The following is a 65,099-nucleotide window of genomic DNA, read 5'->3' on the forward strand; positions in this document are numbered from 1 at the left end:
TTTTAGTGTGTGCCTTACCTGATCCTATCAAATTCCAGGGCTGTAAAATCCTAACTCCAGGATGGAGTTCCTGTATACCAGTTCCTCACTGGTGAAGAATGAGGAGCAAGAACCTACAAGGACCCAACACAAAACACTGGTTTGGTGAAATGAAACAAACTGGAGACAGGAGGACCACAGTGGTCAGTGTGCAGGACTGAACAGAGCCTAGAGCAGGCATGCTCACATGCTTTTTCTTACAAACTGCCCAGATTCCTAATAACACTTTTCCTATCAAAATGACGGAGGAGTGAGTTCCTTCCACACTTCTGCTGATAGGACAGACAGAGAATCAGTGATCCTGATGGTCTTGAGCCTGGATGCCTTTCTTCTAGCTTCCACAGGACTGTTCAGCAGAATGACTCAGCTCACTGAGAAGTTGTTCCCGAGCAACCTGACTACAGGGGGCCTCTGCCACTGCCCATCACTCTCTTCATGGTCTCCTCCTCAATTTCCTCCGTAGCACTAACCACTTACTGAAACTGTTCTGACTATTTATTTGTATACTTACATATTTTCTGTCCCCTCAATTAGAAAGTAAGCTTCATGAGTATAGGATAGTTGTTGTCTTGTTCTTCACTGAATCCCTCTTATCTAGAACAGCATGCGATACATAGCAGATGCTCAATAAATACTGCTGAATGAAGGACAAACCACTTCCAAAAGTGGCAGAGAGAGTGGGACACTCAAGAAAAAGAGTCTTTTATTAAGATGCAGCATTAACTCCTTCAACCCCAGACTGTTTTACTCATCCAGGAGTCATTTCTTACTAATGCTGCCCCCAAGCTTTAAATCAAAAAGTGACTCCTTCTCAACAAATAATAAGGTGTCACATGATCATCCACAGATGTAAAGCTCAGCTAGAGACTTCTACACCATACTGGCCTGCAGTATATTCACAAACTTTTAAGTGCCTGTCCTTTTCTGATCCCACGTCTTTACTCATCCTTCAGATCCAAGCATGAATGTAATTTCTTCAGACAGGCTTTTCTGAACCACCCCAATCTAAACTGAGCCCCTAGCTGGCACTGAACATCACACCCTGTTCTTTTTGATTATGCATTAATCACGTTTTGTAATTGCACATTTACTTATATGTTCATTTCTTTAAAGGCTAGGCCTCTCATTACAGACTGAAAGTTCCATGAAGGCAGAGATGGTATTTTAAGAAAAAAAGTTTTTGAGCCAATAAAGCTTTACTCTTTTCTTTCTCCATAGTTCTTGAGTAAAGTCTCGCCCACTAGGCTGAACACCTGAAGGTGGTTTATACAGTAAAAACAAATATATCTGCTGAGAACAGAGCATGTTGATTTGGTCACTGTATATACTAAAATATTGGATGAGTCATTTAACTTATTTGAGTTTGCTTCCTCATCCATAAAATCAAGAGGTTGAACTAGATAACCCTAGAGGCTCCTCTCAGAATTCTAATTGACTCACTGATAATTAAAAACAGCAGGATAGCAAAGAAGATGGTATTTCCTGGATTAGACTGGCTGAGAAGATCTGGCTCTAAATCCCTTATGCTTCCCATGAAGCATGAGCTCTGGCTACCTGACAGAGGGCATAAATCATGAGTCTCAGTTCCAGTCTATCTGGAAGGCTTCTTCAGCATTCTACTGCCCCAGCCAGGAAGACAGCACCAAAGTAGTTTCCACTTAGCTAAAACTGGGACTCCAAGTAAAAGACAATAGAACATTCTTCTAAAGCTATGAAAGAGCCCAACCATGATCTATAATATATTAAGTCAAACTGTTTACCTTGATTCGAGGCATAGTAACTGTTGGTGGCTTTGCTTCAGCCACAAAACTGAGAGATGATCCCCTTTCCACAAGATAAGTTGTGTAGGGCATAAATTTCACACCCTTTGACCCAAACACAAAATCATCTCTCAAGGCGTCTATCAGCATAATAACAACTTTACTGAAGAGAGGTGGTGGAAGCTCGGTCCAGTTGGAACTGGCTCCTAAAGTGTTTGAAAAAGAAAAAGGAAATTGAATTTTAAACTCTTTTTTAGTATCCAGGAACTTTATAATCTGGTTTCTCCCTACATCTCCAGCACATACTCTGTCACATCTACACATCCTGACCCAAAGGAAAGGGCCTGTTCTTGGGAAACAACGCTGGGGTCAGACGGTGGGTAACAAGTAAGCCCAGGGGCCCCCGTATTAAGGAGAGAACTATCCTTAGCATTGTGGGGTGTACTGACACTGGGGAGTTCCTTCTTGCGAGTCCTACAATGGGATATCAGGGAGCTTGATACAAAACAGCGCTGCAGGAAACGGATGAGTGAGCATTTACAAACTGTCTTTCCATAGTTACCAGCTAGTATTGTGTGGATTTGGTCCAAAACGCGAGTTCTTTTACCTAATATTTATTGCTGGGTATATTATATATTATTGAGGGTTCTACGCAGGGAGGTCTTCACTGGAAAAAACGGGCCCCTGGACGAATGCCACAGAAGAAAACACGAGAGGTCGCAGGAATCTTACCTGCTGTGTCTTACTGAGCAAAAAGGATGCCTGGAACAGGGAGTGGCCCAAACATCTGCTCAGGGAAGGGGGCTGGGGCTCACTGGATGAGTACAGCTGGGGAGAATCTTACTTTCTACGGGTACAGAGAGCTTCCTTGGCGGTGATCAGGGGCGGAGATCTTAGTGGGGCTGGTAGTGGTGCTGGCCACAAAGTTGCTGGATACAGAAAAGGAGGCTGCAGCGGCAGGAAGGGGCTCCTAGGAGGTTGGGATCAGAATGGAAGAGACCCCCCGGGAGTGCCGGGAGCAGAACCGCTGCGGGGAGGGTGGCGCAGTCGTACCAGCAGAGGGTTCGGGCGCCGGGGACTCTGCTTGCCGCTCCGCTCCGGAAAAGACGGGAGTCGGGAAGAAGCCCCGGAGGAAGAGCGCGACGCCGAGCACCTCGATCACGACGCAGCCGGCAGCGAAGGTCCCGGAGCCCAGCCGCATCGTGCCCACCCTCCGCGCCGAGATCCGGATTCCCGGACACCGGGTCACTTCTCGCCTAGGAGGAGAGGCTCTCGCCTCCACCGCCGCCGAGTAGGCGGGAGCCGTAGCACCCGACAGACTAGCTGCGTCCTTTCCGCGTCCGCCGTCGCGCCGGAAATACGCATCAAGAGTCAGCCGCTTCCGGAGAGGCGACCCCGGGCTCCAACTGTACTTCCGGTGCACCTGCCTATAAGGCCCCGCCCCTCGGCCGTTTTATACGCTTTGAGCCGCTCCAGGTTGATGCTGTGAAAGAGCTGCACTCAGCGTGTCAGCAAATGGGGAGAACTCAGCAGTGCCCACAGCGTTGGAAAAGGTCAGTTTTCATTCAAGAAGGGCTATGCCAAGGAATGTTCAAACTGCCGCACAGTTGCCCTCATTTCACATGCTAGCAAGGTAATGCTCAAAAATCCTTCAAGCTAGGCTTCAACAGTATGTGAACCGAGAATTTCCAGATGTACAAGCTGGATTTGGAGAAGGCAGAGGAACCATAGATAACATTGCTAACACCCGTTGGATCATAGAAAAAGCAAGGGAAAACATCTGCTTCACTGACTATGCTAAAGCCTTTGACTGTGTGGAGGAAACAAACTGTGGAAAATTCTTAAAGAGATGGGATTATCAGACCACCTTACCTGCTTCCTGAGAAATCTGTATGCAAGTAAAGAAGCAACAGTTAGAACCGGACATGAAACAATGAACTGGTTCCAAATTGGGAAAGTGCAGTTCAGTTCAGTCGCTCAGTCATGTCTGAGTCTTTGTGACCCCATGGACTGCAGCATGCCAGGCTTTCCTGTCCATCACCAACTCCCAGAGCTTGCTTAAACTCATGTCCATTGAGTCGGTGATGCCATCCAACCATCTCATCCTCTGTCATCCTCTTCTCCTCCTGCCTTCAGTCTTTCCCAGCATCAGGGACTTTTCCAGTGAGTCATTTCTTAGCATCTGGTGGCCAAAGTATTGGAGCTTCAGCTTCAGGATCAGTCCTTCCAAAGAATATTCAGAGTTGATTTCCTTTAGGATTGACTGATTTGATCTCCTTATAGTCCAAGGGACTCTCAAGAGTCTTCAACACCACAGTTCAAAAGCATCAATTCTTTGGTGCTCAGCTTTCTTTATAGTCCAACTCTCACATTCATACATGATTACTGGAAATACCATAGCTTTGACTAGATGGACCTTTGTTGGCAAAGTAATGTCTCTACTTTCAATGAGACATCAATGACGTCTAGATTTGTCATAGCTTTTCTTCCAAGGAGAAAGTGTCTTTTGCCCCTCCTATTGTTTTGTTGGGGTTTCTCCATTGCCCTTGGATGTGGGGTATCTTTTTTTTTGGTGGGATCCAACATTCTCCTGTCAATGGTGGTTCAGCCGTGAGTTGCAATTTTGGAGTTCTCCCAGGAGATGGGCTCACGTCTTTCTACTCTGTCATCTTTATATCATGCCATATCGGGAAAGGAGGACGTCAAGGCTGTATATTGTTGCCTGTTTATTTAACTTATATGTGGAGTACATCATGCGAAGTGCCGGGCTGGATGAAGCACAAGCTGGAATCAAGGTTTCTGGGAGAAATATCAATAATCTAAGATATGCAGATGACACCACCCTTATGGCAGGAAGTGCAGAAGAACTAAAGAGCCTCTTGATGAAGGTCAAAGAGGAGTGTGAAAAAGCTGACTTAAAACTCAATATTCAGAAAACTAAGATCCTGGCATCCCGTCCCATCACTTCATGGCAAACAGATGGGGGAAACAATGGAAACAGTGAGAAACTTAATTTTCTTAGGCTCCAAGATCACTGCAGATGGTGACTGCAGCCATGAAGTTAAAAGATGCTTGTTCTTTGGAAGAGAAGCTGTGAGAAATGTAGATAGCATATTAAAAAACAGAGACATTATTTTGCTAACAAAGATACATATGGTCAATGCTATGGTTTTCCCACTGGTCGTGTATGGATGTGAAAACTGGACAATAAAAAAGACTGAGTGCTGAAGAATGATGCCTTCAAACTGTGGTGTTGGAGAAGGCTCTTGAGAATCCCATAGACAGCAAGGAGATCAAGCCAGTCCCTTGGACAGCAAGGAGATCAAATCCTAAAAGAAACCAACCCTGAACATTCACTGGAAGGATTGATGCTGAAGCTGAAGTTACACTACTCTGGCCACCAATGCCAAGAACTGACTCATTGTAAAAGACCTTGATGCTGGGAAAGATTGAAGGTAGGAGGAGAAGGGGACGACAGAGGATGAGATGGTTGGATGGCATCACTGCCTCAATGGGGATGAATTTGAGCAAGTTCCAGGAGATAGTGAAGGATAGGAAAGCCTGGCGTGCTGCAGTCCATGGGGTCACAAAGAGCTACAGAGATGGCCAAGGGACATGCTGGCTTCTCTTAGCCAAGGGCCGTGTCTGTGGCAGGAGGTCCTGGGCAGTCACCCTCCATCTCAGATCAGGCAAGACTGGTAGGAGGCATGTCCAGCTCCACAGGCCCTCAATTTCCCGGCAGGCTGAGGAGTCTATCCCCAGACAAAACCAAGGCCCTTCTCCCTGAAGGCAACCCAGGGACCATTGTTTAAAGGAGCCTGTGTCTGATCACCTTCCTAGGAGCATACAGAGGCCACCACACATCCACCCCTGAGTGACCCACACATTACAGATGAGGCTGCCTGCCTCTGATGTTCCCATCCTGCAGGCTCCTGCCTGGCCCTCTTGAGATCCATCATTCCCAGAGTGCTGTGGCTACTGCCCCTTGGTCTCTTCCACCTCTGCCTGTCCATCTGTCTTCCCTGAATCAGGACACTGCTCCTCCCCACAATGCTCCTGGATTCCCGCCTTGGAGCTTGCCCCTGTGAACTGTGTTGACCATCAGCATTTGTCACCCCAAAGAGGCCCCTAGGAAGATGAATGAACCTCGTGTACAGGTGGGTCACTGCCGAGCTGTCTGGTTTGAGATGAGGTCACTTGATGAGCCATGTTCAGTGTCTGTGTGTGTGTGTGTGTGTGTGTGTGTGTGTGTGTGTGTGTGTGTGTGTGTGAGGGGTCTTCACAAGGTGAAGTTTGGACACAGACACATGGCGGACAAAGTGATGTGACAGCAGCAGTGGAGATGGGGTGATGGAACCCCAGGAGCTGGGAGGGTCATGGAACTGACCATCCTTAGAACCTGCAGGAAGAGTGGGCCCCTTACACTTTTGACTTCAGGCTCCAGGACTAAGAGTAAGTGTGTCTGTCATGTTCCAGCCCCTCATCTAGTATGATGTGGGGTCCTGGGGTGGGAGAGTGGGTCCTGTGCTTCTTGAAATCCGGGATCATCTCTGGCTGCCTCCTCTCTGAGCACAAGCCCCACTCTTCCTTGGGGAGAGAAACCTGGGACCCAGAATTCCTGCACCTTGCACATCCCTGTCATTGCCATCTGCCCCTGTCAGCCCCATCCCCAGGGCATTCCAGGCCCCATCCAGGAGCCACACTGGGAGAGGCTGTAGGCCAACCCCTATCCCACCCCCTGGACTTGAGTGCAGTCACCTGAGAATTGATTTACCAGTCCCCACATGCACCCCCATATCACAGGAAAGGTCATAGTTCCTAGTTCGGGGATGTTGAGTGTGGTCCTTGAATCTGGATAAAGAAAACCCTTCCCAAGAGACAAGGGCACAGCTGGACCAGGACGTCAATACTGCTCCCTCCCATCCTCCATGGAGTGAGGTCAGAGCCCCAGTGACACCCAGGAAAGGATGTGACAGCCAGAGGAGTAGAACATCCTTGGATTGGGGCCCAGTCACCAACTCACTCCCCCAGAGAGATCAGTGTTTTCACCAGAGCCTCAAGATGCGACTGTTCCCCCAGCAACATCTAGGCTCAGGGAACCAGCCAGAAGGAAACCCTATTCCAGTGTATCTGATGTTTATAGGCCCAGCCTTGGGGTGGGGGGATAGTGCAGCTTGAAGGAAGATGGATGTGCTCCAGTTCTGGACACTTGCTGTCCAAGCCCATGCATTGCTGTCCCTGCCCCACGCCCAGCCCCCATCCATCTGTGACACTGTCCACCCCTGACCCTGGCTATCATTGTCCTCATCCATCCCTGACCCTGTCCATCAATGTCCCCGTCCATCCCTGACCTTGTCCATCCTTGTCCACATCCATCCCTGCCCCCATCCATCCCTGACCCCGTCCATCCTTGTCCACATCCATCCCTGCCCTCCTCCATCCTTGTCTGTTCCATCTCTCTATGGCCTTGTTCCCCTCAGGAAACCCTCTAGGCTCCAAATGTCCACTTTTCCACCTCAACTGCATCCCTCTGTCCAATTAAATTTGTAGGATTCTTGCCCCAGTGAAGACAGGGCAAATGCCCCACATGGGCGTTTTAGCGTTTATAGACTTGGCTTCCCTTCTCTTCTGGGCTGGGGTCTGGCTGGATCTGATTTGGTTTCCAGCTGCCCTGGGGGTGAAACCAGGCGCCTCCTCACCACAGTCATCCCTAGCTCCACACCTCTTCACACTCTCTGGCTCTTGGACAGTCTTGCACACTGACTGCAAGCTGCCTGAGCAGTCAGGGGCAGGCTAACTCCTCTCCTTGGCCGATCAGGAGTCCTACCTACATCACCAGGCAAAACTGGCTGAACCAACAAAGAACAGATCGGAAGCCTTCCAGGCTTTAAATAATCAGAGGAACTGCTCTTTTCCCTGCCAGAGCTGAGACTGAACTCATTTTTCTAGAGACACCGTGTAGTAGGGGACATTAGCTGGGGGAATCCCACCACAATTTCCTAATCCAGGAGGTTCTCTTCTCCCCTGCAGGGTATATGACTCTTCTCCACAGCCAAGAAATACCATTCTGCTGTCACCACTGGCAGACAGCAGCATGCCAGTCTAGGAGATGCTCTTTGTCCCATGCACTGGAGAATCCCTTCCCTAGAGGTGCAAAGGTACTAAGCCTGGGGAAGCTCCTCCAGCTCCCTCAAATTGCATTGGCTGAGACCAGTGGCAGCCTCGTGTCACAAGCTAAGAGAAGCAGAAGACAGCTTTGAAAATTAGTTATTGGAACCACAGACCATAGAATTTAGGCCAAGATAAATAGAGGACTGCAAGCTAAGACAAAATTTTAAAAGGATGCATGGCATCCTTAAAATATAGTCCATATGCCTGGGATACAATTTAAAAGATCACCCATTATACAGAGGATTGAAAGTTAACTTGAATGAGAATCAAAAATTAACTGATATGTAACAGTTTTTTTTAACTTTCTAGACTTGCTAGACAGCCTCCCTGGAGTAGGAAATGGCAACCCCCTCCAGTATTCTTGCTTGGAGAATCCTGATAGCTTACAGTGAATGGTGAATGGTTCCTCCAGATTCATGGTCTCTGAAGGAGATTTAACTCCAGGACCAAAGACAAGATCTCTGTCACTCAGAGCTTTGTGTGCAAAATTTTACTTAAAGTGACAGGACAGAGAAAGCTTCTGACATAGACAACAGAAGGGGATAGAAAGGGTAACTGCCTCCCTAGTTTAAGCGGGGGCCTTATCTACTTCTCAATTAGCTGCTGAGAATAGATAAAAAGAATACCTCAAGGTTGTAAGAGTTCCACCAGACCCTTTCCCGAGGCATACATCCTGAGATAACTTTGGCATAAGAGTAGTCAGGGAGAGTGTGTTCTGGGCAACCTCTCTGGGCAAGATCCACTGTTGCTGTGTAGTCAGGGGTACAAGTCTTGAGAAACAGGTTCCCAGGCAAGATCTGTTACAATTATAATCATTAACATAGAGCCTAAGAACAGCGATTCCATGAGTAAGACATTGTGCTGTGTGACCATTACTTTCAGACCTAAAGAAAGGCCAGTTCTAGGGCAAGATACATTGTTGCACAGGGCTTAAGGAAAGCTGAGGGGGAATGTTCACCCCCTCCTTAAAGGGCCTTGGACAGCCTGCCTAAGCTTTAACTCTTTCAGTCCCACGGACAGAGGCGCCTTGGAGGGCTACAGTCCATGGGGTCCCAAAGAGTCAGACATGCTGGGAGCAGCTTAGCCCAGCGCAGCACAGACAGGCCCGAGAACAGAGTGGAGGCGACAGAGGGCGCAGTCAGTGAGCTCTGCCTACCTGCTCCAGCCTGAGCAGAAAAGGAAACTAGACTGAAAAACACATAAATAAACAAGCTGCAAAGGCAATGATAACAGAGAATCTGACCTTCCTGTCGTCAAAGTAGACGGAGAGGGGCTGCAAGAGTTTTCAAAAAACAATGGCTGAAAGCTTCCCAAATTTGATGAAGGATATAAATTCACAAGTGCAAAAAACATAAAGGTATAACATGGAGAATCACAAGAAATCTACATATTAAATAAATAAAACTATAATTAAAGAGTGAGTTCAGCAAGGTCACATGATACAGATCAAGACATAAAAATCAATAGCAGTGAGCATGTAGAAAATCAAAATTAGAAATGTAATATCATTTATTATTAACATCAGAAAATAAATGAAAGACTTAGGTAGTCTTTAACAGGCTTTAGTTTTAAGTAGAATGATTTCTCCTACTTTATTCATAACCTTAGCAAACATGTACAGGATCTATATACTGAGTTACAAAATTCTGATGAAAGAAATCAAAGATGTAAATAAATGGAAAGATTCACTGTTTTTATCATGTACTGGAAGATTAAACATAATAAAGATAGTTGTATCCAAATTGGTTTATAGGTTTAATGTAATTTCTATTGAGTTAAAGTAAAAGAAAAACTTGTATAAATATAGATAAGTTTATTCTAAAGTTCATATTGCAAAAAAATTAATTAACAGAAACTTTCAACTAAATAGGATTAGGAGATCAGAAGGGGAGGCTCTCATTCCCTGTGACAACAGCAGAGTCTTACTGGAGGGAAATTCTCCTCCTTCCTGGAATGACTCATCCAATGAAAAGCCATGGACTTTTTGTATACTGAGGCTTCCCAGGTGGCACAGTGGTAAAGAATCCGCCTGCCAATGTAGGAGACACAGGAGACGCTGGTTCAATCCCTGGGTAGGAAAAGTCCCCTGGAGAAGGAAATAGCAACCCTTTCTAGTATTCTTGCCTGGAAAATCCCATGGACAGAGGAGCCTGGCAAGCTACAGTCCACAGGGCTGCAAAGAGTCAGAAATGACTGAATGAGTGTTTACTACAGCCCTCCCCACTTCCTTTTTCCCTCTGAAAAGCATTCTCCTTCCCTTGCCAGGCAGACACTGGCCATAGACGCAGACCCAAACTACAATACTCTGCTGATCCCAAATAAACTCATCTTTGCCGGAGGAATATCTGTTGAACTGTTTACTTCCGGTCTACAAAATATAAATAGACAACTAGCCCTAGAACAGCTAAAATAATCATGAAAAAGAACAAAGAGGTAGGAATCCTCCTACTGAACATTAAGCCCTAATAGCGAGTTACAGTAATGAGGACTGCATGCTATTGGTGGAGGTCTAGTCACATAGATCAGTGGAATAGAATAGAGAGTCCAAAAGTAGATTCACACAAATTTGTTGAACTGATATTTTACAAATGTGAAAAAATAATTCATTGGAGAAAGGAGAACATTTCAATGAATGGTGCTGGGGCGGTTGGAGATCCACAGGCAGAAACATAAACCTCAACCTGAGTCTCATACTTCACATAAAAATTCACTCAAAATACATCAGATATGGAAATATAAAATGTAAAACTATTAAAATTTTATTAAAAAATAGGAGAAAAATCTTCAGATCTAGGACTAAGCAAATGATTCTTTTTTTTTTGTTTGTTTGTTTTTTGGTTTTTTTTAAATTTTTATTTATTTATTTATTTTTTTTGTCATACATTGATATGAATCAGCCATAGATTTACACGTATTCCCCATCCCAATCCCCCCTCACACCTCCCTCTCCACCCGATTCCTCTGGGTCTTCCCAGTGCACAAGGCCCAAGCACTTGTCTCATGCATCCCACCTGGGCTGGTGATCTGTTTCACCATAGAGAGAATACATGCTGTTCTTTTGAAATATCCCACCCTCACATTCTCCCACAGAGTTCGAAAGTCTGTTCTGTATTTCTGTGTCTCTTTTTCTGTTTTGCATATAGGGTTATCATTACCATCTTTCTAAATTCCATATATATGTGTTAGTATGCTGTAATGTTCTTTATCTTTCTGGCTTACTTCACTCTGTATAAGGGGCTCCAGTTTCATCCATCTCATTAGGACTGATTCAAATGAATTCTTTTTAATGGCTGAGTAATATTCCATGGTGTATATGTACCACAGCTTCCTTATCCATTCATCTGCTGATGGGCATCTAGGTTGCTTCCATGTCCTGGCTATTATAAACAGTGCTGCGATGAACATTGGGGTGCACGTGTCTCTTTCAGATCTGGTTTCCTCAGTGTGTATGCCCAGAAGTGGGATTGCTGGTCATATGGCAGTTCTATTTCCAGTTTTTTAAGAAATCTCCACACTGTTCTCCATAGTGGCTGTACTAGTTTGCATTCCCACCAACAGTGTAAGAGGGTTCCCTTTTCTCCACACCCTCTCCAGCATTTATTGCTTGTAGACTTTTTGGATAGCAGCCATCCTGACTGGCGTGTAATGGTACCTCATTGTGGTTTTGATTTGCATTTCTCTAATAATGAGTGACGTTGAGCATCTTTTCATGTGTTTGTTAGCCATCTGTATGTCTTCTTTGGAGAAATGTCTGTTTAGTTCTTTGGCCCATTTTTTGATTGGGTCATTTTATTTTTCTGGAATTGAGCTTTCAGGAGTTGCTGTATTATTTTTGAGATTATCCTTGTCTGTTTTTCATTGCTATTATTTTCTCCCAATCTTGAGGCTGTCTTTTCACCTACTTATGTTTTCCTTGTAGAGTGCCAAGCTTTTAAGTTTCCATTGGTCCCATTGTTTAGTTTTGCTTTTATTTCCAATATTCTGGGAGGTGGGTCATAGAGGATCTTGCTGTGGTTTATGTCGGAGAGTGTTTTGCCTATGTTCTCCTCTAGGAGTTTATAGTTTCTGGTCTTACATTTAGATCTTTAATCCATTTTGAGTTTATTTTTGTGTATGGTGTTAGAAAGTGTTCTAGTTTCATTCTTTTACAAGTGGTTGACCAGTTTTCCCAGCACCACTTGTTAAAGAGGTTGTCTTTTTTCCCATTGTATATCCTTGCCTCCTTTGTCAAAGATAAGGTGTCCATAGGTTCGTGGATTTATCTCTGGGCTTTCTATTCTGTTCCATTGATCTATATTTCTGTCTTTGTGCCAGTACCACACTGTCTTGATGACTGTGGCTTTGTAGTAGAGTCTGAAGTCAGGCAGGTTGATTTCTCCAGTTCCATTCTTCTTTCTCAAGATTACTTTGGCTATTTGAGGTTTTTTGTATTTCCATACAAATTGTGAAATTCTTTGGTCTAGTTCTGTGAAAAATACCGTTGGTAACTTGATAGGGATTGCATTGAATCTATAGATTGCTTTAGGTAGAATAGCCATTTTGACAATATTGATTCTTCCAATCCATGAACACGGTATGTTTTTCCATCTGTTTGTGTCCTCTTTGATTTCTTTCATCAGTGTTTTATAGTTTTCTATGTATAGGTCTTTTGTTTCTTTAGGTAGATATACTCCTAAGTATTTTATTCTTTTTGTTGCAATGGTGAATGGTATTGTTTCCTTAATTTCTCTTTCTGTTTTTTCATTGTTGGTATATAGGAATGCAGAGATTTTCTGTTGTAATTTTATATTCCTGCAACTTTACTATATTTCACTTGATTAGCTCTCGTATTTTCTGTAGGAGTCTTTAGGGTTTTCTATGTAGAGGATCATGTCATCTGCAAACGTGAGAGTTTTCACTTCTTCTTTTCTATTGGATTCCTTTTATTTATTTTTCTGCTCTAATTGCTGTGGCCAACACTTCCAAAACTATGTTGAATAGCAGTGCTGAGAGTGGGCACCCTTGTCTTGTTCCTGATTTAAGGGAAATGCTTTCAATTTTTCACCATTGAGGATAATGTTTGCTGTGGGTTTGTCATATATAGCTTTTATTATGTTGAGGTATGTTCCTTCTATGCCTGCTTTTTGGAGAGTTTTAATCATAAATGAGTGTTGAATTTTGTCAAAGGCTTTCTCTGCATCTATTGAGATAATCATATGATTTTTATCTTTTAATTTGTTAATGTGGTGTATTACATTGATTGATTTGCAGATATTAAAAATCCTTGCATTTCTGGGATAAAGCCCCTTGGTCATGGTGTTATGATTTTTTAATTGTTGTGGATTCTGTTTGCTAGAATTTTGTTAAGGATTTTTGCATCATGTCTTCATCAGTGATCATTGGCCTGTACGTTTTTTTTTTGTGGCATCTTTGCTGGTTTTGGAATTAGGATATTGGGGCTCATAGAATGAGTTTGGAAGCTTACCATCCATCTTGAATTTTTTCTGCGAAGAGTTTGAGTTTAAGATAGGTGTTAGCTCTTCTCTAAATTTTTGGTATGAATTCAGCTGTTGCAGCCATCTGGTCCTGGGCTTTTGTTTGCTGGAAGTTTTTGATTACAGTTTCGATTTCCTTGCTTGTGATGGGTCTGTTAAGATCTTCTATTTCTTCCTGGTTCAGTTTTGGAAGGTTATACTTTTCTAAGAATTTGTCCATTTCATCCAAGTTGTCCATTTTATTGGCATAGAGCTGCTGGTAGTAGTCTCTTATGATCCTTTGTATTTCAGTGTTGCCTGTTGTGATCTCTCCATTTTCATTTCTAATTTTGTTAATTTGGTTCTTCTCTCTTTGTTTCTTAATGAGTCTTGCTAATGGCTTGTCAATTTTGTTTATTTTTTCAAAAAACCAGCTTTTAGCTTTGTTGATTTTTGCTATGTTCTCTTTAGTTTCTTTTGCATTTATTTCTGCCCTGATTTTTAAGATTTCTTTCCTTCTGCTAACCCTGGGGTTCTTCATTTCTTCCTTCTCTAATTGCTTTAGGTGTAGAGTTAGGTTATTTATTTGTTTTTTTTTCTTGTTTCTTGATGTAAGCCTGTAATGCTATGAACCTTCCCCTTAGCACTGCTTTTACAGTGTCCCATAGGTTTTGGGTTGTTGTGTTTTCATTTTCATTCATTTCTATACATATTTTGATTTCTTTTTTGATTTCTTCTATGATTTGTTGGTTATTCAGAAGCGTGTTATTTAGCCTCCATATGTTTGAATTTTTAACAATTTTTTTCCTGTAATTGAGATCTAATCTTACTGCACTGTGGTCAGAAAAGATGACTGGAATGATTTCAGTTTTTTTGAATTTTCCAAGACCAGATTTATGGCCCAGGATGTGATCTATTCTGGAGAAGGTTCCGTGTGCACTTGAGAAAAAGGTGAAGTTGATTGTTTTGGGGTGAAATGTCCTATAGATATCAATTAGGTCTAGCTGGTCCATTGTGTCATTTAAGGTTTGTGTTTCCTTGTTAATTTTCTGTTTAGTTGATCTATCCATAGTTGTGAGTGGGGTATTAAAGTCTCCCACTATTATTGTGTTACTATTAATTTCCTCTTTCATACTCGTTAGTGTTTGCCGTACATATTGCGGTGCTCCTATGTTGGGTGCATATATATTTATAATTGTTATATCTTCTTCTTGGATTGATCCTTTGATCATTATGTAGTGTCCTTCTTTGTCTCTTTTCACATCCTTTATTTGAAAGTCTATTTTATCTGATATGAGTATTGTGACTCCTGCTTTCTTTTGGTCTCCGTTTGCGTGAAATATTTTTTTCCAGCCCTTCACTTTTAGTCTGTATGTGTCTCTTGCTTTGAGGTGGGTCTCTTGTAGACAGCATATATAGGGGTCTTGTTTTTGTATCCATTCAGCCAATCTTTGTCTTTTGGTTGGGGCATTCAACCCATTTACATTTAGGGTAATTATTGATAGGTGTGGTCCCGTTGCCATTTACTTTGTTGTTTTGGGTTCACGTTTATACAACCTTTCTGCATTTCCTGTCTAGAGAAGATCCTTTAGCATTTGTTGAAGAGCTGGTTTGGTGGTGCTGAATTCTCTCAGCTTTTGCTTATCTGTAAAGCTTTTGAATTCTCCTTCATATCTGAATGAGATCCTTGCTGGATACAGTAATCTAGGTTGTAGGTTATTCTCTTTCATTACTTTCAGTATGTCCTGCCATTCCCTTCTGGCCTGGAGGGTTTCTATTGATAGATCAGCTGTTATCCTTATGGGGATCCCTTTGTGTGTTATTTGTTGTTTCTCCCTTGTTGCTTTTAATATTTGTTCTTTGTGTTTGATCTTTGTTAATTTGATTAATATGTGTCTTGGGGTGTTTCGCCTTGGGTTTATCCTGTTTGGGACTCTCTGGGCTTCTTGGACTTGGGTGGCTATTTCCTTCCCCATTTTAGGGAAGTTTTCAGCTATTATCTCCTCGAGTATTTTCTCATGGCCTTTCTTTTTGTCTTCTTCTTCTGGAACTCCTATGATTCGAATGTTGGGGCGTTTCACATTGTCCCAGAGGTCCCTGAGGTTGTCCTCATTTCTTTTGATCCTTTTTTCTTTTTTCCTCTCTGCTTCATTTATTTCCACCATTTTATCTTCTATCTCACTTATCCTATCTTCTGCTTCCGTTAGTCTACTCTTGGTTCCCTCCAAAGTGTTTTTGATCTCATTCATTGCATTATTCATTTTTAATTGACTCTTTTTTATTTCTTCTAGGTCTTTATTAAACATTTCTTGTATCTTTTCAATCTTTGTCTCCAGGCTATTTATCTGTAACTCCATTTTGTTTTCAAGATTTTGGATCATTTTTATTATCATTATTCTAAATTCTTTTTCAGGTAGATTCCCTATCTCCTCCTCTTTTGTTTGACTTGGTGGGCATTTTTCATGTTCCTTTACCTGTTGGGTATTTCTTTGCCTTTTCATCTTGTTTAGATTGCTGTGTCTGGAGTGGGCTTTCTGTATTCTGGAGGTCTGTGGTTCCTTTTTATTGTGGAGGATTTACCCCGTGGGTGGGGTTAGACGATTGGCTTGTCAAGGTTTCCTGGTTAGGGAAGCTTGCGTCAGTGTTCTGGTGCGTGGAACTTGATTTCTTCTCTTTGGAGAGCAATGGAGTGCCCAGTAATGAGTTTTGAGATGGGTCTATGTGTTAGGTGTGACCTTTGGCAGCCTGTATGTTGACGTTCAGGGCTATGTTCCTGCGTTGCTGGAGAATTTGCGTGGTATGTCTTGCTCTAAAACTTATTGGCTCTTGGGTGGTGGTTGGTTTCAGTGTAGGTATGGAGGCTTTTGGACAGTCACTTATTACTTAAAGTTCCATGTAGTCAGGAGTTTTCTGGTGTTCTCAGGTTTTGGGCTTAAGTCTCCTGCCTCTGGATTTCAGTTTTATTCTTTCTGTAGTCTCAGGACTTCTCCAACTATACAGCACTGATAAGAAAACTTCTAGGTTAATGGCGAAAAGATTCTCCCCCGTTAGGGACACCCAGAGAGGTTCACAGAGTTACATGAAGAAGAGGAGCATGAGGAGGGAGATAGAGATGAGCAGGAGGAGAAAAACGGGGACTCAAGAGGAGAGAGACAGATCTACGCAGCTGTCTGTTCCCAGAGTGTTCTCCGTAGCCCAGTCACCTACAAAGATTCACAGAATTGGATTGGGAAGAGAAGGGGAAAGGAGGAAATAGAGGTGTTCTGAGGTAGAAAACAGAGAGTCAAGATTGGGAGAGAATAATCTTCGGTTTAAAAATAGGGCTTCTCTTCTTTTTTTTTTTTGGTAAGGTTATAGTGCATTGAAAATGAAAATTAAGGAGTAGTAGAGGAGTACTAGAGGACTTTAAAAGAAATAAGAGAAAAAGAAAAATAGAAAATAGAAGAGAAAAAGGAAAGAAAAAAAAGAAGAAGAAAAAAGGGGAAAAAAAGGAAAAAGAAAAAAAGAAAGAAAAAAAAAATTTTTTTTTCCCCGAATTAAAAAAATCGTAAAAATCTATGGAAATGAAAGTTAAGGAGTAATGGGGGAGTAATAGGGGATTTTAATGGAAAATAAAAGAGAAAAAATAAAAAAGAAAAAAATAAAAAAAGGGAGAAAAAATAATAAAAAAGAAAAAAAAAAGAGAAAAAAGTAAAATTATATCTAGGAGTTTCTCTGGAGATGTTGCGGTCAGTGTGGGTTCGGCTCAGTTTCAGATGGCTCCTCGTTCCAGCTTACACTTCTCGATATCTACAGGCCCCTTCCGGTGTAGTCGGTGTTTTCTAGAGGGATTTTAATCTGTTGCACCGGTCCCTTCTGAGGCGGTTCCCTTTGTTTATTTGGCTTCTGTTTGCCGGTCTCTTCAGAGCCTCATTTCCGCCCTGACACAGGCGGGCGGAGGTGGACTCTTATTCAGGTAGCTAGTTCCGTCGCTCTGCGGGGCAGGGAGGGGCTTGCGCTGCCGGGAGTGGCTGGCGCTGTGGGCACAGGCTTGTGCCGCAGGGATGGGCTGGCGCTGCTGGGAGGGGCCGACGCCGCTTTCTCCGTCTGCGCTGCTCAGGCTCCCGGCTGTTCTATATGGAGCGCGCCCCGTGCTGCGCGAGGTTCCAGCCCTCGGGTGTTCCACAAAAGCGCGGAGCGAAAAGCTGCGCATGCTCTCTGTGCCTTCCCCGTCAGAGCGGTCCAGGCAGCCAGGGGCTTGGTGGGCGCACTCTCCCCAGGTGTGGCGTGCCCACTCCCTTCCACGGACCCAGTTTCAGTTTCCTCTGGCGCCAGTCGGGTGCGCGCGCCTTCCGCCCTCCGCGTCCCCAGCCCCAGTCCCCGCCCGCGCCGGTCGGGTGCCTGCGCCCTGTGTCTCGCTGCGACCTTCCCCTCCCCCCTGCCTCCTGCCTCCGGCGGGGCTGGGCCGGTCCGCAGCCTGCGAGCTCTTCTCTGGATTTTCTCGGTCTCTTTGTTCTGCGAACGGCCGGCAGTGTGTTCGGCCGGTTAATTTACTCTCTCCCCTTTGGTCTCCCACAGTTCAAGTTGGCAACTCACAGAAGCTCCCTCCGATTGTCCTCAGGGCACTCGGCCCGGACCCCACCCCAAGCAATGCCGCCTAAGATTCCCTTCCCTGGACGGATCTCCGTCCTTAGCTCTTTTGTCTCACTTTTAATCTTTTATATTTTGTCCTACCTCCTTTCGAAGATAATGGGCTGCTTTTCTGGGCTCCTGATGACCTCAGAAGTTGTTTTGCGAAGTTTGCTCTGCGTTCAGTTATTCTTTTGATGAATTTGTAGGAGAGAAAGTGGTCTCCCCGTCCTACTCCTCCGCCGTCTTGGCTCCTCTAGGCAAATGATTCTTACATTTGGCAATAATATTCCAATCCATGTAAGGAAAAATTGATAAAATGGACTTCATCAAAACTAAACATTTTTGCTCTGCAAAAGACCCGGTGAAAAGACAGGCTGGGAGAGAAAATTTGCTAATTAGAAACCCGAAAGTAGACAACTATCTGGAATATATAAAGAATTCCCAAAACTCAATAGTGAAAGAAACTGTTGTCCTACAATTTTTATCAAGTTAGCATATGCTTAAAAATAAACATGGCAGTAGGCCATTTTAAGGTAAAAGAAAATGAAATTTTTCCCTTAATTCTTTTAGACTTATGAATGATAAAGCAAAGATTATAGCCATAATGGGATTTATAACATATAAAGATATACTGCATGTGCCAAATAGAGCACAGAGATGGGAACAGAGTAAATAGACCCAAATGTTTTCAGTGTTTCTACATTAATATGAAATAGTATAATGCTAACTCTATTAGACTGAAAAGTTAAGGATATGAACTGTAAACCAGAAAAACCACTAAAAATTATGTAAATAATTATAGCTAAACATCCAATAGATTAATTAAAAGCCAGACATTTGCAGTATGGATTAAGGGGGGGGGGATCCTACATATAGGCATTGAACTTTAAAATAAAGATATAGAAATACTTGAATTAATGGATGGAAAAATATATGAGGGAAACAGCATAACAAAGCTGAAATGGCAATATCAGTATTGGGTAAGATAGTCTTCAAGAAAAAATACTATTGAACATAAATAAGGACATCATAATAATAAAATATTCCACTTTATTTTAAATAAAGATAAATATAAACATACTTCATCTCACACACAAGCAAAAGTAATGCTCAAAATTCTCCAAGCCAGGCTTCAACAGTACGTGAACTGTGAACTTCTAGATGTTCAAGCTGGATTTAGAAAAGGCAGAGGAACCAGAGATCAAATTGCCAACATCTGTTAGGTCATCAAAAAACCATCTATTTCTGCTTCACTGACTACACTAAAGCCTTTGACTATGCAGATCACAGCAAACTGTAGAAAATTCTTAAAGAGATGGGAATACCAGACCACCTGACCTGCCTCCTGAGAAATCTGTATGCAGGTCAAGAAGCAATAGTTAGAACAGTACATGGAACAACAGACCAGCTCCAAATTGGGAAAGGAGTATAACAAGGCTGTATACTGTCACCTTGCTTATCTAACTTACATGCAGAGTACATCATGTGAAATGCTGGGCTAGATGAAGCACAATCTGGAATCAAGATTACAGGGGAAAATATCAATAAAATAACCTCAGATATGCAAATGACACTACCCTTATGGCAGAAAGTGAAGAGGAGCTAAAGAGCCTCTAGATGAGGGTGAAAGAGGAGAGTGAAAAAGGTGGCTTAAAACTCAACATTCAAAAAACTAAGATCATGGCATCCAGTCCCATCACTTTATGGCAAATAGATGGGGAAACAGTGGAAACAATGAGAAACTTTATTCTTTTGGACTTCAAAATCACTGCAGATGGTGACTGCAGTCATGAAATTAAAAGATGCTTGCTCCTAGGAAGAAAAGTTATGACCAACCTAGATGGCATAATAAAAAGCAGAGACATTACTTTACTGACAAAGGTCCCTCTAGTCAAAGCTATGGTTTTTCCAGTAGTCATGTGTGGATGTGAGAGTTGGATCATAAAAAGAGCTGAGTGCCAAAGAATTGATGCTTTTGAACTGTGGTGTTGGAGAAGACTCTTGAGAGTCCCTTGGACTACAAGGAGATCAAATCACTTCATCCTAAAGGAAATCAGTCCTGAATATTCGTTGGAAGGACTGATACTGAAGCTGAAACTTCAATATTTTGGCCACCTGATGTGAAGAACTGACTCATTAGAAAAGATCCTGATGCTGGGAAAGATTGAAGGCGGGAGGAGAAGGGGACGACAGAGGATGAGATGGTTGGATGGCATCACCAACTCAATGGATATGAGTTTGAGCAAGCTCTGGGAGTTGGTGATGGACAGCAAGGCCTGGCTTGCTGCAGTCCATGGGGTCACAATGAGGTAGACACAACTGAGTGACTGAATTGAAATGATAAATATACAAAGCTGTAACAATCTTCAATACTCCTAAACACATAGCTTCAAAATTTAAGAATTAAAGAAGTAAAAGAAGAACTTGACAGAATTCCCTGGTGGTGCAAGGAAGAATCCACCTGCCAATGCAAGGACATAGGTTTAATTTCTGGTCTGGGAAAATTTCACTTGCTGTAGAGCAACTGGTCCTGTGTGCCACAACTACTGACCCCACGCTCTAGAGCCCACAAGCCATAATTACTGAAGCCCAGACACTTAGAGCCTGCACTCTAAGAAATTACCACACTGTGAAGCCCTCACACTGCAACAAGAGAAAGCCTGTGCAAAGCAACAAAGACCCAGTGCAGCCAAACAAACAAGCAAAATTTTTAAGAAATAAATAATTTTAAAAAGAAGTGGGAAATTCCCCAATAATGACTGAAAGTTATAAAACCTCTCTCTGAGCAATTGCTAGAACAATGAGAATAATATATATATACAAAGGAGCTTCCCAGGTGGTGCAGTGGTAAAGAATCCATCTGCCAATACAGGAGACACAAGAGGGATGGGTTCAATCCCTAGGTTGGGAAGATCCCCTGATATAGGAAATGGCAACCTACTCCAGTGTTCTTATCTGGAAAATTCTGTGCACAGAGGAGACTGGATAACAGTCTGTGGACACAAAGATTTGGACACAAAGAGTCAGATGCAAAGAGTCAGACATGACTGAGCACACATGCATGCATAGACATATATATTGAGGATTTAAAAGATGAATAACACTATTAAACAACTTAGCCTAATTGTTATTTATATTTAACTACACAGGAGAGCTACAGAATACATGTTCTTTCCAATTATTTAGTACAAGATGGGAACATTGCATGCAAAGATGGGTTCGATAAAGGACAGAAATGGTGTGGACCTAACAGAAGCAGAAGATATTAAGAAGAAATGGCAAGAATACACAGAATAACTGTTCAAAAAAGATCTTCACGACCCAGATAATCATGATGGTGTGATCACTCACCTAGAGCCAGACATCCTGCAATGTGAAGTCAGGTGGGCCTTAGAAAGCATCACTATGAACAAAGCTAGTGGAGGTGATGGAATTCCAGTAGAGCTATTTCAAATCCTGAAATATGATGCTGTGAAAGTGCTGCGCTCAATATGCCAGCAAATTTGGAAAACTCAGCAGTGGCCACAGGACTGGAAAAGGTCAGTTTTCATTCCGGTATTGCCAAAGAAAGGCAATCCCAAAGAATGCTCAAACTACTGCACAATTGCACTCATCTCACACACTAGTAAAGTAATGCTCAAAATTCTCCAAGCCAGGCTTCAGCAATACGTGAACCATGAACTTCCAGATGTTCAAGCTGGTTTTAGAAAAGGCAGAGGAACCAGATATCAAATTGCCAACATCCGCTGGATCATGGAAAATTCAAGAGAGTTCCAGAAAAACATCTACTTCTGCTTTATTGACTATTCCAAAGCCTTTGACTGTGTGGATCACAATAAACTGTCGAAAATTCTGAAAGAGATGGGAATACCAGACCACCAGACCCACCTCTTGAGAAACCTATATGCAGGTCAAGAAGCAACAGTTAGAACTGGACATGGACCAACAGACTGGTTCCAAATAGGAAAAGGAGTACGTCAAGGCTGTATATTGTCTCCCTGCTTATATAACTTATATGCAGAGTACATCATGAGAAACGCTGGGCTGGAAGAAGCACAGTTGGAATCAAGATTGCCAGGAGAAATAGCAATAACCTCAGATATGCAGATGATACCACCCTTATGGCAGAAAGGGTAGAAAAACTAAAAAGCCTCTTGATGAAAGTGAAAGAGGAGAGCGAAAAAGTTGGCTTAAAGCTCAACATTCAGAAAACTAAGATCATGGCAGCTGGTCCCATCACTTCATAGGAAATAAATGGGGAGACAGTGGAAGCAGTGTCAGACTTTATTTTTCGGGGCTCCAAAATCACTGCAGATGGTGATTGCAGCCATGAAATTAAAAGACGCTTACTCCTTGGAAGGAAAGTTATGACCAACCTAGATAGCATATTAAAAAGCAGAGACAAAAATAAATAAATAAATAAAAAGCAGAGACGTTACTTTGCCAAAAAAGGTCCATCTAGTCAAGGCTATGGTTTTTCCAGTGCTCATGTATGGATGTGAGAGTTGGGCTGTAAGGAAAGCTGAGTGCCAAAACATTGATGCTTTTTAACTATGTTGTTGGAGAAGACTCTTGAGAGAGTCCCTTGGACTGCAAGGAGATCCAACCAGTCCATCCTAAAGGACATCAGTCCTGGGTGTTCATTGAAAGGACTGATGCTGAGGCTGAAACTCCCATACTTTGGCCACCTGATGCGAAGAGTTGACTTATTGGAAAAGACCCTGATGCTGGGAGGGGTTGGGGGCAGGAGGAGAAGGGGACGACAGAGGATGAGATGGCTGGATGGCATCACCGACTCAATGGACATGGGTTTGGGTGGCCTCCGGGAGTTGGTGATGGACAGGGAGGCCTGGCTTGCTGCGATTCATGGAGTCACAAAGAGTCAGACACGACTGAGCAACTGAACTGAACTGAACTGAAACAATATTCTGGGCCATAAAACAAGCTTCAATAAATTTAGAAGAACTGATATCATATAGAGTATACCCCCTGAGCATCATATGATTAAATCATAATAAAATATTTAAAACTGACATATATGTGAAAATTAAACAATGCATTTTACAGTAATGTATAGAAGAAAAATTAATCAAGAGGAAGTAATGAATGACAATAAAAACACAACATATCAAAATTTGTGTGATGTATTATAGTTCTTACAGGAAGTTTTATACTTTATTTATATTAGAAAATTACTTAAAGTCAAGCATTAAAGGTTTCATCTAAGGAAGTTTAAAAAATCACTCAAATCTACATAAAGAAAAATATCAATATAAGACGAGAACTTGGTGAAGTATAAACGTCAATGGAAAACATCATAATTAATAAACCTAGCTAGATTTACCAAAAAGAAAAGTAAAGGAAAATTAAATTATGATTATCAGGGATGGCAATAAGTAAGAAAAGTTGACAAATATCTTGAAAATACTACTTATCAAAACTGATACAAGCTACAGCAGAAGATATATATATAGTCCTGTATCTAATACAAAAATTGAATTTGTTATCAAAATCATTTCCACAAGCAAATTTCTGGGTTCACTGATGAATTATATAAAACATATGAGGAAGAAATAGCACTGACACTTCAGAAACTCTGAGAGAATATAGGGGGAAGACAGACTTTACAACTGGTTTTATGAAGCCAACATAACTCTTAAAATGAAACCTGACAAAAATATTACCAAAAAATAACCCCCTATACCAGTATTTCTCATAAAACCACAAAAGATTTTTAACAAGATATTGGCAAAGTTGATCCAGCAATATGTATGATTTGACTGATTGAGTGAAAGTCACTCAGTTGTGTCCAACCCTTTGTGACCCCATGGACTATATAGTCCATGGAATTCTCCAGGCCAGAATACTGAAGTTGGTAGCAGTTCCCTTCTCGAGGGGATCTTCAAAACCCAGGGATCGAACCCAGGTCTCAGTCATTGCAGGTGAATTCTTTACCAGCTTAGCTACTAGAATAATAAATCTTGATAAAGTACTCACTTTATCTTAAGTATGCAAGATTGGTTTAATATGCATAAGTCATCAATGTAATTCACTGTATTAACACAATAAAAGAAACCCAATATAATCATTTCAAATAGATTCAGTTCAGTTCAGTCACTCAGTCGTGTCTGACTCTTTGTGACCCCATGGGCTGCAGCGCACCAGGCTTCCCTGTCTATCACCAAATCCCTGAGCCTACTCAAACTCATGTCCATCAAGTCAATGATGCCATCCAACCGTCTCATCCTATGTCGTCCCTTTCTCTTCCTGACATCAATCTTTCCCAGCATCAGGGTATTTTCTAACGAGTCAGTTCTTCCCATCAGGTGACCAAAGTATTGGAGTTTCAGCTTCAGTATCAGTCCTTCCAGTGAACATTCAGGACTGATTTCCTTTAGGATTTACTGGTTGGATCTCCTTGTAGTCCAAGGGACTCTCAAGAGTCTTCTCCAACACCACAGTTCAAAAGCATCCATTCTTTGGCACTGAACTTTGTTTATGGTCCAAATCTCACATCCATTCATGACTACTGGAAAAACCATAGCTTTGACTAGATGGACCTTTGTCAGTAAAGTATTGTCTCTGCTTTTTACTACACTGTCTAGGTTGGTCATAACTTTTCTTTCAAGGAGCAAGCATCTTTTAATTTCATGACTGCAGTCACCATCTGCAGTGATTTTGGAGCCCCCCAAAATAGTCTGTTACTGTTTCCATTGTTTCCCCCTATTTGTCATGAAGTGATGGGACCAGATACCATGATCTTAGTTTTCTGAATGTTGAGTTTTAAGCCAGCTTTTTCACTCTCCTCTATCACTTTCATCAAGAGGCTCTTTAGTTCCTCTTCACTTTCTGCCATAAGTGTGGTGTCATCTGCATATCTGAATTTATTGATATTTCTCCCAGCAATCTTGATTTCAGCATGTGCTTCATCCAGACCAGCATTTTGCATGAAGTCTTCTGCATATAAGTTAGATAAGCAGGGTGACAATATACAGCCTTGACTTACTCCATTCCTGATTTGGAACCAGTCTGTTGTTCCATGTACTGTTCTAACTGTTGCTTCTTGACTTGCATATAGATTTCTCAGGAGGCAGGTCAGGTGGTCTAGTATTCCCATCTCTTTCAGAATTTTCCAGTTTGTTGTGATCCACACAGTCAAAGACTTTTTCATAGTCAATAAAGCAGAAGTAGATGTTTTTCTGGAACTCTTATGCTTTTCTGATGACCCAGTGGATGTTGGCAATTTGATCTCTGGTTCCTCTGCCTTTTCTAAATCCAATTTGAACATCTGGAATTTAATGGTTCACATACTGTTGAAGCCTGGCTTGGAGAATTTTGAGCATTATTTTGCTAGTGTGTGAGATGAGTTCACTTATGCAGTAGTTTGAGCATTCTTTGGCATTGCCTTTCTTTGAGAATGGAATGAAAACTGACCTTTTCCAGTCCTGTGGCCACTGCTGAGTTTTCCAAATTTGCTGGCATATTGAGTGCAGCACTTTCACAGCATCACCTTTTAGGATTTGAAATAGCTCAACTGGAATTCCATCACCTCTACTAGCTTTGTTCGTAATGAGGTTTCCTAAGGCCCACTTGACTTCACATTCCAGGATGTCTGGCTTTAGGTGAGTGATCATGATTATCTGGGTCGTGAAGATCTTTTTTGTATAGTTCTGTGTATTCTTGCCACCTCTTCTTAATATCTTCTGTTTCTGTTAGGGTCCATACGATTTCTGTCCTTTATTGTGCCCATCTTTGCATGAAATGTTCCCTTGGTATCTTTAATTTTCTTGAAGAGATCTCTAGTCTTTTCCATTGTGTTGTTTTCCTCTATTTCTTTGCATTGATACTGAGGAAGTCTCTCTTATCTCTACTTGCTATTCTTCGGAACTCTGCATTCAAATGGGTGTATCTTTCCTTTTCTCCTTGCCTTTTGCTTCTCTTCTTTACTCAGCTCTTTGTAAGGCCTCCTCAGACAACCATTTTGCCTTTTTTTGCATTTCTTTTCTTGAGGATGGTCTTGATCCCTGCCTTCTGTATAATGTCATGAGCCTCCATCCATAGTTCTTCAGACACTTTGTCTATCAGATCTAATCCCTTGAATCTATTTGTCACTTCCACTGTATAATCATAAGTGATTTGATTTAAGTCACACCTGAATGGTCTAGTGGTTTTCCCTACTTTCTTCAATTTAAATCTGGATTTGGCTATAAGGAGTTCATGGTGTGAGCCACAGTCAACTCCTGGTCTTGTTTTTGCTGGCTGTATAGAGCTTCTACATCTTTGTTGCAAAGAATATAATCAATCTGATTTTGGTATTGGCCATCTGGTGATATCCATGTGTAGAGTCTTCTCTTGTGTTGTTGGAAGAGGGTGTTTACAAACAATCATTTGACAAAAGTCATCAATCATCTGTGATAACTCTCAATATATAAGGAATAGTAAGAAGCTTTCTTAGCCTGATAAAGGGCATATGAAAAAGCTATTTAATGATAGAATATTGAGTGCTTTTCCTCTAGGAGCTGAAAAAAAAAGCAAGGTGTCCAGTCCTACCATTTCTATTGAATCTTGTATTGGCGCTATAAGCTGATTGCTATAAAGTAGTGATAATACTTAAAAGGCCTAAAGTTCAAAAGTAAACAAAACTTTACAAAATGGTTAAGGCATCAGTTCACTACACAATGATCTATAGATTCAGGGCAGTCCCAAACACAATCCCAGCAGACACTTCTGTGGAAATTGATTCTAATATTTATATGGAAGCACAAATGACCTACAATAGCCAAAGCAACCTTGGAAAAGAACGAGATGGAGGATGTACATTAGCTAACCTCCAGACTTACTAGGGAGCTACAGTGATAAATGTGGTGCTAGTCTACAACTGATAAACAGCTTAAAGAAGAGAGAGTCCAGAAATACATCACACGTTGATGGTAAGTCAAGTTTTGACAAAGGTGCTCCTGAAAACCAAAAGGGATCCAAAGGGATAGGAATGTCTTCAATATCCAAAAGAGATATCCAATATCCAAAAGGCATAGGAACGTCTTCAGTAAATGATCCAGAAAAAGTGGATAGCCATATGGAAATAATTAACTTCAAACACTATCTAGTACCATACACAAAAATTAACTCAAGCTGTATCATAAACTAAAATATGTTAACTAAATCTATAAAACTTTAAAAATAATAAGCATCATCTAATACCCTTGTAATGTGGATTTAGCAAAAGTTTTATAGACAAAACTAAGAAAGCAATAACCATAGAAGAAAAAAAAACATATATCAGACTTTGTGTAAAGTAAAATTTTGGCTATCAAAAGATATTTAAAACATTATTAGGTAAATCAAAGACAGGGAAGAAACTTTTACAAACATGTATCTGATGAAAGACTTCTATATACAATATGGTTTTAAAAACTCTTATAACTCAACAATTAACAGACAAAATCTATTAAATATGAGCAAAATATTTCAACAGACATTTGACAAAAGGAGAAATACTAATGACCAATAAGCACATGAAAAACTGCTCATGTTGGCAAAGTAATGTCTTTACTTTTTAATATGCTATCTAGTTGGTCATAACTTTCCTTCCAAGGAGTAAGTGCCTTTTAATTTCATGGCTGCAGTCACCATCTGCAGTGATTTTTGGAGCCCAGAAAAATAAAATCAGCCACTGTTTCCACTGTTTGCTCATCTATCTGCCATAAAGTGATGGGACCAGATGCCACGATCTTAGTTTTCTGAATGTTGAGCTTTATGCCAACTTTTTCACTCTTCTCTTTCACTTTCATCAAGAGGCCCTTTAGTTCCTCTTCACTTTCTGCCATAAGGGTGGTGTCATCTGCATATCTGAGGTTATTGATATTTCTCCCAGCAATCTTGATTCCAGCTTGTGCTTCCTCCAGCCCAGTGTTTTTCATGATGTACTCTGCATATAAGTTAAATAAGCAGGGAGACAATATACAGCCTTGAGGTACTCCTTTTCCTATTTGGAACCAATCTGTTGTTCCATGTCCAGTTCTAACTGTTGCTTCTTGACCGGCATACAGGTTTCTCAAGAGGCAGGTCAGGTTTTCTGGTATTCCAATCTCTTTCAGAATTTTGCACAGTTTATTGTGATCCACACAGTCAAAGGCTTTGGCGTAGTTAATATGCAGAAATAGATGTTTTCTGGAACTCTTTTCTTTTCCTGTGATCCAGCAGATGTTGGTAACTTGATCTCTGGTTCCTCTGCCTTTTCTAAAACCAGCTTGAACATCTGGAAGTTCACGGTTCATGTATTGCTGAAGCCTGGCTTGGAGAATTTTGAGCATTAATTTACCAGCATATGAGATGAGTGCAATTGTGCGGTGGTTTGATAATCATATAATCATACAATTATAATGAGGGTCAAATTGGAAAATGTGAAATTGCTGCCTATGATAAAATGCTCTTACTTATTTTAGTGACTCTTCTCTCACTTAAAAGCAGCTTACCAAGCTTACCAAGCAGCTTACCCACAGAAAGTTTTTCCATTAGCCATCCAGATATTACTCCAACTTTTGACTTCATTTCTTATAGCAAGACACAGCTTTGAAGAATAACTGTCCTTTGTTGCTGTTTAGTTACTCAGTCATGTCTGACTTTTGTGACCCGAAAGACTGTAGCCTGTCAGGCTCATCTGTCCATAGGATTTCCCATACAAGAACCTTGGAGTGGGTTGTCATTTCCTTTTCCAGGGGATCTTCCCGATACAGGGATTGAACCTGTGTCTCCTGCATTGGCAGGTGGATTCTTTACTGCTAAACAACCAGGGAAATATGACTGTGTCCTTCCTTGTGCATATGGGAAATTCATTAGTCAAGTGGCAAGTGAGTGTGTGTGTGTGTGTGTGTGTGTGTGTGTACATATACATACAATCTATGTTTGTTAAATAGGGAATTAAAAGAATAATTGGGCTTTCTGAAAGGATTAAAAATGAGTTGATTTTTATGAATGGCACTGACAGCTAACGAAAATGATTGAAAATATGAATAAAACTAGCAAATACACAGATGTATATACAACACATCTTTTTACTTACTTTAAATTGTTTCCATGGTACTAGACATCCCTAAACAGCGCCTGTACTCTGAACTACATATTCAGGTATGTCATCAGGCAAACAAGAACATGAAACAAACCTTATAAGATCATTGGATCAGTTAATGACTATATATTAAAGAGTAAAGACTATCAATATATGCAGAGACAATGAAATGAAATAAAGACATCAGGTTGAGATTCATAGAAACGTAGGTTCAAATCAAAGCTCTTGTACTAAGTTATATTATGTGATGAGAAAAGTTACTTAAAATTCTCAAGAGCTCAGATTCTGTTCTGCAATTGTGTATAATAACAATACCTATTGATAAGTTTCTTGGAAGAATCAGATAAGGCAATATTGATATTGATAAGGCCATTAATGCAGTTAGATGCACTGGAGAAAATTGCCATCAGTGAGAACAAGCTCCCAGAGCCTTTGACACAGAGCAGAAATGACAATCTTTTACTCCTAATTTCTGCTTTACCATGATCTAGGCTTACAAATATCTTTACTCATCCTTTTACATATTCACAAATATAAAATAGTTTTATTGGCTACCACAAAGAAGATATGGTATCATTTAAATTTGCAACGCTTTTAAGTTTTTAATAATCCTGAATACAATTTTATAGTTTTCAGACCCAAATGTGTGCGTGTGTGGGTGCTAAGTTGCTTCAGCTGTGCCCAACTTTTTGTGACCTTTTGGACTGTAACATGCCAGGCCCCTCTGTCCATGGGATTCTCCCGACAAGAATATTGGAATGGATTGCCATGCCCTTCTCCAGGGGATCTTCCCAACCCAGGGGTCAAACCAGCATCTCTTCTGTCTCCTGGATTGGCAGGCAGGTTCTTATCCATTAGCATCACCTAGGAAGCCCAGATCCTCAGGAGCCCACTTCTTTTACAGGTAGTGTCATTGTACAAAGAAAATCAAATAATACAAATAGTGGAGAAAAGGAGCAAGGTTCTATATTAATCTAGCAAGTAATTCTTAGGCTCTGTACTTCCCTAATCTGGGAAGTGTTGGTTCTTTATTGAACTGGACCCTGGTGGTCCGGAGTCGACGATGAGAGAGTGAAAGAAGGAAAGAGGCTAATATTCCCTGGGTTATGCAGCCAACTTTTGGGTTCCAGGGAATCAGCCAGAAAGAGAGAGAGAGAGAGAGAGACACGGGGACCCAAGCTCTGATGGAGCAAAGGTGTTTTAATCAGCATGGTGTGGGCATATATCCTGTCTTACAAGGTAGTTATTCTCAGCAAAGATAAAGATTAAAATTCCAGACTTACAAAACATAAGGTGATTCATATTAAAGAGAGAGAGAGTTGTAAACAATCACTTTTTACCCTATGGTTCACAAGAAGAAAGAGGGTACTTATCACTGTATTGAAAAACTAACGAAGGAGATGCCCGGATTCCTCTTAATTCCTGAATATTCAGGAATTAATAAGGAACAGAGGATTCCTGACAGATCCAAAACAGCACACAGGAAGCCTCCTGTTAAATGCTTCCTGACAGGGAAGTTCCTAAGAAATACTATTTTAGAATCAAATGCTCATTAAATATGAACAAATCAAACTGCTTTTTTTTTAATAAAAGGAATTTCCAAAATTTCTGTTAATACTTAGGTAATGGAGAGGACAGGGTCCTCAGAGTTTATGATCACAAGGTTTATGATCAGAAATTATTTAAAAGGTAATTAAATGTGCTGTGTTGTCCTGGATTGACCCCTAGAACAGAAAAGTGATAGAAGTGGAAAAGTTAGTGAAACATGATTAAAATCTTGTGCTTCTTTAAGAGTAATATAATCAATGTTCATTCCACAGTCTTGACAAATATACTACTAGTAATGTTAGATGATAATTATTAGGGGAAAACAATTGAGGAGTAGACAGAAACTCTGTATTATCTTGGCAACTTTTCTATTAATCTAAAATTATTCCAAAATGAAAAGTTAATTAAAATAATAATAATAATTGTTCAGTTTCCAATATAAAAAATCTAGAAGCTACAGATTCATAGTCATGTGTCACTGAAGAAACCATGAAGCTTCTGAGTCCTCTCTGATAAAATAGAGTACCACTTATCCAAGCTGTTGACCTATGAGAGTCAAATAAGACAGTTACTATGAACTGCTTTGTAATGTCTAATTCAACAGGAAGATGTGGAATCTTGATATGTTTTATCTTTTAAAATAGTGTTTACACATACAAAGTGCACTGAGGAATCTATCATAAGAATAAAATAGGTTTCTAAGTCAGGTTTTTAAAAAATGACATCTTCTAAATTGCAATGAAACAGCTTCATTCATATTATCTAATTGGGAAATGTTTTAGCAAATATTTTTAGAGTCATAAAAATGACTATATTTTTTACACAAGTAACCCCAACCCTAAAAATTATTCTAAGAGTGAAATAAAGTGATGTTAAGTTTTATGGAAGATGATATTTCATTTATTAAAAAATCAGAAATATCTAAAATGTTGAATAAGATGTTTATGCAACTCAGTCTATGATAAATTAATAACAAAATATGCTATGAATAAAACACTAATTAATAACATAAGGACATAACTTGGTGAAGAATTTTTACAGCATGTTAAATGAAAAATTGTGGCAAACCTATTCATTAATAATCTATGAAAATAGTAGAGACTTTTTATTTTCAACATGCATTTTGAAATAATAACAAGAAAAATTAACATTAAAAATCAATTTTAAAACCCACAACATCATATTATATATCACCTAAATATTTGTTCAGGAAGAGATGATGTTTGAGGATAACTTTATTACTTATCCAGTGTAATTAACTTGTACTGGTGGAACCAACATGCTAACATAACATAGAATCTTGCACTGTAAGTATTTTCCTGATGTAAAGAAACCACAGATAGCCAAATCATAGGCCTGGCCCTCCCTATCAGTTTTCCTGTTGTAGCCATGCGTCCCGAGAAACAGACTCACTCAGAAGGACAATGCAGATAGTGGAGTGCAGTTTATTTCACCAGCGGGCCTAAGGCAGAGTCTCCTCTTAGCCAAGGACCCTGACCAGTCTTTCTGGTCATAAATGTATGTGCCCAAACCCACCTCCCCAAATTCCCTGAAACTAGTCTGAACAAAGGAAAAGAAAGATACAATCAAAGTTAACCTGTGATTCGTATGCCTTAAGCCTAGGTAGTTAACAGTGGACAGTTATCAATAGGCCTGTGGTCCTACCCCAATAAGCATAATAGAATTTATGGCTCTATTTGGTTACACAGATAATTAGGGTAGTCCTTTAGGCAACAGAGAGTCTAGGGACGAGCCCTGGGGCTCTTCCATCCAGGGACCTGGTTTTCCAGTTGCTATGTCGTTTCCATAGATACTGGTCATACAGCTCAAAGGCCACAGCCCGGCCCAAGATGGAGTCCTGCTTTCAAGATGGAGCCTGTTCTGTCTGTTTCCTCCTTCAATGCAAGAGATTCAGACTTGATCCCTGAGTTGGGAAGATGCCCTGGAGAAGGAAATGGCAACCCACTCCAGTATTCTTTCCTGAAAAATTCCATGGACAGCAGAGACTAGCAGGCTACAGTCCATGGGGTCGCAAAAAGTCGGACACAACTGAGCGACTGAGCACAGTGATGAGTGAGGGGTGTCCTTCCAGGTGTGAGTCATGCATAGCTGGACACAGCATGTTCTTATTCAGGCTCTCTTCCCACGTAAGTCATTACGGAGTGTTGAGGAGGGTTCCTTGTGCTGTGCAGTGGGTCCTTGTGGATGGTTTTATAAAGAGTGGTGTGTGTATGTTAATCTGAACCAGCTCATTCCTCCCTGCCTTCCACTTTTCCTCCTTGGTAACTGCAAGCTTCTTCTTGGGAACCATGTCAGTGAGGCCATTTCTCTTTGGTAAAGAAGTACATGTGTCTCCATTTTTAGATTCCACCTAGAAATGATGCCATATGATTCTTGTCTTGCTCTGTCTTCCTTACTTCACTTAGAATGATCACCTCTACTTTCCTCCCTGTGACTGGAAATGTCATTATTTGATCCCTTTTAATGGCTGAATAATACTGTATTATGTCTAGGTACCCCATCTTCTTTATCTGTTCATCTGTGTTCTGCTCTTAGATTGCTGCCATGTCCTGTTTATGGTCCTAGTGCAGCTGTAATCATCAGTTCAGTTCAGTTCAGTTCAGTCGCTCAGTCATGTCTGACTCTTTGCGACCCCATGAATCACAGCACGCCACTGTCCATCACCAACTCCCGGAGTTTACTCAAACTCATGTCCATCGAGTCGGTGATGCCATCCAGCCATCTCATCCCTGTCATCCCCTTCTCCTCCTGCCCCCAACCCCTCCCAGCATCAGGGTCTTTTCCAATGAGTCAGCTCATCAGGTGGCATGAGTATTGGAGCTTCAGCTTCACCATCATTCCTTCCAATGAACACCCAGGACTGATCTCCTTTAGGATGGACTGGTTGGATCTCCTTGCAGTCCAAGGGACTCTCAAGAGTCTTCTCCAACACCACAGTTCAGAAGCATCAATTTTTAAGCGCTCAGCTTTCTTCACAGTCCAACTCTCATATCCATACATGACCACTGGAAAAACCATAGCCTTGACCAGATGGACCTTTGTTGGCAAAGTAATGTCTCTGCTTTTTAATATGCTATCTAGGTTGGTCATAACTTTCCTTCCAAGGAGTAAATGTCTTAATTTCATGGCTGCAATCACCATCTGCAGTGATTTTGGAGCGCCCCCCCCCCAAAAAAAAAAATAAAGTCTGACACTGCTTCCACTGTTTCCCCATCTATTTCCCATGAAGTGATGGGACCAGATGCCATGATCTTAGTTTTCTGAATGTTGAGCTTTATGCCAACTTTTTCGCTCTCCTCTTTCACTTTCATCAAGAGGCTTTTTAGTTTCTCTACACTTTCTGCCATAAGGGTGGTGTCATCTGCATATCTGAGGTTATTGATATTTCTCCCAGCAGTCTTGATTCCAGCTTGTGTTTCTTCCAGCCCAGCGTTTCTCATGATGTACTCTGCATATAAGTTAAATAAGCAGGGAGACAATATACAGCCTTGAGGTACTCCTTTTCCTATTTGGAACCAGTCTGTTGTTCCATGTCCAGTTCTAACTGTTGCTTCCTGACCTGCATATATGTTTCTCACAGCAAGGAGAGATAAGAAAGCCTTCCCCAGCGATCAATGCAAAGAAATAGAAGAAAACAACAGAATGAGAAAGACTAGAGATCTCTTCAAGAAAATTAAAGATACTAAGGCAACATTTCATCCAAAGATGGGTTTGATAAAGGACAGAAATGGTATGGACCTAACAGAAGCAGAAGATATTAAGAAGAAATGGCAAGAATACACAGAAGAACTGTACAAAAAAGATCTTCATGACCCAGATAATCATGATGGTGTGATCACTCACCTAGAGCCAGACATTCTGGAGTGTGAAGTCAGGTGGGCCTTAGAAAGCATCACTATGAACAAAGCTAGTGGAGGTGATGGAATTCCAGTTGAGGTATTTCAAATTCTGAAACATGATGCTGTGAAAGTGCTGCACTCAATATGCCAGCAAATTTGGAAAACTCAGCAGTGGCCACAGGACTGGAAAAGGTCAGTTTTCATCCCAATCCCAAAGAAAGGTAATGCCAAAGAATGCTCAAACTACCACACAATTGCACTCATCTCACACACTAGTAAAGTAATGCTCAAAATTCTCCAAGCCAGGCTTCAGCAATACGTGAACCTTGAACTTCCAGATGTTCAAGCTGGTTTTAGAAAAGGCAGAGGAACCAGAGATCAAATTGCCAACATCCGCTGGATCATGGAAAATTCAAGAGAGCTCCAGAAAAAGCATCTATTTCTGCTGTGATCATAGTCTTTTCAAATTTTGGTTTTCTCCCTATCTATACCCAGGTGTGGGATTGCTGGATCCTATGGCATTTCTATGTTTAGTTTTAAAAAAGAAACTTCATACTCTTTGCCTATTCGATGGACCAATTTACATTCCCACCAAGAGTGCAGGGGAGTTCCCTTCTCTCCACATCCTCTGAAACATGTATTGTTGGAGGTTCTCTGAGATGGCCATTCTGACTGGTATGAGGTGATAGCTCACTGGACTTTTGATTGGCCTTCCTCTAACCATTAGTGGTGCTGAGCACCTTTTCAGGTGCTTAATGGCCACCTGTATGCCTTCTTCATGAAATGTCCATTGAGATCTTTGGCCCATTTCTTATTGGGTATTTTTGTTTTTTTGATATTGAGCTGCTTGAGCTGTCTGTATGTTTTGGAGATGAATTCTTTGTGGGGATCTTTGTTTGAAATATTTTTCCTATTCTGAGTGTTGTCTTTTTCTTTTATTTAGGGTTTCCTTAGCTGTGAAAATTCTGCTAAGGTTAATTACATCCCTTTGGCCTATTTTTATTTATTGTTACTCTTAAGATGTGGATCCCAATAGAACTTGCTGTTGTGATTTACAACAAAGCATTTTCTGCCTGTACTTTCCCCAAGGGTTTAGAGTGTCCTCACATTGAGATCTGTAAACTATTTAGAGTTTATTTGTGTGTATGGTGTTAGGGAGTGAGAAGTGGACTGTTTCCTGCTGTGTCAGTAAACAAGGATGTCAGAGTCACCAGCAATTGCAGCCCTCCAGTGAGCCAGGGAGCCCTCAGGGCACTCAGGAAGGAGAGGCATATCTGCTCTCTAGCAGCCGTCAGACTGCAGACGCTCTAAGGCGAGCCCTGAGGAAAGGAAGCTCAGGACGTGAAAACAGGACGCTGGCCCCAGACATGTGAGGTGCACCTGAAAGGAGTGATTTCAGGGAGCGCGGACTCCGGCATCTTCCCGCACACAGAAGAGCACTAAATCCCTTCACTCAGGCTATCTGGCTTTCTTTAGCAATAGTCTTGATGTTCAGACCACCTGCCCTTCATTACAGAGTTCTGTGTAACCTGGCTCCTCCCTTCACCTCCTGGGAGCAGTTCCCTCAGAGTTACCCGAGATGGTGTCTCCTGGGCTTGAAATCCTAAAAGTTCCCAATGAATAAAACGTAACTCAACTTTTAGGTTGTGAATATTTTTTTTAAGTTGACAGGAATATTGTAATTTTGTTCCTATTTTCGTTGTTTAAGGAACCTTCACACTGTCTCCATGGGTTTCCCAGGCGGCGCTAGTGGTAAAAAGCCCACCTGCCAACACAGGAAACATAAGAGACATGGGTTCAATCTCTGGTTGGGGAAGATCCCCTGGAGGGGGGCGTGGCAACCCACTCCAGTATTCCTGCCTGGAGAATCCCATGGGCAGAGGAGCCTGGCGGGTTACAGTCCACAGGACCGGCAAGAGTCAGACACGGCTGAAGTGACTTAGCACGCACGCAGTTTCCACAGTGGCTGTCTCCGGTTTACATTCCAGCATCGATGGAGGAGGGTTCTCATTTCTCCACGCCCGCTCCAGCCTTGGCTCTTTGAGTGTTTGACAAAGGCCATTCTGACCAGCGTGAGGTGATACCTCATTGTAGTTTTGATTTGGATTTCTCTAATATTTAGCAAGATTGACATTTCCTGTCTTTTTGTAAAGGGTATGAGTGAAACCTCTTGCAAATGACTCTTGAACATTTTGATAAACGTTTTAATAAACGCTCCTAGAACATTCCTTGAAAGCGGGTGTTGTTTAGTCACAACCCCATGGGCCTTCTGAGTATTAAGTGCCCATCAGCACAGCTTTCGACGTTGTCATTATGGAAAACAGCCACAAGGAGGCAGCATTTTTCATGGTCCCCCCCCCACCCCCACCCCGCTTTTTGCTTTCTGTGCAATTTCATTTTGATCTTACATTGGAACAGAGCTGATGTCCAGTGTTGTGTTTGTATAAGGTGTACAGGAACTTAATTTAGCCACGCATAAACACATATCTATTCTTTTCCAGGTTTTTCTTCCCATATACAGCAGATCCTAAAAAGTAGTGAGAAGCAAGAGTCAGAGAAGAGAATTAAAATGCAGCAAGAGGTGGTGGAGGTGTTGGAAACAAGTGGAAAACCCAAGAAATGTAATCCTGCAGAAGCAGGGCTCTACAAATTTAAAGCACGGTAACTGGATTCTGGAATTCTTTACAGTGGGCACATTTTTCCTAAGAAACTGCCAGAGAAGCCACCCACCGTGCCTATTGGCTTTGACTTTGAAATGGAGAAAAGAATCAAACAGAGAGAAGCAAAGAGGGTATTGCAGGACAAACACTTTAAATTTATGCAAAGCCTTGCCCTTACAATATCTTGTTAGGTGTTGTGGGTGTTCCCGATAAGAAAGAAATTCCACTCACTGTCCCCAGGACTCCTGCCTTTGTTTGGAAGAAAAGAACCCAAACCCACCCAAGAGGATGAGGGTGAAGAGCAGACAGGAGTCATAAGAGCCCAACAATCGCCCCAAGACGGGTACCTTTGAAACCCAAAATCCCAGTGAGAACTGTGGAAATGCGCCCTTTCTGTTTTGTTACAAAAAAGTCACTTACAGAAGGAGAAGAAAATAAAGCAGCTGCAGAAAGGGGAGGTGCCCAACTTCTAGGCACTTCCTTCGCCTCATTTTATCACCATTTACCTGAAGGAGAAGAACATGAAGAACACGGCTCAGGTTGAGCCTTCTGCATGGAGCCTGGCAGAAGAGGCGCCTGAAGGCACAGATTTGGGTTCTCTCTGCGCCCGGCGACAGAGAAAGCTCCTCCCGGTGTGATGGGCAGAGCAGCTCTGGTTCCCGGCCGGCGTCTGCAGCCAGGTTTGGCGGCAGAGTCGACTGGAGAACCCAGGTGGTACCCACCAGTCATGGGCCGCTCACTCACAGTAGTTTGTGTGGCTTCCATCCTCCTCCGGAGAAGGCAATGACACCCCACTCCAGTACTCTTGCCTGGAAAATCCCATGGAAGGAGCCTGATGGGCTGCAATCCATGGGGTCACTAAGAGTGGGACACGACTGAGCGACTTTACTTTCACTTTTCACTTTCATGCATTGGAGAAGGAAATGGCAGCCCACTCCAGTGTTCTTGCGTGCAGAATCCCAGGGACGGGGGAGCCTGGTGGGCTGCCGTCTATGGGGTCGCACAGAGTCGGACACGACTGAAACGACTTAGCAACAGCAGCATCCTCCTCCTCCTCCTCTGTTTTATATATGTCAGAATATATAGTTGACTTGGTTTGTAATTTATTCACTTGGAGTGTAATTTTTACTGCTTTTATCCTTCATTTTTTATATTTAAAAATAAAGATATTTGATTTAGTTTATAGTTTATGTCTGATTCTTTCCTCTTCTCTGTGCAAAATGAATTTGGAGTTAAGGAGCCCTTTGCTGTGAGGGGGGAGCCTCATTAACCGCCTGACTAGGCAGAGACTTGACTGATGCGTCCCTCACCGAGGTTGTCTGCTACTTCAGGCTGGGCCGCTGTTCAGGCACCTTCTGCCTTTGGTGGTGCTGAGATGAGAGAATGCCGAGCAGGACATGTTTTAAGTTCCCCTGTGACCTGGGCTGGAATCAATATGTTTGTCTTACTAAAAATTAACAAAGGCAGTTCCATACTCCTCTCCACAGTGATTCTCAGCAGTTACATCTCATCAGCACCGTGAATGTTCTCTTTCCTCTGTGTCTTCTCCACCATTTTCCTTTGTAGACTGAGGATGGCCTTTCAAACAGCTGCAGTGTTCCCTCACTGTGGTTTTATTTGCACATCTCTGACAATTCCTGATGTGCAGCATATTTTTATGGGCTTTGATTTTAGTGTGTGTGGAATTGACTGGAAATTTTCATCTTCACAGTCTACCTGAAGAAGGAATTCATAGGGCCTGAACTCCATCTCAGGCCTGTCCGTGCTGGCTGTGCTCGACTGCCTCTCCAGTGGACTCTGAACTCTCTGCTTAGTGCCTGTGAGGACGACAATGGAAGGATAAGACCCCCTCCAGACAGAGGAATCCTGAAGATCACATCCAGGCTACTCATTGCCTAAGAGGAGGCATACCGTGATCACACCTGTCTCCGGACAGGTCATAAACTTTTTTTCGTATCTGTCAAGATGTAATCACAGGCTTATCGATTATTAACTGGTTGGAATGTAACTGCGGGCTTATTGACTATTGACTGTTTAAGACACGTACACATGGGGCAGGTGGTGGGTTAAGACACGTACACATCGGGCAGGTGGTGGGTTAAGACACGTACACATGGGGCAGGAGGTGGGTTTAGACACGTACGCATGGGGTATAAAAGATTTTCACAAATGCTGGACGGGGTCCTTGGCTAAGAGGAGACTCTGCCTTGGGCCCGCCGGCGTAATAAACTGCACTCCACTATCTGCATTGTCCTTCTGAGTGAGTCTGTTTCCCGGAAAGCGTGGCTATAACATACCCAGTTTTTGTTTTCGGTTAGTTACCCATGGACATTTTTAAAGTGCTGGTATCATTTAGAGCCCAGCAGTCCTTGTGAATATGAAGTGTTTTTAAGTGTTGCAGTGAAATAAGAAATAGTTTTTTCTCTTTTGCCTTTTGAGTCCTTCTCTACTTTAACTGTTACTGAGCTACAGCCAGCATTGATAGTTAAGTCTCCTTCTTTTCAGAAGACTAACCTGTTATGTAAGCTAATCCTGCACCTCTGTGTGTGTGTGTGTGTTAGTCACTCAGTCGTGTCTGACTTTTTGTGATCCCATGGACTGTAGGTCACCAGCCTCTTCTGTCCATGAAGTTCTCCAGGCAAGAATACTGGAGTGGGTTTCCATGCCCTTCTCCAGGGATATCCCACACCTGTCACCCTCTAACTCTGCATGAGCCATATTTCATATCTATTATCTTTTAATTTTATGCTAGTCACATCCTGGTGCTTAACTTTATGGTACTTTCTCTGCAAACCTCCCCTTATAATTTGTTTTCTCTTTTTGCATTACAGAAAGAAAGCTTCAGTGCAATCTACAAAAGACAATGGCCCCAACTCCTGTGACTGCCTGCTGGACCTAAGTTACTGGGCTCCCTGACGCCAGCCTATTGACTATTTTGAAGCAATGCAAAAAGAAAGAATATAGAACCCTTATATGTTTTCTCTTTATCTCCAACCTCTGAATATGAGCCCCAACTGTGTGATCCCCTCGATTCCCTATCAGGGGAGACACAGTTCTTGAGCCATAAATCTACTGTGTTCTCTCCTCTTCCAGCTTAGGGATTAAAGCCATCTGTTGCCTCCAAAAAAATTTCCACAAAGGTATAAGTTTCCTATGTTCTTGTTGCTTTTTGCATTGTTTCAAAACAGTCAATAAGTTAATCTTCTGAAAAGAAGGAAACAGTTATCAACACAGACTGTAGATCAGGAACAGCTAAAGTAGGGAAGGAATCAAAAGGCCAAAGAGAAAAAAAAAAAACTTTTTTCACATTTCACTGCAGCATAGGCAATAGCTTTGAAGTTTCTGTAGTGGGAGATGGCCACAAGGAGACAGGATTTCTTCATGCCCTAGTCCTGTTGCTACAGTAACCAGAGCCTTAGGGTTACTCCTAGTCCGTGGTTTCTTCTGGCACATGCCAGAAGCCTGTGGCTCATTAATCCTTGTTTTTCTTTTTTAAAGTTAGTGTATACTTTTTTTGGAGGATAGCTGACTGACAGTGTTGTGTTTGTTGGTGGAGAAATTCTTCATCAGTTATCCCCAAACACATTCTGATTCATCTTTGTTTTTTTCACATACACGTTATTATAGAGTATGTAGTACACCACCTTTTCTAAAGTAGGTCCATGCCGATTCTATATTCTATATGTATTTGTGCGGATAAATGAATCCCAACCTCCTAATTTATCACTTCCACCCACCACTCTCCTTCCACAAACAAACAAACTATGTTTGTTTCCTGACTGTGCATGTATTTCACTTTTATAAAATAGCTCATTGGTATCAGTTTCTCCTTCTGAAGTACTTCACTTACTATGATTGTTCTAGTTCTAGATTATCCCTGCAAATGGCATTATTTTTTCATGGCTGAATCATATTCCATTCTATACATATATGATTTCTTTATTCATTCATCTGTCCATGTACATTTTGGTTACTTCCATGTCTCAGCTGTTGTAAATGCTGTTGCAGTGCATGCTTGTGCGCGGTGTTGTTCAGTCGCTACTTCTGTCTTGCAAAACCCAGACAGTCCCCATGAGACACTTAGTCCCCTTTCCCCTCCCTCAGCCCCTGGCACCCACCGTCCTGCTTTCTGTGTCTATGGAACCAATTGCTCTAGATGCCTTGTATGAGTGGACTCAAACATCATTTGTTCTTCCGTGTCTGCCTTATGTCACTGAGCATAATGTCTTCAAGGTCCATCCACGCTTTAGCCTGTGTCAGAACTGCCTTCCTTTCAGGCTGGAGAACATTCATTGTGTGGATGGACCATGTTCTGCTTGTCCATTCTTCTGTTGAGGGACATACGGAATATCTTCATTCATCTCTCACCTCTTGTAGTATTTGTGGAATAACTTCAGAAAATCCCATGATCTAAAAGTCATTCAGCATTAACTACTTTATAAACTTTTTTATTTTGGAAACCATCAAAGCTCAGAAGAAGGGAAGAATGCACGTGAGCTTCACTTGTGTTTAGAAAGGCGCACTTTAGGGTAATCATTTTACTCCCCGTGTGTGCGCTGTGCGTGTGTGCGCGCCTGTTGGCGGACACGTACTGTGTGTGGCCTGGGAGTGTGTGTGAGTGTGTGTGAGCGTGTGTGTGTGCTATATGTGTGTGTGCTGTGTGTGTGTGTGTGTGTGTGTGGTAATGGGTCATGGGGTGGGCTTGGGGCCCGAGGTGGGCAGGCGGGCGCAGGTGGGAGCTCCCCGCAGGCGCTCTGCTCAGATGGCGTCTGTGTCCCACCTCTGCCCGCGTTCTCCGCTTGGATGCAGCACGGTGCCCTGTGGACATCAACCCCGGCACGAAGTCACTTGACCAGGAGCCTAGGAGCTGTCAGGCCCACCCCCCTACCCCCGCCCCTGCGGGGAAGCAGTGCCGGAGCGCACTCCCTCCCTAACTGACCAGCAGGATGGACGGACTGGTTCTCCCCGTGGACGCTGCAGGACTGTCCTGCCTGGGCGACCCGGGCCGCGCCTCCTGCTGGGAGCCCGGAATGCTGCCGCCGGGCCACTTCCGGTCAGTCCTGCCTGGGTGAACCGGGCAGCGCCTCGTCCAGGACGCGGCAGCCGAGCCACTTCCGGTCTGTCCTCACAGGACGCTGGGCTGCGCTCCACCAGGTTCCTGGCTCTCCCCGGGCCCTGACCACCACGTGGCCGCAGAACGTGCTCACAGTTTTGTTCTGCCCACCGAAATGTTTAGTGACAAAGCTTTTGTTCCATTTCCTGATGTGGGTGAAGTGTGGAGCCAGTGATGATTTCTTCTTCAAGAAAGGTACGTCCCAGTTCTCACACGTGGGTGAGCCCCTGTCCAAGGATGAGAGACCCGGGGGTGTGACCTGTGCCTCCTGGGAGCGCAGCCCTAGGCGACTTTGAACCTGGCCAAGTTCTGTCTACACTGTGGATTCAGACCTCTGCAAGTCCTGTCTACACTGATTATGTTTAGATGAGACGTGTTCTTCTACAGTGAGGACATTTACACCTGGCGGGGTTCTCTGTGCAATAGGATGTGGAGACCTGGGTGCAGACCCGGCCTGGCCTCTGTCCTGGAAAACTCCTTGCCTGTATCTGCATGTCAGTGCTCAGAGGTCTGGAGTCTGGAGCTGAGGTGGGTTTCTCTGGGTAACCATGGGGTTCCATGGCCCTCCCGGGGGGTCAGTGCTGAGGCAGGGCTCTCAGTCTTTCGCTCTGACACGTTCACCTCCCCAGGACTCATCGAGACACAGATAGGCTACCTGGTTGTTGTTGTTCAGTCTCTAAGTCATGTCCAACTGTTGTGACCACATGGACTGCAGCACGCCAAGCTTCCCTGTCCTCCACTATCTCCTGGTGTTTGCTCAAACTCACGGCCATTGAGTCGGCGATGCCATCCAACCATCTCATCCTCTGTCGTCCCCTTCTCCTCCTGCCTTCAACCTTTCCCAGCATCAGGGTCTTTTCCAATGAGTCAGCTTTTCCCATCAGGTGGCCTAAGCAGCTTTGGCCACATGGACCTGGCTTGTTTACACATTACGAGCCTGCCGACCACAGCCATGGTGCCCTGACCAAGGGAATGTGTGACCCCAGGTAGGGGGGTCTAAGAAATGAGTCTCACCCCATCTGCATGGGCCAGAATCATGTACAGAGGGAGACCAGCTAAGGAAAAGGGAAGAACACATGTGAGCTTCACTTGACTTGTGTTTAGGAATCAGTGCTTTACAGTATCATTTTATACAAGCCTGTGCCTATTCCCTCTTTACCCCTGAGTGGTTCCCCATCCCTGGGGCTCCTGGAGACTCCTCAGGTGAGCTACCTGGTAATTATTCCAATTCACCAGCACTAGCATGGGGAGAAGGGAGCAGGTTTATCTGGGCAATTGATTGCAGGGCACATGGACCAGCAAAAAGCCAAAGAGCAGCAGGTGAGGTTGCAACTGTGATCTCCTTCCAGTAGACGTCCATACTCAGTAGAGACCAAACCTGCCCCTCCTCTTCCAGCCCAGCGTCTGATGTGTTTTCATGGAATCTCAGTGGGGCAACAAAAGACCGAGACTGCCAGCATGAAGGTAGTGTGTTCAACATTATTATGACATCTGTAAAAACAGTTAATATCACACAGAACCAAAGGGAATGTGGGAGAGCAGGAGGGGGAACCTGGGTCCCCAGTGACACCCTCTCAGCAAAGCTGGGCCTGGGTCAGGCTTGGAGGGTGTGACTGAGAGTTTGCTGGACAGGACACCACATTTAGAGGGCCTCCTGCAGTGTAGGTTTCAGGGCTACATAGCAACTAAGTGCAGAGCATGGTGGCTGAGCTGATGGCTGTGGATCCTACAGGCTGAACGCTGAACCCTGAACATTGGAAGCTTGTCTGGAGTCACAGGACATGATTGCTCTCTCTGCTGAGATGATCACAGTGGGGACCCAGGTTCCCCCTTGTACTCTCTAGCATCCATCAGACTGCAGCCACTCCCCACAGGGGTCCCTGAGGAAACTCGGGAAGGAAAAGACAGGATACTGGCCTCAGATGATGAGGTGTATATCAAAAGGAATAATTTCAATGAGATGACTCTTGCATCTTCCCATACATAAAAAGTGCTAAATTCCTTACCTTTAGATGCTGCCAGCATTTTTGAAATCCTAAAACATTCTTGCTGAAAAAACTTAACTCTCAACACCTAGGTTATAAACATTTTTATGTCTACACATATGAAGTAGACACTTTCCAAAGAGCAACAAAAGAAGACAAATCTCAACATTTGGAACACTGGCACCAATGGTGGACACTCCCCAAAAGATGCAACTGGTGGAGCAACTAGAACAATCATCACCCCTTTTCCCATAAGATTGTGGAATGGACACTGAGAGTGGGGAATTGTTACAGGGAAGAACAAAATCTGACTCTATGTTTTAAAAAGATATTTTTTCAAATTAAATCTTTTATTTTAACCTTTGCTTCCTTTTGGTTTGTTTGCTACAGGGATACTGTCCATACATAATGGCCTGCCTCAGGAAACCCCGCCTCTCTGCCTTTGTCCAGGACCTGTCCACCTGTGGATGGCAACAGGAAGGGAGAAGGTAACACATCTCCCTCTGAGGCTGGCCATTCCAGGAGATATTTGCCAGATTAATGGCCTTTTTACGTTATTTTCTCACCTCCCAGCTCTGTGTTTTATAAAAGACACTGGCTTTCAGACCCTGACAAGATGGTTTCTTGGCGATGTTAGTCTGCTATCTTCTCAATCTGCTGGCTTTCCAAGTAAAGTCGTATTCCTTGCCTCAGGACCTCCTCTCTGATTTATTGGCCTGTTGTGAGGCACGCAGAGTGAGCTTGGACTTGATAACAATCCCACATGCCTTGCAGTCAAAAAATCAAAACATAAAATGGAAGCAATATTGTAATAAATTCAATAAAGACTCTAAAAATGGACCATATAAAAAGATCTGAAACTAAAAACCAAAAGGAATTCAGTGGTTGTCTGACATATTTAGAAAGGAGTTCGTGCCCCTCTTGCCTGTACCCCCGAGCCCTGTCCATTCAGGACACCCTCTCCAGACCCCAGCTGGAGGTGCTCTGCCTCCAGCGCCCACCTGGGTCTCAGGAGATGGCAGGGGCACAACCTAGGGCATCTCTTCTCTGGTCCAGGGGAGCGTCACACCAGCCACCCTGTCTCCCTGCCCATAATAAATAAGGAGGGTTGTCGGCACCTGGGTGAGTGATGCTGTGGGCACCTGGACTGCCTCGTCCTTGTGATTTGATGTGAAGACAACACAGGAGAACCAGCCAAGAGGGATCCAGGCAGCAGTGAACCCCTCTTCACAGGGACCCTGTGAGACCCAAGCACTCACTTTGCCCACCCTGCTCTGACTTTTGGGAACTGGCCTTTATCAGTCTGTGGGCAGGAGGTGAGAAGGACAACCCGGTCTCTCTTCCACCTCCTGAGACCCAGGTGGGCACTGGGGGCAGCAGCACCTCCACCTGGGGTCCGGAGAGGGTGTCCTGAACGCACAGGGCCTAACCGTTCAGTGAGGCCGGCCCTCGTCCACAGTGCACTGACCTGCTAAAGGGTCTCGGGTTCCCTGGCATCCAGCTCACCCATCGCCAACCCCAGCTTGGTGCCTTGGGAGCCCCTCACTGGCAGGCACCCAAGAGATGAAAGCTGCATGCCCAGCGAGAAGGAGGAGAAGCCAGTGGGGCAGGGGTCCAGCATGGAGTGTCCAAGGCCCCTCTGCTCCCCCAGGAACACCCCGCCCTGCCTGCCATGGCCTTTCTCCTCTTTAGTATGTGTCTTTGTGGCTGATGTTGCCAAACACCTTCCTCTGGAAGAGAAGGCTCCATGACCATGGAAGGGGTGGAGGTGCTATAGCCCTAAACCCAGGGAGCTTGAGGACTAACTTCCCAGAGCCCTGAACATACTGCCTGTTACATCTCTACCAACCGATGCCGAGATCCAGAGAGATTCTCTGTGGAAACACTTTCCATGTCCAACAAGAGAACCAAACTAGGCCAAGATCTGGGCAGATTCTCTGTGGAAAAATGTTTCATGTCCAACAAGAGAGGACTTGTTAACCCACAGCTGAACCCTGAGCCGTGGGATGTGCTGTAACTGTGGAGATTGCAGGGAAGATGTTTTAGAGGCTTCTTCCCGGGCGGCTCCCCGAGGCCCCTGGAGTTACTGGACCCAGAGGCGGAGCACTCGCACTTCTCTCCTCACTGCAGGCCAGACGGTGCCCCCAACCACACAGCCCTGCTCCACCACCTCCCTGAGTTCAACAGAAACCCCCCGGTCACGAGGCCAAAGCACAGTCTTCTTGGTGAGCAGAGCAGAGGCCGGTGGGAAGGAGGGTGGAGGCTGAAAGCTTCTTTGTAGAAGAAAAACATGCATGTGTGCTCCCGTGAGTGGTGGCCAGATGCTGCAGTAATTGGTGTTCCCTACAGATTTATGGGTGGGTTTTAGTTCCTGTATTTTCTAAATTTCTTTTTTTTTTAAACAGCTGCATATTATGAGAAATTTTTTTTGCAATCAACCATGAGAACTTGCAAAATAAGATCTTTTTTTTTTTCTTTCACTAAAATGTTGCAGTTTTCTCTTGGTGACAGATGAACAACCTCCTACTTTTAAGTATTCACTTAATCGGCTGTGCTGGGTCTTAGCTGTGGCATGCAGGGTCTTCAGTTGCAGCATGTGGGATCTAGTGCCCTGACCAGGGATTGAACCTGGCCCCCCTGTGTTGGGAGCTCAGAATCTTAGCCTCTGGATCAGCAGAGAATGCTGCGATCTCCTACTTAAAGCAAGGTTATTTATTTATTTTCGGCTTGCTGGGTCTTCGCTGCTGTGCGGGCTTGTCTCTGGCTGTCGGGCGTGGGGGCTGCTCTCTCGTTTCTGTGCTGAACTTCTCCCTGTGGCGGCTGCTCTGGTTGGGAAGCATGGGCTCTAGGCTCTTGGGCTGCAGTAGTTGTGAACGGACTAAGTTGCTCCACGGCACGTGGGGTCTTCCCAGATCAGGGATTGAACCCGTATCTCCTGCATTGGCAGGTGGATTCTTAACCACAGCACCACCAAGGAAATCATTCCCCTCCCCGCTTCCTGCCAACATCACCCTTTAAAAAAAGACTATAAATAATCTGTTTAGTAAGTTTTCAGGAGTCTGAGCTCTGAGGTCAGCGTCTGTGGTGTCATTCTCCCAAAGGCTTCAGACACCAGTTGGGCTCATGAGTCTGGCGACCAGGGCAGGTCTGGCGGCTGAAGACAGGCTTGGCCTCTGGAGCTCTGCCCTCACTGACTCACTCAGGGTCTCTGAGCCCTGGCAACCAGCAGAGCCGCGCGCAGGCAGGGCTGGTACAGCCGTGGGGCTGCTGTGGTCAGGGTGGAGCGTGCAGCGGAGGCAGCTGGCTGTCTGTCCCTGTGACTGCTGGTGTCCTGTGTGCCCGTGCAGGGCAGTCACGGTGTCAGGTGAAGCCTGGCCGCTGTTGTGGGGACAGGATGGGACCTCAGACTGCTCGCATCCCCACTCCCCATCTCCCAGCTCCGCTTCAGATCATGGCTTGTGGCTGCTGGCAGCTCCCTGGGCTGGGAGGCTGTGTAAAGCACCAGCCCCCTTGCTTAATGTCAGCTGAGACCCCCAGCTCTGGGGTTACACACCTTCCGACTGCCATGCAGGTCGTTCCACTTCTGTGAGGGAGGGCCTGTGCGGGGCTGTGGGTGATGGGGGATTTGGGGGTGTTGTGGGCTGGCCCAGGAGCCAGCTTTTTGAAGGGAGGGAGGGGAGGGAGAAGCTTTGACCTGCTCAGGCTTCCAGGGGATTCCAGGCCCAGCTCTGATGGGAGGTGCAGGTGAGAAGCCCCTGCAGGTTTCTGGATGCCCACCGTTTTTCAGTTGAAGCCCCTCTGCCTACACCACCCCTAACTCCCCCTCCCGTGGCCCCGGCCTGAAGCCACAGAAGATGGGGAGTTTACGTGGCTTCCCTTCCTGTAGGGAAGCCAAACCACAGACAAACACGTTCCTTTAAGAAAGCATGACAGAAACAGGAAAATAATAGTGGGTGGTTATTACTGACGCGGTTCATGTAGAGACGCTTCACAAGCCTGGCACACGGAGGGGACTGAGGGCCGTTGCCCCGAGTCCTGGAGTTCGCACCCTCCGCCCCCCGCCCCGTGGCCCACTCTCCCCTTGGTGTCTTCTGGTGGCCGGGCGGACTTCAGCCTCCGGAGCCCCTTCTGGAAGGACCAGGCCAGGGCAGAGGTCATTCACAGAGGGGAGGGTGTGGTCGACCTTAAGAACCCCATTGCCCCCACTCTGTGTCAGAGCTCAGTTCCGGGTCTGAGCAAGCGTGGCTTCCTGGTGCTGTCCCCACCCTCACTCACCCAGGGTGGGGGGGCTTTGTGTCCACCTTGTCCCCTCGTGCAGCCTGGTCACCCCGGGACCCGTGCTGAGTGTGCATCTGCCCTGCTCACAGCGCACCCCGGGGCGCATCAGACTTCACTCATGACAGGGAAGTGTAAGGATGAACTTTTCCATGGTTAAGAATTTCAAGGTCGCGACCGCGTTGCCCAGAGCGAACGGGCACAGGTACGAGGCCCATGCAGAGAGAAGCCGCGGTGTGGGCTTCAAGGACCCTCCGTGTGGGGGTGGGATGGGGGCGGACAGGGATTTCCTGCAAACGCGGCTCCAGGCTCTGTTCTCGGCAGGGGGACGACTGTGGGCACTGCCTGTCTGTGGAGGGGCCCTGGGGCTGCCCAGCTCAGCAGGAGCGGCAGGGGTGGGAAGGGAGGTCTGCCTCCCTTAGCACCCCTGACCTCACACCCCCTCATCAGGGCAGCCCAGTGCCTAAACGGACCCTTCCTCATCTAGCTCTGAAGACCTGGAAGTTGTGGGGGCTGAGGGACATGCAGAAAACAAAATTCTGTAAAGCAATTATCCTTCTATTAAAAAATAAAAAAGATTAAAGAAAAAACACACAGGACAGCAAAGGTGGGGCTTGCGTTCTCAGCCAGCCTCTGGCAGATTCCGCCTGTGCTTACGCATCAGACCAAAATGCTGGTGCTCCCACCTCGTATCACAGATGAATAGAGAGAGAATAGAGAGAATAGAGACACAGAGAGGTTGAGCATCTTGCCCCAGCTCACAAAGCTGCTGAGGGCAGGGCTTAGAACTGGACCCCTGTGGTCGAATCTGGAGTCCAGATGCTGTGATGACCCTGAGCGAGCGGCAGAGACCAGATGGCCCATGTTGCGCCAGGCGCGTGTGCACACACACACACACGTGCACGTGGACTTCACCTTTGCGGCTACAGAAGTCAGACGGAACCAGAGGGCCACCAGGAGAGGCATAAGGAGAGTTGGAGTCTATAAGGAGGAGAAGCCACACTTCCCAGGAGGCCGGGGAATCCCTTTCCTCGTGAGTCTGTCTCAAACCCTAGATTCCTCTCCCTGGACCCAGGAACTGACTGTCCAGTGACCTAACAGTTGGCTCCAGAATTATGCCTTCCCAGGGGTTCAGCTATGACTGGACTCCACTACTGTCAGTGATAAGGGGGGAATGAGTACATAGTCTGGGCTTCAGATTTGTTTGGAGACAAAATTTATTAAAAGAGGAGAACTAAAAAACCACGAAGGCAATTGGCATGAACATCTCCAGAACACTTAAGAAACCCTCTGCTGTTCATCTACCTCCTCTCCTGTCACGAAAGTGGAAGGTCTATTTAACAAGTAATTCTGTGCTTATCACACTCTTTCTTTAAAATATTTATTATCTATTTATTTATTCGGCTGTGCTGTGTCTTAGTTGCAGCATGTGGGATCTAGTTCCCCAATCAGGTATTGAACGTGGGTCTCTGCATTGGAGTCTTGGCAAATGGACCACATGGGAAGTCTCTTCTCTTACTCTTGTGGACAGTAACGGGTCTCAGACCTCCTCTGAGGCCCCCTTAGAGCTGAGGCATGGGGTGGCTGCAGTAATCCTCCTGTGGCTAAGGTGTGGTTTGTTGGTCATGACTCACTCACACTCCCTACAAACATAGGGCTACTCCCCTGTGTGTGTCCTCTGGTGTCTGATGAGGACGGACTTCCGACTGAAGCTTCGCCCACACTCCCCGCAAACATAGGGCTTCTCCCCTGTGTGTGTCCTCTGGTGTCTGATGAGGACGGGCTTCTGACTGAAGCTTTGCCCACACTCCCCGCAAACGTAGGGTTTCTCCCCTGTGTGTGTCCCCTGGTGTCTGATGAGGACGGGCTTCCGACTGAAGCTTCGCCCACACTCCCCGCAAACATATGGCTTCTCCCCTGTGTGTGTCCTCTGGTGTCTGATGAGGACGGGCTTCTGACTGAAGCTTTGCCCACACTCCCCGCAAACATATGGCTTCTCCCCTGTGTGTGTCCTCTGGTGTCTGATGAGGGTTGACTTCTGACGGAAGCTTCGCCCACACTCCCCACAAACATAGGGCTTCTCCCCTGTGTGTGTCCTCTCGTGTGTGCTGAGACTTGACCTGTCCTTGGAGCCTTGCCCACACTCTCCGTACGTGACCCTCATAATGCCCGAGACCCCTGCCCCCGTGAGCAATGTGCCTGTGTCCTCTGGATTCAGTTTCTGGCTTGTGCTGGGCTCGTCTTTCATTCTCTCATGCACCCCAGAACCCCCCATTTGTCCTCCGGGTGAGTAGGAAGAGGCCCTTGAAATCCTCTTCAGCCTTACGCTTTTCAGCAATTTTGGGGGCCTGTCCTTGGCCTCCTGACCCCCAGGTTTGTCGCTCGGGCTGTGTGGATCTGAATATCGCTGATTTTGATTGCCTGGGCAGGGATCCTCTGGTTGGAGGAGGTCTCTTTCAGATGGTCTCAGGAGGTCTGAGAGGGGTGACTGCATTGGGTGTGTTGGCTGAGGAATTTCTGACTGGAGAAGGCCAGAGAGCAGGAGGCACATGGGTGGATCTTGGGCTTTTGTTCTGCTGAAAGAGGAAGCTTTTGGTCAGGTAGCTGGTTTGCCGTGGTCAGGCCTGCCTCACTAATTATCTAAGTGTTGACAGTGCACGATTTGTCTCCCATCAAGTGTCTTTATTGTCCACTTTTCCATTCCACTCTTATTCTCTACATCTACAGAAATCCAGGAAGCTTGTGTCACGGGCCTTTTCTACATATCACCCAGATAGGGACCTTCGCAGCAGCATCAGAGGCAGCGTCTCTCCTGATAGAGGTGGATCTGCAGGGACTTTCCCTGCATGTAATTGTTGGAAAAGTCACATCACAGTGGCCACAGGTATTTACCCTACTGATGGATAAGACTTGATGACTTAGGTGAAATCTCCTGAGAGGCTCACTGTGAGGGGAAAGGGTCTATTAAGTTAGGGGCACCTGGCCTGGAGCTCTCTGCATATGGGAGGCAGCACAGGGGGTGGTTACAGCAGGTGTGGGTAAATCTGACTTTGTGGCTCCTTGTTCAAAGAGCAGCCTTTGTGCCGATCTCTGCAGGAAGTGGGTTTGAGACTGGATGAGAAAGAGCGGCCCAGGTCCCACTGACTACAGGTCTGGCTCCTGCTGCCCAAACTGGTTCACAAATTGCTCCTCTCTCCATTTCCCATAAATCATAAAATAAAGGCATATCCTTTCTCAAGCCTCACCAGTACTCATACCTCATTTATTTCATTCAGGCTTAGTCCACTTAACATGCACTAGGAAGCCCTGTTTAAAAATACATCTCCAGTCAGACTCTTCACATCCACACTCCCAAGCATCTTTAGCCAGCCCACTCTCTCCTCATGTCTGGCAATGAACTGACCTCTGAGGGGACTCCCCGCTGCTTTCTCTTCCCAAAAATGAACCAAAGCATCGTCTTAGCACAGAGAACATGCTGCTTGCAGCTGAAAGCCTCGCGGTTGTTCTGTGTTACCTAGGAAGACCCCTGGGGCCTGCACGTGGACACAGGCCCTGAGGCTTCCGTGTCCCATCCAGCCTCCTTCTTCTCCCTCTGTGCTTCCTCCCATGACCCCTGGCATGGCCTCTCCTCCCGGCCCTGGGGCTGTGGCACTGGCTGCTCCCCTGCCTGGAATCCTTTCCCGCAGGCGTTATCTCTGCACAGACCCTGCCGCACCGTCCTGCACCACAGCCCACCCGCTGCTCACGCTGACCCGAGGCACGCTCCCTGCGCTGGTTTCCCTCAGAGCACCAGCCTCTGTCTGGTGTGAAGCCCCTGCTGCCCCAGGGCAGTGGTTCTGTCTGTTTCAGTGCGTGGAGCCCCGTCTGGCACAGAGTGTGAACTCACATGACAACAAACTGGAACAGTAACTGAATGCACATCACTGTACATGTGTCGCTTAGAAATGGGAGGAAATGAGGAAGAAAAAGGTAAAGGGCAGAGAGCTGGTAGGTGCTAGAAATGTTGCTTTTTGCTTCTCAGCCTTTGAGCAGAAGGTGCTGTTATGCGGGGAGCGGCTTGAAAGAGCTGACTCTGGGAGCTGCCTTGATTGATTATCAAGGGTCTGTTCACAGACATAGCTCTCTGTCCCGCCACCCCTCTGGAATTTACTATCCAAGTTAACTCCTAACAGAACATTAGTGAGCCTTGAATGCACACAAGGCGCAGATAGATAGCTTTGCACGACTGCCCTTAAGATAAGTAGGATGCCTTTGGCGCCATGAGAGAGCTCTGGTGATTGTTATCTTAAAGATGATGTACATGGGGAAGAATTTTCTTTGGGATGCCTCTCTTCTTGGTTTAGTATATATGTAACCCTGAGAAATAAAGAATCATCGTTGACTGCAGCGATCCTCTCGACCCCATCTGTTCTGTGTCTTTATTTCTTAGCCTAAAGGAACGCGTCGTGTTGCTCGCTGAAATCTTCCGGCTGGCCCGGCAAGTGGCGCCCAATGTGGGACTCGACGAAAGTTCCTTGTGGCCGCTGCCCGTTGAAACTATTAAGGTAAGTAAGAGTGTGTGTACTTGTATATTGAGGGGCAGGAAGGAATATTGTCGAGAGTATAAACCATGGGACAAGATCATAGTCGTCAGTTGTTTGTGCATATGTTACAGATAATGTTGAAGGATCGGGGAATGCAGGTTACTAAAACAAAATTGCAGACTTTTCTTAGTTTTGTTGAGGAAGTATGTCCCTGGTTTCTGCAGGAAGGGACTATAAGTTTAGAGATATGGAAAAAGATAGGAAAACAGATTCAAACATATACTCTTCATGGACCTAATAAGGTTCCTGTGGAAACATTTTCATTATGGTCTTTAATAAGAGACTGCCTTGATTTTGAGCATGAGGAAGGGAGTAAATTAAAACACATGCTCCCACCCGAAGAACCAATTTATGCTACTCCTAAAGTTTATGCTACTCCTAAAGGGAAAGGACCCACAACCTTTGAATTAGAATCTGCAAAACCTTTGAAGGAAAATGAGGGAACGCTGACTCCAGAGGATGAGGAAAGTTTAGAGGATCAGGCAGCTGCTTACCATAAGGATGATCATTGGGAATTACTTGTAACTGATGATTCGAATGTGCAGGCAGCAGCTGCCCCTCCGACAAAGGGTCTGGAGGCACTCATGCAGAAATTATTAATAACAATAAAGGAAGAAATAAAAAGGGAAGGTAGGGATGAAGGCCCTGGTGCAATCTCTACTGCGCCTCCTGCTTATGCACCCTCAACTATTGCTGGATTAGATCCTCCACCTATTTCCAAACCTGAAAATTCATTGAATATAACTCGTGAATCACACAGTTTGTCCCCCTTGCAAAAGGCTATGCAACAGGCCCAAAGAGCTGGAGAAACTGTTCAGGGATTCTCCGCTGCTTTCCTGGTATTCGAGCATGAAAACCAAGGGTACTATGAGGCCCTACCTTTCAAACAACTAAAGGAATTAAAAATTGCCTGTGCCCAATATGGACCTATGGCTCCTTTCACCCAGACCATGATAGAGAGTCTAGGAGGTCAAAATTTGCCACCTAGTGATTGGAAACAAATTGCAAGAGCTTGCTTATCAGGAGGGGACTATTTATTATGGAAATCAGAATTTACAGAACAATGTGGCCATATAGCTGAACTAAACCAGCGACAAGGGATCAATACTACATATGAAATGTTGGTAGGGGAAGGGGCCTACCGAAATACCAATGCTCAGTTGGACTATTTGCCTGGAGCATATGCTCAAATTTCTAATGCTGCCCGGCAGGCTTGGAAAAAGCTCCCTTGCTCTAGTAATAAGACTGAGGATCTTTCAAAAATTCGTCAGGGGCCTGATGAACCATATCAAGATTTTGTGGCTCGTCTTCTTGAAGCAGTAGGTAAGATTATAGCTGACGAGCAGGCTGGAATGGTGCTTACTAAACAATTAGCCTATGAAAATGCAAATTCTGCCTGTCAGGCTGCGCTTAGACCGTACAGAAAAAAGGGGGTTCTATCAGATTACATTCATATATGTGCTGATATCGGACCTTCCTATATGCAGGGTATTACCCTGGCTGCAGCTTTACAAGGTAAAAGCATAAAAGAAGTATTATATCAACAGCAAATGAAAAATAAACGAGGATTACCTAGTAGGGGAAATGCTGGCTGTTTTGTTTGTGGCCAGCCCGGACATCGTGCCGCCTTTTGCCCCCAACAAGCCAATTCGGGGAATATTAAAACTCCTAATTTATGCCCTAGATGTAAAAAAGGAAGACATTGGGCAAAAGATTGTAAATCCAAAATTGATGTCCAGGGCAACCCACTTCCCTCGCAGTCGGGAAACTGGGTGAGGGGCCAGCCCCTGGCCCCGAAACAATGTTATGGGGCAATTCATGGAAATCAGATGGTAGAAGGCGAGTCACAGACTTGTTCAGAGCCACCTCAGGGAGCGCAGGCTTGGACCTCTGTTCCTCCTCCTACACAGTACTGACTCCCGAAATGGGAATGCAGGCTCTGCCCACTGGGGTATACGGCCCTTTGCCTGATGGAACCGTGGGCCTTTTGCTCGGATGCAGTAGCTCTACCATAAAAGGGCTGCTCATAGCTCCTGGAGCAATTGATGCTGACTATACAGGAGAAATCAAAATTATGGCCCATTCCCCTCGATGCATTACCACCATAGCTAGCGGACAGCGTATAGCTCAATTGATATTGGTCCCTGCGGTGCAGACTGGGAAAGCACTGGCTTCCAGGAGAGGGGAAGGTGCCTTTGGATCCTCTGACGCCTACTGGGTCCAGGCAATAACTAATAATCGTCCTGAGTTCACGTTAAGAATAAATGGAAAGTTGTTTACAGGCATTCTGGACACAGGAGCTGATGTTTCTGTTGTTGCCGAGAGACACTGGCCCCGACAATGGCCTAAACAGATAGCTATATCAACATTGCAAGGAATTGGTCAAACTAATAACCCTGAACAAAGTACAGAGCTGTTACATTGGACTGACCATGAGGGTCATGAAGGGGACATTAGGCCTTATATCCTCCCAAACCTCCCTGTAAATTTGTGGGGACGAGATGTTATGACTCATATGGGAGTATACCTATACAGCCCCAGTGATCAGGTTAGCAATCAGCTTTTAGATCAAGGGCTTCTTCCCACCTCCGGACTTGGAAGAAATAATCAGGGAACTGTTGCGCCTGTTCAGACAAAAAGGTTACCAAAAAGAAGTGGACTTGGGCATTTTTAGACGGGACCTCTGATCCTCCTGTAATTCACGCAGATCCTATTACTTGGAAGTCTGAGGAGCCTGTGTGGGTTGATCAGTGGCCCCTTTCCAAAGAGAAAATTGACGCTGCCCAACAACTGGTGCAGGAACAGTTAGAATTGGGACATATTGAACAGTCTAATTCACCTTGGAATTCGCCCATTTTTGTTATTAAGAAAAATTCTGGGAAATGGAGGCTTTTGCAGGATCTGTGAAAGGTTAATGAAACTATGGAAATCATGGGAGCATTACAACCAGGATTGCCTTCTCCCATGGCTATTCCGAGGGATGCCCACATAATAATTCTAGATTTAAAAGACTGCTTTTATACTATTCCTCTAGCACCTCAAGATTGCCCTCGATTTGCTTTTAGTGTTCCTTCTGTTAATTTTTCCCAACCAATGCGCAGGTATCATTGGAAAGTTTTGCCACAGGGTATGGCCAATAGCCCCACCTTGTGCCAGAAGTTTGTTGCAGCAGCATTGCTTACGGAGTTTTTCTGCTATGGGCCTACCTAAATGCATCAAAACAGACAATGGCCCTGGATATGTTGGCCGCAATTTTCAAACCTTCTGTGCCCAGCTGCGCATCGTACACAAGACTGGAATCCCATATAATCCACAGGGCCAAGGAATTGTTGAGCGGGCACATCAAACCCTTCAACTGAAAAAATTAAAAAGGGGGAGTTTGTATGCTATTACGCCTAACAATCTTCTTAGTCATGCTTTGTTTGTTTTAAATTTTCTGAGCCTTGATAAAAATGGAAGATCAGCAGCTCAACGTTTTTGGCACTATGATAATAAAAAGGCACGGCCATTAGTCAGGTGGAAAGACCCGCTGGAAGGCAGATGGCATGGGCCGGATCCAGTTCCAATATGGGGGAGAGGTCATGTTTGTGTTTTCCCGCAGAATGCCGAAGCGCCGTGCTGGCTCCCGGAAAGGTTGGTACACACGGCGGAGGAGATCCCTGGTGGAGCGAATGAGACAGCTCACGATCCAGGAGACGGTCCCGCTGCCGACAGCTCAGCAGATACAGGCGCTGTTACAGATGGCGTGTGAGAATGCTTCCAACCCTTCCCTGCCTCTCCTACTAGTATATTAATTTCATTACTACTCCTTTTAAACCAGATAAGTTCCATGGAAGCCAGTATCTTCTGGGCGTATGTTCCTGATCCCCCTCTTTTACAGCCTGTTGGATGGGAAATGAGTTCTGTTCCCGTGTATGTGAATGATACAATCTTATTAAGAGGCTTCTCTGATAAGCACATCTCTCCTCAAAGTGCCAGTATTTCTTATACGGGATCCTCTTCACAATTACCAATGTGCTTTTTCCGAAATCAGAATGTTTCAGGTTGTCTCACTGTTACGGATGTCGGGTGTTCTGGTTACAGCACTGGCTGGAGTGTGGACACTCCTGGTGCGACCAGGCTCACAGGGCACGCACAGCGGCGCAGCAGGACGGGGCCCCAGGATGTCCCATTCTGTGGCCTGGGGCATGAAGGGAAACATAGAGCGGGGCCATGGACACTCTGCCGGAATGAGACTGCTACGGTGTATTCTATTCCTAACAGCACGCACTCACTGTGGGACTGGTCGCCAGACTCAGAGAGAAACTCCGGAAAGGAAAGTAACAGACAGTTTGCAGCGAGAATTTGGAATCTTGGCGGCACCCTTGTTTATCAAACTGAGGTCTGGAAGTTGCTGGCCGCTTTTGAAACAAGCGGATCCTTCATGCAGACTGGAGAAAAGGTTAAAGGTGGACTTTTTTGGAATGCAACCTGGAGATATCCTCGGGCTTGTGTACCTTATCCATTTATGATTATTGCTGGTTCTGTAAATCTTACTAAGAATAATAGTCAATATTATGTTCATTGTTTTAATTGTACCCTAACCAATTGCATTCGAGGAATAAGAAATAATTCTGGAGTCTTAATAGTTAAACAACCACCTTTTGTTATGTTGCCTGTAAATCTTACTGAGCCCTGGTATGAAGAGTCTGGGCTTGAACTATGGGAAAGAGCGTGCACAGCCCTTGCTAGGCCACAAAGGGGGATAGGATTAATAATTCTAGGAGTAGTAACACTTATAACTTTAATTGCTTCTGCTGTTACTGCTTCTGTATCTTTAGCTCAATCTGTGCATACTGCTAGCATTGTAGACGATTTGGCAAAAAATACGTCCAAAGCTTTAGGGATTCAAGAAGATATAGATAGAAAATTAGAGGATAGACTAAATGCGCTTTATGATGCAGTAAGATTTTTGGGAGAAGAAGTGCAAGGGTTAAAGCTAAGAACAAAAATTAGATGTCATGCTAACTATCATTGGATTTGTGTTACACCAAAAATTTATAATGATACTGAAACTCCTTGGGACAGAGTGAAATCACATTTAGATGGTATTTGGCATAATGAAAACATTTCCTTAGATCTAATACAACTTCATCAGGAAATTCTTGATATAGAAAATGCTCCTCGGGCTAGTATGGATTTGGCAGAAAATGCTGAAGAGTTTGTTAACAGTTTGTTTTCCAATTTTCCCTTGATAACCTCACTTTGGCATCTTTTTTCAGGGGTCGTGACCATGCTTCTGGTATTAGCGCTTTTTGTGTGCATTGCTCCTTGTATCATAAAGAAATTTGTCAAAGAGCTGTGGGACATCAAGGCTGTCCTACACAGTAATTACTTACGCCAAAAGAATCAGGCGTGCCATTTTACTAAATGAAAGAGGGGGAGCTGCGGGGAGCGGCTTGAAAGAGCTGACTCTGGGAGCTGCCTTGATTGATTATCAAGGGTCTGTTCTCAGACATAGCTCTCTGTCCCGCCACCCCTCTGGAATTTACTATCCAAGTTAACTCCTAACAGAACATTAGTGAGCCTTGAATGCACACAAGGCGCAGATAGATAGCTTTGCACGACTGCCCTTAAGATAAGTAGGATGCCTTTGGCGCCATGAGAGAGCTCTGGTGATTGTTATCTTAAAGATGATGTACATGGGGAAGAATTTTCTTTGGGATGCCTCTCTTCTTGGTTTAGTATATATGTAACCCTGAGAAATAAAGAATCATCGTTGACTGCAGCGATCCTCTCGACCCAATCTGTTCTGTCTCTTTATTTCTTAGCCTAAAGGAACGCGTCGTGTTGCTCGCTGAAATCTTCCGGCTGGCCCGGCACATAAGGATGCAGATAGTTGCTTTAAGGGACCACCCAGATAATCCGGATAATCTCCCCATCGGAAGATTCTTAACTTAATCACAGCCACAAAGCCCTTTTTTTTTTTTGCCTTATAAGGTAAGAATTACAAGTTCCAAGGATTGGAACATAGCTCTCTTTGGGAGGCCATTGTTCAGCCTCGCTCCTGGCCCTAAGGAACCATTTGAGGACAGGACTTGACCCCAGGGCACATGGTAGGGACAGAGGGAGGCGGGTGATTCAGGTTAAGTGGTCATCTCCGGGAGCCGCTGGGGCTCAGGGCCCCCACCCAGGCCATCCTGTCTGAAGGTGAGGGCCTAGTCACCCACCCACCCTATCAGTCATGAGTTAAGCACTGCTGCTTGGAGAGGTGATGCCTTGAATCTCCCACCAGCAGCCAGAGAACCCTTCAGACAAAGAAACACAGGGGCTGGCATGGAGCCCCCGGGACAGGAAGCGCCCGGGGCGTGGGAATGGGGCAGACCCATAGTTCCCCAGTCCCCACCTCAGGGAGCGCACAGCCTGACTGCACAGAGGGTAGAGGTCAAGCCCATGAAACAGACACCCGTGGGGATGAGGATGGGAGAGGAAACTCTCAGGGACCCGTGGGGTGGCGGCAGCAGGGGTAACCCCCGGAGACCATCCGGTGTCAAGGTCAGCCTCTTGGAGAAATGATACTAATGCTGAGAGTCAAGATGGGATGTCCCATGGAGGGAGGGAAGGAGGGCCTGAGGACGGGCCCTTACAGACACCCTGTGGTGGCCGCGAGCTCAGCACCCGGGGATGAGCAACCGCCCGGAGGGGCCGGGCAGCGGCTGAGCAGGGAGTCAAGGGAGGGGCACCGAGGAACTGGGGGCCTTCTGCAGCCTGGGGTCCCGACCCCAGCGTTTCCACCTCCTCCATCTCCACGGCCACTTCCCTTCTCAGCAGCTCGCCCCCCACCCCTGACCCCCCACTGCACAGAGGGAAGGGCAGAGCGAGGGGGCCAAGCTGAGCGTGGCGTGGGCACAGGCTGCGGGCCGCGGGCAGGGCACCCGCCGAGGAGGAGGGGCGGGTAGGCCCCCCACAGCCCAGGCTCCCCACGTAATCCCCTCCTGGCGCTGCACCGCCTCTTGGTTATTTTTAAAATCTCATTTTCAGAAAGTGGAGAAGAAAACCTCTTTCTTTGGCCTTTTCCCCCTTTTTTTTCCTGTGAAAGATTAGGAGAGGGGTGTGGAGGGAGGAGGGAGCCTGGAAGAGCGGGAGGCACCTCTGGCAGCGCGCCTGCTTGGGGGCCAGGGCCTCCGCTGACTGCCGCCCCCACCCCCGGCGGCCCTGGAGACACGAGGCAGGACCCCTCCTTGGACAGCCAGGTCTCAGCTGCTGCTTTCGCCCAGCGGGCGCGTTGTCGGCACCAGCTTTACGCTGGAGCATGGCAAGGTGGGAGTTCCGGGTGTCCACCCTCATGGGGTGCAGGGCCTGTGGGGAGAGAGGGCCAACAGAGATCCGTCCCCGGGCTGGGAGGCTGGGGGAGGGGCAGGAACTGCCTGGAGGAGGGCCCGGCAGAGGGCAGGGAGGATTCTAGAGGCGAGAACTGCACGCGTGGGCAGAGCCCGGTGAGCCTGGGTGGCTGGCAGGACATGGACTGACCTCAGGGGCCAGGGAGCCCCAGGGCCCATCAGGCAGGTGCCCTCACTGCTCCCCAACAGGACACTCCGCAGGGGAGGACTTCTCTGAGCCAGGAAGGCCTGGAGCCTGGGACTGGACTCCCAGCTCTGCTCCTGAGGCTGGGCCGGCTGTCTGCCAGCCTGCTAAGTCACTCCCAGTTCTAACCCTATGGACTGTAACCCGTCAGGCTCCTCTGTCCATGGGATTCTCCAGGCAAGGAGACCGGAGTGGGTTGCCATTTCCTCCTCCAGGGGATCTTCCCCACCCAGGAATCGAACCCGCATCTCCTGCATTGCAGGTGGATTCTTTACCACTGAGTCACCTGGGAAGCCCGTGGGCCTGCTGCACTCAATGTCTTAAATACCTCGGGAGGGTGTCAGGTGGTCTGATGGAGCCACTGTGCTCCTGGGAGCCCATCCTCAGGGGGGAGAATTTGTCTGCCGGTCACCTCCCGTCAGAACCCCAGCCTGCACCACCCCACCTCCCAGAACTCAGAGTTCCTGTTGAACCAACCTCTGCAGGGAGAATAAATGCTCTGGGAGCCCAGAGAAGTCAGGAGTGGTGTCTCAGGGGAGGTGACTTGGGCTGGGGTCCCCAAGGGTGAATAAGAGAGTGCGGGATTTTCTTTAGGAAAGTAGGGGTGTGGAAGGGAGGGAGTGACACCAGGTGAAGACCAGACTCATATACGTGCGGTTATGGCTGCAGGTGCAGGGATGGGCCGTGCAGGGGGAGAGACCCGGCTCAGCTCTTAACGCAGTGGGGATTTACAGCCAAGGAGCAGGGCGGAGGGGGTGGAGGGGGGGCGGTCAGTGGATGCAAAATAGCTAGCAGGAGGTATCAGGGGTAGGGAGAGTCTAGCTAGATCCACCTACCAGGGTTCTCGCTGGAGGCAGGCCGGGTGCTCACACCTCACCTGGGAGCGAGCAGAGGATGAGGACCCCGATCATAGGCAGGGGGTGTGGGGCAGGGGACACGGAAGAGGAGCTGTTCTTGCTAGAACTGCACTTTATGAGGAAGAGCAAGGATGGGCCCAGGATAAGGTTCCGGAGCCCGGCTGAAGTTTGGTCCAGCAAAGACTCTTTGTCAAGGGCATCCCAAGACGAAGGCATTGCAGAGCCTCAGAGGGCTGGGGTGGGCATGGAGGCGGGCAGAGAGAAGCGGCCGGGGTAGCAGGGCAGGGGCTGGGCGGCTGGGCCCTGGGTCAGGCCCGTCCTCTCTGGGGCAGTAGCAGCAGCCTCCTCCCCTAAGGGTCCAGGCTGGAGCCCGCGAGCCGGGGTGTGCCAGGGGCCTGGGCGGTGGGATGCCGAGGCCCCCTCCCCCCGACCTGCCGTCTGGGCTCCGGAGGGCTGTGGCCCAGGCAAGCCCGGATCTGCGGGAACGCCCTGCCGGCCCGCCCCTCGGGTCCCCCGCCTCGAGTCCTGCCTGAGGCCGCAGCGCCATCTGCCGGCGGGGTGGGAAGGCTCGGGCGGAACTGACCCGAAGCCCCCGGGGAGGGACGGGTACCTTGCAGAGGCGGACGCGCGATGGTCCACAGGCCTCGTGCTCGCCCTGGAGCGAGCTGTGAGGGCCTGGTTTTGAAGCTGGCTCCGCCGTTGGCCGCTGTGTGACCTGCAGCCAGTTCCTGACCTTCTCTGAGCATCATCCCACTCGCAGGGAGGTGAGCACACCAGCCACCAGGTTACTGTGAAAAGTGGCCATGAGGCTGGGAGCCCACACGCGGCAGAGGTGGTCCCCCCTGTGCTGAAGGTGCTCCCCAGTTCCTGAGAGGATCATGGGGGAAGCAGGCAGGCGGCATGACCCAGCCGGGGACCTGCAGCCCTGATATCTCACCGTTTTCAGACGTGGTGAAGGGTAGCACGAGATGGACAATGATCAGACCCCAGGTCTCAGTGTCCCCCAGGGCTGACACCTGTCCTCAGAGGAGGCTCATCCACTCCCACCCTAACATCCAGCACCCCTTGGACCCTGCAGGAACAGGAGTGCCCCCTACCCCAAGCAGCTTATCCATTGTCCATCTGGGGCTTGCTGGAAAGCTCTTCTGTGGAAAACCTGCCTCCCTGTAATCCAGGTACATTCCAAGAGCCCAGAAGGCCCATGGGGAAGTTCTGGGGCCAGGACCCAGGAACCGACCCCCACCCCGGCTCATCCCCTTGGGGGCCAGCCTCTCTCTGTACCCTGCTTTCTCCTCCCTTCTGCCTGGAGCCCTGAGGAGGGGTGGGCAGCTATAGAGAACCCCAACCCAGTGCTTCCTTCTTGGCCCCAATTCCAAATTCCTAAGGGGAGGAACTGGTTGGCCCACCTTGCCCGGTCAGCCTGGTCGATGTCCAACAATGGCTCACCAAAAAAGAAAGAAACCAAAGGCCCTGACTTGCAGCATTGCCCACGACCGTGGTATAAAGGCTCCCACCATAGCTGGTGCCCTGCTGCCCCTGTGATGGATGGCACACAGAGTCTGGCGGAGATGCGCCGTACCGTCCCGTATACAGACAGAGACACATAGATAACCTCTAGGACACGGGTGACAGTACAATACAGGCAACAAGCACTAAGTGATGAGCTTGGGGCACTTATTACCTCTGTTTTTATTAGCGTCCCTTCCATTGTAGGCTTCTGTGGTGGTATTTAACAAGTAACCCTCAACATTGCTGATCATTTAAGCACTAATCACACAAGTCTGTAGGCCACCAGACAGAGTGGCTATAGGGGGGCACACCCTGGAGGCGTGGGGGCCCAGCCCTGAGAAGGGTCACTGGCTGGTGACATCTCGACACGCCCTCCGAAGGCAGGTGTCTCCCCCGGGCAGCTGGCAGGCCTGTTCCGAGCCCTCCTTGGGAGCAGGGCTGGAGGGACAGCGTGAGTCAGCTGCCTGCTTACTGGGTCCAATAGGCCTCTGACCTGGTGCTGCCGCTGGTAAGAAAACAGGCTTGAAGCCCAGGCTCCTGGAATCCTAGGCTCCGGCCGCAGAGTGGCCGGCCCCCCGCGCCGTGAGTCCAGGGAAGGGAAAGCAGGGGCACCCCCCTCAGCTGGAAGGGGCTTCCCCTGGTGCTGGGTGGGGGCCGGGCCAGGCGAGAAGGTCCACAGGACGTGCCCTCAGGGGCCACGGCCTCCAGGGAGTGTTGGGGGAGAGGCTGCCGATGTGGCTGTCCAGTGGCACCACCCTCCAAGGCTCCCTACTGCCAGCAAAGCCTCTGCTCCCGACTCAGCACCCAAGGCCTTCCCCCTGGGCTCCTCTCTGCCCCGCGGGGCTCCCGATGTGGACACTGAGCGGAACTGGCCCCTGCAGAGTCCCGCAGGGAGCTGGCCTTCCAGTATCTTCAGTTGTCTCCCCGAGGCTATGGTGTGGTTGCTGTTGTCCCCATTGTACAGAGGAGAAAACTGAGGCTTGGCACTGGGCTTGGCCAGAGTCACACAACTAGAGGGTGGCAGGGCTGCAGGTGTATCTGAACCCGGAGACTGTGTGCTGGCCACACCCTCACATGCATCTGTCAAGACCCTGGGTGGCCCCACACGGCCCAGCGCACAGAGGGTGCTCGGTTCACACTTACTGACACGTGCACTTGTGTCATCAGTGCTCACAGGGCTTGTGTCTGGGGGTGGGGGATGGGGCAGAACGGAGCCTGCGGGTCTGGACCCCTGCTGTCTGAAGGGCCGGCCCCACGTCCTCCCTCTCATCCCTGGCTTGAATGTATCTTCCTGCGTCTGTTCATTCACGGGTTTGTGTCCCACAAGCATCTGTCGCGCTTTTTGTGGGTGGGGGTGGGGAGGGCCTGCGTCCCACAGAGAGCCAAGGCCTGACCGCCCGAACAGGGGACGCAGAGCCAGGCTCGGACAGTGGCAAGGACAGGGGCTTGCCCCGTGGACAGAGGGGCCTGGGAAGGAGCCAGGCTGTCCCCTGCTGCCCATTCCTGCTCTGAGGAACTGCCTGGGTCCAGGGTGTGAGAGTTCCCTGAACGCACCTTTGCATTATTATTGTGTTCCTGGCAGGTGGATGGCAGGCTTCGGATGCTGAGATCTGGGGCAGCTCGTTGGCTGACCAGGAGGTCACGTCCTGCTGGGGGGCTGCAGGAGGCAGGACTCAGGTGAGCTCCCCTCGGGGGCCCAAGGCTGCTATGTCCAGAACTTTGGAGCCTTGAAGGATCTCAGGACTGAGATGTCGCACTCCTTCCCTGGATCCTCCAGAGTCTGTCCTTGCCTGCTGACCTTGGAGGTTCACTTGGGTTTTCTTTGTAATTTCTGTGAATATATCTGTGTGGCAGGATGGCCTGATTCATTCTGTCTCTAAAAAAAAAAAACCCAAAATTCGTGCTAAAATATACATGACAAAGGTCTTCCCTGGTGGCTCAGATGGTAAAGAGTCTGCCTGTCATGCAAGAGACCTGGGTTCGATCCCTGGGTTGGGAAGATCCCCTGGAGAAGGGAATGACAATGCACTCCAGTATTCTTGCC

The 65,099-nt window shown here is 45.9% G+C and overlaps 1 protein-coding gene across 1 annotated transcript; it reads right to left on the reverse strand.

The window, feature by feature from the left end:
• Positions 1–14: 14 nt before the first annotated feature.
• Positions 15–35,928, reverse strand: LOC122447666 (GPI ethanolamine phosphate transferase 2-like). Its single transcript, XM_043478380.1, has 4 exons — positions 35,891–35,928; positions 2,853–3,226; positions 1,800–2,005; positions 15–113 (listed from the first exon to the last, which is right to left on the reverse strand). Exons 1-4 carry the CDS (start codon positions 35,926–35,928, stop codon positions 51–53), a joined length of 681 nt encoding a protein of 226 aa, XP_043334315.1. The 3' UTR covers positions 15–50.
• Between the last annotated feature and the right edge of the window lie 29,171 nt (positions 35,929–65,099).

Source organism: Cervus canadensis, chromosome 9 (assembly GCF_019320065.1).
Source record: "Cervus canadensis isolate Bull #8, Minnesota chromosome 9, ASM1932006v1, whole genome shotgun sequence".
NCBI lineage: Eukaryota > Metazoa > Chordata > Mammalia > Artiodactyla > Cervidae > Cervus > Cervus canadensis.

Bases quoted from the DNA above. Each gene is read 5' to 3' on its own strand.
- LOC122447666 (XM_043478380.1), bottom strand. From the start codon at position 35,928: ATGCCGGAGTCCGCGCTCCCTGAAATCACTCCTTTCAG. The intron at 3,227-35,890 runs GTGCACCTCACA...GGGGCCTTATAG, and splicing joins CCTGAAATCACTCCTTTCAG to GCAGGTGCACCGGAAGTACA. The intron at 2,006-2,852 runs GTACGACTGCGC...CAAACACTTTAG, and splicing joins GGCGCCCGAACCCTCTGCTG to GAGCCAGTTCCAACTGGACC.